Source organism: Archocentrus centrarchus, chromosome 14, assembly GCF_007364275.1.
Source record: "Archocentrus centrarchus isolate MPI-CPG fArcCen1 chromosome 14, fArcCen1, whole genome shotgun sequence".
NCBI classification, from domain to species: domain Eukaryota; kingdom Metazoa; phylum Chordata; class Actinopteri; order Cichliformes; family Cichlidae; genus Archocentrus; species Archocentrus centrarchus.
This window is the reverse complement of record NC_044359.1, coordinates 26565095-26636436: the sequence shown is the minus strand read 5'-3', so window position 1 is coordinate 26636436 and position 71342 is coordinate 26565095. Positions and strand designations below refer to the sequence as shown.

General features: G+C 41.8%; 3 protein-coding genes across 5 annotated transcripts; 1 reads left to right on the top strand and 2 right to left on the bottom strand.

Annotated features, from left to right (window-relative positions):
- Window positions 1-19379: 19379 nt before the first annotated feature.
- zzef1 (zinc finger, ZZ-type with EF hand domain 1) lies at window positions 19380-48726 on the bottom strand. Of its 2 annotated transcripts, none has more exons than XM_030747277.1 (54): window positions 48156-48726; window positions 46174-46318; window positions 45859-46053; window positions 45510-45693; window positions 45199-45398; window positions 44392-44602; window positions 44166-44282; window positions 43034-43212; window positions 42686-42784; window positions 42505-42596; window positions 42258-42403; window positions 41452-41557; window positions 41049-41267; window positions 39336-39427; window positions 38963-39180; window positions 38685-38818; window positions 38533-38603; window positions 38325-38439; window positions 38038-38203; window positions 37700-37821; window positions 37483-37605; window positions 36807-36976; window positions 36632-36713; window positions 36335-36536; window positions 35967-36100; window positions 35594-35834; window positions 35403-35482; window positions 35218-35308; window positions 34649-35135; window positions 34380-34544; window positions 33884-34003; window positions 33624-33785; window positions 33302-33434; window positions 32873-33011; window positions 32606-32771; window positions 32236-32498; window positions 31936-32108; window positions 31593-31785; window positions 31316-31473; window positions 30716-30996; window positions 30276-30450; window positions 30039-30171; window positions 29728-29954; window positions 29213-29521; window positions 29023-29123; window positions 28768-28903; window positions 28288-28647; window positions 28042-28185; window positions 27665-27833; window positions 27449-27547; window positions 27169-27334; window positions 26206-26356; window positions 23837-23908; window positions 19380-22239 (listed from the first exon to the last, which is right to left on the bottom strand). In XM_030747277.1, the coding sequence occupies exons 1-54, from the start codon at window positions 48570-48572 to the stop codon at window positions 22159-22161; spliced, it is 9114 nt and encodes a 3037-aa protein (XP_030603137.1). In that variant the 5' UTR covers window positions 48573-48726; the 3' UTR covers window positions 19380-22158. The 2 variants fall into 2 exon arrangements, with proteins under 2 accessions (XP_030603137.1, XP_030603139.1); XM_030747279.1 differs by having other exon boundaries at window positions 29213-29518; window positions 48156-48572.
- cyb5d2 (cytochrome b5 domain containing 2) lies at window positions 48636-50710 on the top strand. Its single transcript, XM_030747282.1, has 4 exons — window positions 48636-49123; window positions 49259-49399; window positions 50055-50241; window positions 50397-50710. Exons 1-4 carry the CDS (start codon window positions 48868-48870, stop codon window positions 50605-50607), a joined length of 795 nt encoding a protein of 264 aa, XP_030603142.1. The 5' UTR covers window positions 48636-48867; the 3' UTR covers window positions 50608-50710.
- A 22-nt stretch (window positions 50711-50732) lies between these two features.
- On the bottom strand, window positions 50733-63367 carry ankfy1 (ankyrin repeat and FYVE domain containing 1). 2 transcript variants are annotated; one of them, XM_030747281.1, is made up of 25 exons: window positions 63301-63367; window positions 61468-61675; window positions 61015-61133; window positions 60556-60691; window positions 60271-60394; window positions 58877-59026; window positions 58596-58761; window positions 58264-58468; window positions 58090-58158; window positions 57231-57433; window positions 57032-57129; window positions 56370-56571; window positions 56136-56234; window positions 55852-56005; window positions 55590-55758; window positions 55103-55221; window positions 54629-54785; window positions 54301-54501; window positions 54024-54200; window positions 53764-53911; window positions 53205-53295; window positions 52923-53047; window positions 52678-52824; window positions 52475-52565; window positions 50733-52353 (listed from the first exon to the last, which is right to left on the bottom strand). In XM_030747281.1, the coding sequence occupies exons 1-25, from the start codon at window positions 63308-63310 to the stop codon at window positions 52221-52223; spliced, it is 3501 nt and encodes a 1166-aa protein (XP_030603141.1). In that variant the 5' UTR covers window positions 63311-63367; the 3' UTR covers window positions 50733-52220. The 2 variants fall into 2 exon arrangements, with proteins under 2 accessions (XP_030603141.1, XP_030603140.1); XM_030747280.1 differs by lacking the exon at window positions 63301-63367 and adding an exon at window positions 62161-62215.
- Window positions 63368-71342: the final 7975 nt, after the last annotated feature.

The window sequence follows — 71342 nt, the reverse complement described above, 5'->3', positions numbered from 1 at the left end:
AGAAACTGTCATTCACAATACTGTCTTTCAGATGGGGAACAGCTGCAGTTAATGGTTGTGTGGGGTGCAGAGACAGGCAGGCAAAAAACCCCAAAAAACAACAACAAAAAACCCAAAGGAACAAAAGCAGGAGGTAATACCAAAACAAGACAGAAGAGGAAACTAGCCTTCAGAGCTACAGCTGATACCGATAGATGCTCATTTTGTTGTCAGTGACTGTGTTACCATCAGAAGACGTCCCCACTCACTGTCTTTTGTGGTGCTGGATAACAAGTCCCCCCAGACATTTGATCTGGAGAAGCAATTTCCTGCACACACCTCTTAGTTCTGTGTTTAATTAAAAAATAAATAAAAAATATCATTGGCATTCTAGCCACTGGAAACTTCCTCAAGACATATCAATCACAGAGTGATACTGTGTCTTCCTTTGCTGCCTGCTCCATTTCTCTCTTCTCTGTGTGGGGATGTGTGTTTATTAGTGGGCGTGATTTGTTTATTCCAGGTCAAGGGTGTGTCTCCAGGTCTCCCCACCTTCCTGCCATAACCTCACCTGTGGTTAGTCAGCTGATCTACTCACCTGTTGCTCATGTGCATGCATCAAAGGGCAACTATTAAAGGCTGGAGAAATCCCTCAGTCGCTGCCAGATTGTTGCGTCAGCTCCAGGTGTGCGCTCCAGCTCCAGCTCATTTCATCTGATGGTTTGTTTTTCTAGGTTTAACACTTTTTTTTTCTGTGCAGCCCCTGCCCTCCCAGAGCTCATTCTGTGAACAGAACAGAACTGTGTGTGTGTGTGTGCGCGCACCCATGGTCGAAACCTGAAGCCTGGTTAATGAAGCTCATTAACGTCTCTGATTGTGTTTTCTCTCTTGACTCTTGCAATAAACCAGTGCAGACTTTTTCCCGGTATTCTGCGTGTGAGTCCTCTTTCCACTGTGGTTTATAACACACAGTGCTTAAATATACCAGCCCTAACTGCGTTACAGTCCACAGCTATGTTGTTTGGGGGTGGGGCATAATCACAAACTGAAATTTATTCATTTAAGCTTTCCAAAACCTTTATGCGCGCAATATTCAATATACATCAACAGCCACAAACATATTAGCGAGTCATGTTGTTTTACAAACATACATACACAGTAGAGTGCCCTGTGGTGGCAGGTACATCTCTCTACTCCTTATTGCAGCAAAGTAAGTACATCATCTAAATAATATGGTGTAACTTTGTGTTTGCACCATAGGTAAAGTCAGCAAAACTACACTCTAAAGAAAATCTGATTTCACTCCTGAGTATGTGTGCAGATTTTATGTCCGGACTTGAACTGGAAGTATGTAAAGATTTGAGATTGGAGCTTCAAAAATAACTGCAGAAACAGTTGCACAGAGCTGCTGTAAAGATGGCTGCCCAATGCTTTGCTTCTAGATGGATTTTGGCAGATCTCTCATCCTTTTAATCTTAAAGGAAAACATTTTCTTTAGGTTAGCTGTTTTACATAAATGTATAGTCTTTAAGGAAGTCCACACAGGGCAGCATTTGAATAAATGCTGCAAAATTACAATTAGGCTATAGGTGCTTTTTTTAAAGACGCAGATAAAGTCTATTGGCCTATACAAGATGCAAATTACACACTTGCTCCTGTAAGATCTGCAGTCTCCAGACACATATCCTCACATGCACTGTTTAATCTTCCTAACAAGGATTCAGCTCTGATCAGTCTTTGTGCTCTCGTGGCAGACAGCGAGTGATCCCTGATCCAGTTTCCCAAAGGAGATTTTTCTTTCTCGACGTGTGTGTGTGGCTGTACTGTATTTATGTCTGAAGTAGCACTGCTGTGTCCATCGGTGGCCTGGCTGTCCCGTAATTCTGCAGGTTTTTAATGAGGGACAGATGGCTACTCTCTGTTCATTATCTCTTCATCAGTCTGGAGAGTAACAAAGAAAAGCAGAGCAATGGCAGCTTAATAACAGAAGCTCTGCCAGCAAAGTCCACAGCCCTTCATAAAGGAACTTCCCTCCCTGCTTGCAGTACAGAGGTGTTGTTTAGTTTTTGCTCAAAGATGACTCAGGCTTTTGGGACTAACATGACAAACACTGTCAGATCGAACAGATGGGTGAGGATAGTAGTTCTTCAGTTTGAATATCAACACTTCCTCTTTTGGAATAAATGTGTGACCTTATTCAAACGAACTGAGAGAGGTACGCGCTTCCTCTCTCTGAGTCCGGACTGCCTGTCAACAGAGTGGGGCTGAGAGAGCAGCGCCGCTGTGGGAAAGGTTTCTTTCCGGCCAGAAAAGATTTCATGACTGAGCTCTCCTGAGTCTGATTACATTCTGTGCAGTGCTGTAAGAAGAGTTTCCCCTGTCGGTTTAACCCGCTGACCAGCTGAAAACATAAGAGACTGTGCACTCTGAGAGGCGGGGGCATTTAATTAGTTCCTGGAAACCTCAAAAAGTTTGACAGCTCGTTTGTTTAAATTGTCTGAAAGAAGTTATTCACAATATAAAAAGTTTAAAGACAGTTTAAAAACAGTGTAATTGCATTAATAACATTTTTCATACCTAAAGGTAAAAAAAAAAGTCACTGTGTAACTCTTATTTCTCCACATTAGCTTCTCTTCATTGGCTCCTTTTATCCATGTGCATACAAATCCCTGAATGAGTCCTAACTCAAAGATTTCATAGGGCCATAGTATCCCAGTAGACCACCCAGTAGAACGGGAGGCAGACCTTCAGCTGAAGCACAATCTGACTCTAAGAAGCAGACTAAAAAAAAGCTGATTTAATTATCATAAAAGATTATATTTCCTTTCATTCATTAATATCATTTGTATTTTTCGTGCATGGATCTAATATGAATAAATGGCTTGCCCCTGCAGATGTTTCTCTTTCTTATTAAGCTGCTTCTTTCATAATTTTCTCTTTGAAACTGCACTTCAATTCATCTACAACTTCACTTGTACTTCTGTGGAAAGAAGCTTTTTATCACTTTGTGTTACTGCTCAATAGCACCCAGTACGCTCTGAAGTCACTCCATTCAAAATGACAAGAACAGTAACTTTATAAACACTTTGCCAGAATATTTTAGGTCTAAATCAAAGAGTCATTATGGTTTTGGTGTTGGTATTCCAAATGAGAAAATATCACAGTTTCAAGTGCTTTTACAGCCAGCTTTTTCATTGTGTTTTCTTTTTTTTTTTTTTCTGATGGGCCTTCTCAGTAGCAGAAAAACCTTCCTCCTCTTCCTTGTTTTTGGCTACTGAGACACTGGTGCATGCTCAGTCATGAGCACAAGTTTGTACCGGCTTCGCTTCTTGACCTTGCCTGTCTGATCATGCTCATCTCATCGTCTCAAGGATGTTTCCCTCCCATCAGAGGCCCTGCAACACCCAGCTGAAAAACACCAGCGACGGAGAAAGGAGAGGGGAGATTATGCAGCCTTGTAATGCCTTAATGAGCTGTCACACCGTCAGACTCAGAGGGATAATTAACCTTGATTATTTGTCATGTCACAATATCATTGGAAGGTTTGTCGATGCACCTCACTGTGGACTCCAGCTGCCATCCGAGTGAGGAGATGAAGGGAAAGGGAAAGACAGGGAGTGATAGTGATGGAGGTCAGAGATTAGGCAGACGGATGTTGATACCTCAGGGAGTGCTGGTACTCTGGCAAGTTTCATTCTTTTTATAGCCTCAGTGGTGAGGCGATCCCATACAGTCCGCCGACACCTCATTTCATTTCTCTCTCTATCCATCATTCTCCCCTCTATTGGAAAACCAGCATAATGCTAATGTTTGTATTTAAAGTGCTGAGCACTTCCCATGGCTTTTCCTTCTACAGGAAGACTGTTTAAATAAACAGCACACATGCACTACATGACTCTCTCACTCACTGCTGCACTCCCTGAAGGAGTTAGTCTGGGAGAGTTACTGTTTATTTTACTGTTATCAGACATAAATAGCATTCATGACGCAACACTCCACATTCAAGGATACTTCATAGAAAAATCTGGAAGAGGAAGAATATGCAGCCATTGGTTATGTAAAGAAACTCACAAATGGAATGTGAGAAAAGGAACAAGGCATGCCCAGAAGCACCCGGGCGAGTGGTGTGAATGTACTCACATTACACGCACGCATGCACGCACGCACGCACACACACACACACGGACAAAGCACTGCAAGAGCTACAAGAACAGTGAGAGGCTGCATCTTGTCTGTGGGTGGGACAAGATGAGCAGACAGTCCAGCTTAACAAGCTGTGAGCTGAGCTGGAGCTTCCTAAGTTCCAGTCGGACTCTGATGGGGTGGGGGTGGGGGGTGTCACAGTTTTACAGCTCATCTCCTGTTTCTCTGTCTATCTCATTCTGCCACACACACCAACACATCTGTAAACTCAGTGGGTTTACATTAAATCCAGTGACACCCTCCCCCTATTATTCCCAACATTTTGGTGACTGCATTCTCCAAATCAGGAGTCACAAGTTTTACTGCTTGAGGAGCAAAGACGTACAGTACTGTAAAAACGGACAACTTGTTGTCCGTCTTGTTTGTGCTTTTGTGTCTCGCTTTATAAACTTGATAACGTTCCTCCAGTGTCAGCGGTGGTAACTAAGTACATTTACTGATGCACTCAACCCTGATTAAAGGTGCCCTCCTCTTAACCTCACACTGCTGACCCACAACATTTGCGCTTTTTCCTCTTCTTTATTTATTGCAAGCTAGTTTACATTTTAAGGTTTTACACCCAAAACACGAGGTTAGTTAGTTAATGCCATCAAAGATATACAATGATGTAAGAATAAGTAGCATATAAACATATCAACATGATATTAAAGCTAGATTTAAAGATGGGGCTCATCTTCAACAGGAGCTTAGGATTTATAGCTGCTGTTATTTTAGTTTATATTTGGAGGTTATATTTGGCAGAACAAATGTGCGATTTATCAAATAATTCCATCGAGCTGACTTGGAGCCATAGACTGCATAAAAAAGATGAGCATATTAGAAACTCTGACCTGAGGATTCTGACTGCTAACATCTTAGCATTTTGAAAATTGAAGGCCCATGCACAGAGCAGATTACAGCATAGGTTTACCCTAAAGCATGCCCTGCTTTATCATTATTTTTGATACTAAACTTCTAAATGATGAGATATTTGCAGTCCTGTAGCTTGAAACAGGTCTAAATACATTGTGCACTTAAAGACTGCTTTAAGAACAAGAACGGGAGGTTTAAAGTCTCACATCACACTTGTTTAAGTTAAACTCTGGACCGCAGCTCTCTGTCAAACTGGTTATGGTGTTATAATTCATGCCTGTGAGAGCATGTGTTAAATGTGTAAGCACAGAGGAGCGTACCGCCTTTGGGAGTGACAGAAGCCTGCTAGTGTCAGTCTGTGCACATCTGGGCAGCACAGCGCAGCTCAGCCAGTCAAGAATGGTAACACTGAGAGTATTTCCTGCTGTCTTTGCTGAAGTAACTGAAGTTTTTGAGGATATGATACTGAAAAAAGGCAGCTTCACAGTTGGTGCACACAGACAAATGTATGTAGTTAGAGAAAAGCCCTGCACTTTTATTGATCCTCTCTAAAATAATGAATGGACATGCCGAATAGAACTGGATTTCTTGTGGTGATTTTGGTGATTTACCCAGGCGACCAGGAGCTCTGCATTAGACTCTGCATGTCACTTGAGGTGTGTGTGTGTGTGTGTGTGTGTGTGTGTGTGTGTGTGTGTGTGTGTGTGTGTGTGTGTGTGTGTGTGTGTGTGTGTGTGTGTGTGTGTGTGTAAAACAGAGGAGCCAAGTGGAAGGTTTTAGGTAATCTATTTTCTTTGGTGTGCAGATAAAGTACTGAACTAAACCCTTTTAAAATAATCAGAGGAGCTTTTTACACCAAATGCCACAAAACAAAAGTATCGCTGCACAGACTCTTCAGCGACTGCGGTCATGTTTATTGTTTAGGATTCTGATCTTAGTCATCATCAGCATGATGACGCTCCCCAGACTTCAAACAGAATGTTACAAATCAAATCACAGAAAAATCATTTTCCGATTGCCGAGAGGATGAGATATGTTGAACACGATTCTTCAGCTATATGGTACAAAATCCTCTCGAAACATTCAGCAGCACCAGGTCTGCATCACTGATGGCACAGTTAACAAGCAGACCACCAGCAGGGTTATTCCTCCTGATGGGAAATAACTCCAGGAAGCTGTAATGCATCTGATTAGAGGAGAAATTACTCCTCAGTGAACCTGAAGTCCGGCACTTATATTACAATTGTTAAAAAGAAAAAAAAAAGTATGAATACTTTTACATCCCACCTCACATTTTTCTTTCTTTCATGTCAAGTACTATTAAGTCAAACTTCCTCTGTGCTTGTGCATATACTTTTATTGACAGCTTATGTAACATCATAACAAGAAGACTGCAAACTTGTAAGGAAAATGTTGTGTAATCAGGTTTAAAAAAAAAAAAAAAAGCTCTTTCAAGATCAGTCCTATAAGCACTTTTGGAAATCTAACTTCTTTTTTTCTCACATATTATAGTTTCAAAACCTCTCACATTTTCCACACTCCTACAATCTGCCCTCTGTGGACGCATGACACTGCAAACTAGAAGCTCTGCAAAGTCTTTGCAAACACTTTTACAAATAGGGCACACAGGCCAAGGAGTCATATGTGGACTTAAAGTGTCTTTACTGGGACACTTTAAAGACCTTGGAATATTATTTTCTGTATGTTTTCCATCTAAAAATCATCCATCCATCCATCCATCCATCCATCCATCCATCCATCCATCTTCTTCCGCTCATCCTGGGTGTGGTTGCGGGGGCAGCAGCCTAAGCAGAGAAATCCAGACCCCTCTCTCTCTCTCCATCCACCTCCTCCTGCTCATCTAAAAACATATTAGATATTTCACATGACTGATTTGTTCACTGCTTTTTGTGAAGCTCCTTTGGAGGGAAAAAAACAAAACAAAAACATGTTTATATCATTTATATTTGACTTTTGAACCCAGCATTAAAATGATTGCAGTTGGTTTTTATAGCAATCTGCTGAAAGGGTCACAGTCACTCCCAGAAAAATGCTCACACATTATTAAAACATGTGACAAATGGACTATTATGCAAACTGATGCCTGGCCTACCCTCATCGTTTGCTTAATTGATCCCTTTCTCTTGCCAGTCTCCATCCCATCACTTCAAAGTAACCATGAAGCACTCTGAAAGGTTGTCCATCTCCAGACTGCGCCAGATTCAAAGTTGGGGTAGAAAAGGGCTGAGGTGTTAGAAGTTAGTAGGAGGTCTGATCACCTCTATGAGAGCTGTGCTATGAAGCATCAAAACCCCTGAGAATTGCCGCTGCCCACGTTACAGCCTTTAAATAAAACACTGCCCTGATTATACAGCTCTCTTCCCAGCACAGAACTCAGCTTCAGACACATGCAGCATAAGGCAACTTGTCTACATGGCCTAGATGCAAAGCCCTGCTCAGTACAGTAAAGTGCAGTACAACACGACACAGGATGGGATGACAAGTGCACCAGATCTCACAGAAAGAACGAGAGCAGTCAGATCATTGTACTGCCAAAGGCATCGCAACACCTTTTCCCCCTGGAAGGCAAAAGAAAGGAGTTCTTGATTTGTTTTAGGGAAAGCAGCAAGCAAAGCTGAATGGAATTAAGCAAAACTATTCACTGGAAGTTTTCTCTGTCTTCATGTCGGGGAAACAAAGCTTCTAAAGGGATGTTAGACTGATAATACACACGATGAGGTCATTCATCTTGAGAAATGCTGTTTAGCCTGTTTAGTGTCCTCTGTGGTTCTGCTTTGCAAATGCTGAGAAAATTATTTTATGTACAGATTTTTACAACATTGCAGTACTACTGTACATTTAGTGCTTCCTCCCATCTTCTGGTGCTTCCGTCCCCAAGATTACAAACTTTACAAAGTATACTGGGAAAAAAATCTGATAAAAAGAAAGTTAAGTTCCAACAAAAACTAACAATCTGGAGTTTGTGGAGCTTGGCCATGGTAGGTTATAGTCTCTTATAGTCAACATGTCTCTTACAAGAACCCTTTTTTGGGGGATGCTACCCCTTTAAGACGCATTATGATGTGGAGCTCATTTTTTAAATGAGGACAAAAATACCTTTTTATGACCTCATTGGAAAAAAAGGATATAGCTATTTACAGCTGTGGCCCCTGTCACAGACTGCAGTCTGTAGGACATTAGGTAAAGGCTGGTCAACCTGAAGCATGCACCGAATTTGCCTAACAAATGCTGGCAAGCAGGGACGGACACTGCATGCAAACCAGCCTGAGATAGTAAACTGGGGCTGGTTTCTGTGCTGGACACACACTGTAACTGTGTGCATTATGGCTGTTACCTAAGATGGTAAAATAAAAAAAGAAGTGCAGTACTTTAGCATGAAGTATTCATTCTCTATTTGGGAGACATCAGTGACAGCTGTGGGCAACATTTTTTTTGGATTTGGCCTTTAAACAAAACTGATAGACTTCCAGAAATGTGTGCTCTTTATTCTTATTAGGCACACACATAAAACCCCATCTCTGTTGTTTTGTTATACTCCTGTATTTCTCTTCCACTGGTGGGTTGAAGATTAGATAAGGAGGGTCTTATACAGAAAAGTACAGCACCATTTCACACTCTAATTTAGATGGAAATGAGCAAGTGCAGTGGCTTCATTATACGATTAGCCCTCAGATGAGGCAAAGCTATTGATGTGAAGTTGCCTTAGAAGCACAAAGCCACCTTTGCAATCAGGAATAAATTCCTCATATTAGTGCTCACTAAAAACAGGAGGACACCTGTTCGATGCTGTGGTGATTGTGTATGCCTCACAAGAATAGTTCACTCGGATGATGTGTTAAAAGCAAGTTCATTTTAAAGATGCGCTGAAACGAGGTTCCCCATCTGCACTAATTCCTGGAATTCATCACAGATTGTGCAATAGATTTTTTTTTTTTTAGTTTATGTGTGAGCCCTCATTCAGGTGGCTGAGACACCAGAAGCTGAAATGCAGCAACAAAGCAGCTGCACCTGACACACTGCCAGAAAGCCTGTTTTCTACAGTATGAGTACATGTACACCATCACTTCCTTCCTCTCTAGTCCTCACACACACACACACACACACACACACACACACACACACACACACACACACAAGCAAAAGTGTCAATTAGGAAAAGGGAAATCCCAAAGAAGCAACAGTCCACTGTTATTTTCCCTTTAGTTTTTCAATGATTTGTTTTCCAGTCATTCCTGCTGACAGTGAAATTTCCAGTAATTTTCAGCTATGACAACATCAATAATTTCCTTTGTCCATCTCTAAATAAAATGAGTTTGTCTTTCCAACAAGAACTAATTCATGTATTTATAAGAATGCACATGCAGACCCTGGCAGCACACAGGCTCTGCTGCTCCAACTTCAAGTAATAATAGAAATGGCCATTAACTATTAACCAGCTCCCTGCTCGTTTATGCTGAGGCTTCATTGTCTGTCAAGGTCATTTGCTGAGAAATGATACCAGGCCAGGAGGGCTCAATAAAAATGAGGGAATTAAAATATCATCTTTCATGGCTATGACTCCACTGGACCATCCACACTGAACCTGAATGAGTTCTAGTACAGTGCACCCTTAAGAACATCACATTGTGCCGCAAGTTAATGATGGAGTTACAAGTAGACCACTGCAGCACATTGCTGTGCATCAAAGTGTGACCTGAATCTGGGGCAAGTGGATGTGGAATAAGTGAGGCACAAGTTGCAGCTTGCCATTACATTTAGTAAAGCTCTAAATTCCAGATTGAAGTGAAAATCGGAAATATGTGCAAACTGGATATTTAGAAATTTATGTGCAGGTGCATGCACCTGCACACATGTCTGACCTTTAGATTTAAATTAAGGGCTCCAGAGCTAAAATAATTCAATGCAAGCAGTAGGGGAGACACACTTCTCATTCTGGCCTGGGCACTTCATATGTGGTGTATTTTTTCTATAAAATAACACTCTTAAGAGACTGAGGCAAGGTCCCTGAAGAAAATTAGCCTAATTGGATCAGTGGTTTGCAGCATGTAATTCCACCATAATGAAACAAAGGCCTTGCTGGCCATGGGCCATAAAGCTGACTTCTGCTTTCATCGCCAATGTGACAGGCATCTAAGATAGTCCATTCATCCATCCATCCATCTTTTTCCACTTATCCAAGCTGCTGGGCTGGAGCTCATCCCAGCTATCATGGCAAGAGTTTGGGTACACCCTGAGGAGGTCACCAGTGTATTACAGGCATCCTCCCCACTAATAAATAAATAAAAATAAAATAAGAAATCAGGCATTAGAGCAGGTTGGGATTTTGGCATACTTTGCAATATATGTGAATTTGGGGGGGGTTGTAAATCTCAAATGTTTCAGTGATGTAGCAGCCAGAGATTAGAAGCTGGGATTCTGCTTTTTTTTTTTTCTTTTTGTTTTTACCCACCATCCCTTCCTCTCCTCATCTCTCTGTCATATCTGTAACTTTAATAAACCCCAGTGTGTGGGTTTGTTGGCGTATGCTGCCAATCCCCTGGGCCTAGGTGAACAAGCTTTGCCTCTGCAGGAGGCAGACCTCTAACAGAATATTTACCCGAAAGCATCTGTTTTGGATTTATCAAAGTCTACATACAGAGTGCGTTTGTGCAGCTTCTGTGTGAATACATAGTAAGAGTTGTGATGTACAGCATGCACTGGAAGAGGTTTTGGTGAGTATTCCCATACCTAGCTTCTAACATCAGTATCTTCATTATTAATAAAAATACTAATTAGTGTAACTGAAGTTAGGTTGCTAATTTGTCCATTTCAAGCTCTTTACTTTGGACACTTTCTGATCTTTTTACATAGAGGACCTGATGATATATGAATGAATGAATGAATGAATGAAAGTTTATTGCCTTGTGGGTGAACAAGTTCACACATTGGAAATTGCAGTTACAGAACAACATCCAAGAATACACAAAACACAACACACATGGGGGGATATGTGTCCTGGGGTCATGCAGCCGACTTGCAGCGCTACCTTTGGCAGGAGGAGAAAACAACACATCATATATATATATATAAACTGTCTCAGCAGCATAGCAGTATTATACCAAGTCTCTAATTGTCTCTGGATGTCTCTTACAGCAAGTCACCAGTTACCCTGGATCTGGCCTCTCTGGTGTGCCAGTAGCTCCTCCTGAGGACATGATCCCATAACCTGGACAGGTGTGCCTCGTTGGCTTAATTGGGAAAATGTAGGCAGAAACTTAAATGCAGCCGAACAACAATTTCAAAATAAAAGCATGCAAATAAAAATCAAAACATGTAAGTATAAAACAAAGCCTACTAATAAAAATCACACCGTAGAATAAATAAATGTGGTATAAAATAATAACTTCTACCTTGTGACAACTACAGTAAGTATGATCACATATCATATTTCCAGGACATGTGAAAAAGAAAGGACTCTGTGCAGTTAACACAGTAAGTAGCAGCCAGGTGCTGCTAATCAAATGCACTTGATCTAAGTGATCATCAGTAAGTGTGAGCACCGCTATAAAAGTAGAGGTTTTGGCTATTTGCTGGTCTGGAGCATTCAGGTGTGCGCTAATACAATGCCACAATCTTTCCAGGATTGGGCATCCTAGCAAATTCATTCCAACATTATCAGCAAGTGTCTAAATCTGGACAAATGTGTATTGTCATAGTTGTATATTCCTCCACACTGATGTGAGAGACCGATAAAGTCACACAGAAAATGATTTGCATGCAGGACTGCACGGAGTCCTGTGAGAGCTTTCTTTTTACACATGATTGTATGTGTGATATGATATACAGTATCTCCCTTTCCATTCACATAAACTTATTTTTCCAGTAAAGTATTTAACTTAATAAGATCCTTTGGTCTGTGAATAACCAGGGGCACATGTGGAAGCAGCAGTGAAGCGCTCTTGTTCCAACAACAAAGCTATATGAGGATCAGAAAGATGAAAATTTTCCCGTGACTTACTCGTGTTAGTAGCCAAACTTGAAAGAGAAGAGGATGAAAGGATGAAAATAGAACAGAATATAGATATAAAGAAAGGACATTCAGGCCTGGGAAATAAAAAAGTAGCAGAGAAGAGAGGAGGAAGAGCCACTGCTCTCCTCCAGGCCTACTGTCAGGTTAGTAGATTCACCTGGCGTGGGCAGCCAGCTCTGCAGCATGGAGACATATAGTGGGAGCAAATGCAGGCCTTTATGGTTCTCTGCAGGCTCTCAGCCATCTCTTAGTACCTGAAGAGCCTCCTGCAAGAAATGGCACGACAACAAGCGGCATCTTGTGTCACAGATGAGCAGTGGCGGTCCTAGCCTGTTTGGCGCCCTGGGCGAGCATTCCCGCCGGCGCCCCCCCCCCCCCCCCCCCCCCCCCCCCCCCCCCACACACACAATAGCGATCGCCGCACTACTACACTTGGGGGGGTAATGAGCGACTGCTGTGTGGTGTATGTAGCTTTCTGCCATGGTCTGACAGACAGGCTTTAACAGAAGGTCCCCCCACCATCACAGGCACACTCAGAATTTCTTTTAAATTTTTATTTGAAAAAACATGGAAGAAACTGAAATATTACACAGCTTCTGCTTACCTTTATCTTTGCTTGTTTCTCCTCTTCTTCTTTTCTCTTTTTCCTAAACTGTGCACCTGATGGCTTTGACCTTTTCCCTTCCATCTGCCACAATTCGCCACCACCACCGCCCATCCCCAGGGTTGTCAGATCTGACTGACAGTTGCCAGCCCAACACAACAAAACCTCCACTGAAACTCATGTTAATAGCACCAGGTGTGATATATATTTAAATATACAAGCTTTGGGTAACTTGTTAAAATTTTGGCTGCTTTTCACCATATTTGGTAGGTTTTTAGGAAGTTTTTATTGTAAAATTATATATCTATATAATTTTATAATTATATAGAAATATCTATATAATATTCCACCCCAATGTGTTCACAAGCTGCCCAATCTGGCAACACTGCGCCATCCACCAACATTTGTCCAAACTGTCTAGATTCGTATTTGTGTTATTTTTTTTATCAGGATTCGGGTTCACACAAATACTGTGATTTAATGACCATATTTACAGTATTATAAATGAAATTGGCTTTGTGTTCTATCAGTTGTGTGCATCTAATTTTATTAGACGCACAAATTCATTCTGTGGAACATGGGAGGAAAAAAAAAAAAAAGAGTCAGTTTTGCATATCTCGCAAAAGTTTTGCGAGATCCTGAGTTACTTTTGCGAGATCTCGCAAAACTTTTCAATATTAGGACATACACTTCGCGTTAATCTTGATATGGCAGTGTCCGTGAGGATGAAAGGTTTGGCAAGAGACTGCCAGCAAAAGTCGCCTTTATTTATAATTCAGCGGTTACTGTTGGCTGTAACCAGGCCCAAACTGTACAGGCATGAATGAATGAACCCGGCTGACAGTCTCACTCTCACGCCATCACTGCTTCACTCGACTCGCACCCCAGGCTGAGAGGAGAAGGGGGCGGGGCAGCGCTGTGTGTGTGACGATCGAGTGAAGCAGTGACAGCGAGACAGAGAGAGAATCCCCCGCCTGCCCTTTTTCTTCTGTTACAACCTGTCTGACCATGGCAGAAAGCTACATGCAATACACAGCAAATAGAGGGCGCCCATTATCCCACAAGTGGAGCAGTGCGGTAGGCGCTGCTGCGGCGATCGCAATGCGTTGGGGGGAGGGGGGCGGTCATGCCGCCCTAGATGAAATGCCGCCCTGGGCGGCTGCCCATGTCGCCCATATCAGAAACCGCCACTGCAGATGAGCAGTGAAGAACGACCGCACAGCTGATGGCACTGTATCCCCACATCTCTCGCTTGATCTTTGCAGCACCTGTTACAAGCCTAGAAATGTTTCCCACCAGAAAAGACAAAGAGCAATACACAAACATAAATCTTACTGGCATTTGTTTGGAAAACAAAGAGAAAAGCCGGTGATGGCCCACTTGAGCTTTAAGAGTCACCCGTTTCTCCTGAAAGTGTGTTTATGCTTGTAGCTGCAGAAAGAATCAACACACTAAAGGAGTTTAAAGCTGACCAACTAACATTTGGCTTGGCTGTGAAGGTATGAATTATAAAGGTACGGTCTGATATCTCATAAGCCTAAGTTTGACATTTTGGGAAATATACTTGTAAGCTGTGTTGCCATGACTTAGCATACATGAAAGGACTGATGCCACTTTTATCTCAGTGCAGTAAAGTAGCTCAGTATCAGAACTGCAGACAGGAGGAGACAGCTTGAAAGAAGCCAAGGTTTGAGTTTAGTGATACAGCCATGTGCCAGGCGCAGTACAACTTGAACTCTCTTCTGGTTTCCCAGACAAGACACTGGGTCACTGCCTCTGGCTAAAAATATGTTTCCCAATAGTTTTTATGCTTCTGTTTTTGCAAAGAATAAAAAAAAAAAAAACACTATAACTGTTAATCAGTAAGTTAAGAAGTGGTCGGTATATACTATACTACAAGAAAACTGAATACATGTACCTTCCAGACGAGCCTGAAGCCTCTCGTTTGTGCAATTTATGTTGTGGGATTTTGAGTCCAAATTATATTTTCTTTGCTTTTTATGAGGCGGGATGAATAAGCACATAAAATGTTTTTTTAGTGGGGGGAAAAAAAGCACACATTTGAAACAATGAAATTGCCACATGCATGTATATTATTTACACAGTCAAATTGTGGGTTATAGCATATTTAGAAAACTTGATTTTAGATTTAGGCCGTGGTTACGCAAAGGTTTTAGCAAGACTAGTGGTTATGTTTATGGTTGTGGTTAGGGTGAATCTCTGTGAAATGAATGTAAGTGAAAGTAACGTTCTCTGATGTGACCTTTATACTGAGTACTTTGCAGAAGCCATGAGAATCCTGCTTCAGGGACAAAACACCTGGAGGATTCAAGGACACTGTTAAGGTGTTCGGTACAAGTGAATCTTCATAATAAACTGATATTATTCTAACAGACATTTAGCTCCACATTCTCTGGTTTAAAGCTTTCTAACAGGCTGTGAATGAATTGGCTCATTCAATGTAAAATCCATCAAATCTGAGAATACTATCTGCCGACTTTATATTCACACAGAAGGAATCACATTCAGAGGATGAGCTTGGTATTAAAACACAGGTAAAAAGGAGAGATTTGACAAGCTATCATTAGTTTTGACTAGATGCCAGTTTTTCAGTTTCTCTCCTGTTTAATTATTAAAAAAAAAAAAAAAAAAGCTTAAGAATGATTAAATATGAAGGGATTTGTTTCTCAGCCATCATACCCTGCCCTAACCCCGAATAGCGGGTCAAGACTTCATCTGATGTAGCCAAGCTAATTTGGCTGTTAGTGACCAGTTTCTCATCCTGGTCAAGGAATAAATATCTGCCCTTTTATCTGCCACGGGCCCGGGGCACGACAGGGCAGTCGATCTCCTCTCGTCTCCATCACATTAGAGCCATTAACTCCTTTTAGTCATACACAGCCCTCATCCTAATGATCCAGATTAGGGAGCGCGCTCGGCACCACGGCTGTCATATCGGAAGCCCCAGCTATCCATTATACTCCACCTTCCCCTTGTACCACAGGTGGCTGTTCCAATAACAGCCTGCCTCTAACCCAGATAGGAGAGAAGCGAGAAATGAGATCAAAAACAGCAAGCTTCTCTCTCCCAGTGCAATCACACAATCGCATGTGCCTGGCTGCTAAATCTGGGTGGAGGCCTTGAGAGCGTCCTATTCTCTCTGGGTTCTTCAAACTACCCAATTATCCCTGATCCCCCTCGAGAGGTGACCCATCATGTCCCAGGTGGGTGAGTGGAAGTAGGTCTCATTACGATAAGGTGAAAGTAGAGTTTCCCGCATCGTGGGAGCAGTTTCATCTGCAGGCTTGTGGATTTGGACGGGCTAAGAAATGGGAAGAAAAGCGAGGAGGCTACATGACCAGTGACCGGCGCAGAGGACGCAACAGAGCTAAGGCTTATGAATCCGTCTGATTATGAATCAGACTGATCAAGAAAAAAAAAACTTGAAATACTGCAAAATACTTAATAAATGCAACAAAGTATGAAAGAAAACCAGACACAAAAGAGCGATGACACACATGAACAATGAGGAGTCAATGTCACATCACGTGTGTGGAGCAATCAGGAAACTGTATCCTTTAAAATAACGCAGACAATATGCCATATTTCCACGATGTTTTATGCCATCTTATCTATTTTGTGGCACCATTTATTTATAAGGACAAGCCAGCTCCAACTATTTGTGTAACATGTGGACAGAAATGGGCTTTAATTTGAAAATCTTTTGCTAACTTTCTCAGAAGTTGTGCTAAAGAAGAAAGGTCGGTTACATCTCTGCAAATCCACCTCACTGTGTACTCCGGGGTGTGCAAGTACACCATGACATCACTGCTGGATGCGGTTACAGGTGCAGCAGAGGCCTGACTCTGACCACACCGCCTCCACGCTCTGAGCCTCGCACCGGTGGTATCATCTCGATGGGCACGACTGGCAATCAAAGCGCGTGATCACGTAACGAGGAGGCATTTGATCGTGGGCATGTGAAAATGACGCAAATGACGCACTTAGCATATGTCTGGTGACAGCAAAGATCCCTCAAGGGGAGAAGGAGCCACAGCAGGAGAGAGAAAACAAGCAGATGATTCAAATGGGCAGCTTGTCCCTCAGCTGACCTTCATTACCGGAGACACAGTGCAGCTGCTCAATTTATCTGAATGATCTAAAAAGGAAAATGTTGCGAGACAAATGGGGGCAATATTTAAATTCAGGGATGCCAGTAGAACGGTGCAGGGCTGCTGCTGAAAGCAACATTTTGGAAAACATTATCAGTCTGATTCATTTGATGCTTCACGGTGGTTTGTGATTCATAAAGTGTAAACAGCTGAAGGAGGTCTGAGGCATTACGCTGCTGTCGCGCTAAGTGCATGAAACGGGCTCTGTGTATTCAGTCTTCGTTTTCTTCCCTCGCTTTTAGTCATGAAGATTGTGTTAACATAGCTCTCTCTGGCTGTCTATACTTTGGCTCCATTTGTGCCAGTTTCTCGCAGTTCCTCCCCCAGTGTTCCAAATATTTGTCCTTTGTATGTACTGAACCCGGGAACGCTTTCATTCTCTTTCCATTTTTCATTCCATTCTGATTTTCACATGACCACATTTTGTGGGTCATGTTTAATTAGAAGTCTCTACATTCCTTCCAACACTCAGAAGATGGAGATGAGTCATATCTGACATATTTGTGGGGTTATAAAATATTACAGCTCTGTTCTCGAAGCATATTCTCTGCACATAAATGAAGCTGCGGAATCCCAGTGCAGGTTGTTTTTATTTTTATTATCCAGAAATTTCTATTATTATTTGGATTATAGAAATGATAACTGTGACACGTTGTTTAAAATGAATCAGCAAAACTGTTTTTCTAAAGCCAAACATGTATTTGATGGGTGCTAATGTTGGTGTTTTCTTTGCAGACTTTAATGAGGCAGAGTCCACCACCAAGTTATCATTAGTGCAGTGGATACCCATCCGCCTACAGATCAGATGATTTAACTCCAGGCTGGTTTGATCCCTTTATCAGTTCTGAGCTCCTCCTCCTTTGTGATGGACAGGCTGGCAGATGATATTCACAGACAATATTGTGATCAATAGGGAACTGATGGAAGAGAACCTGGAGAAGTGGAGGTATGTGCTGGGAAAAAAAAGAGGAATTAAAGTCAGTAGAAGCAAGGAAGAATGTAACAGTAGATGGGGTCAACCATCCAAAGCAACAGACAGCGAAGAAGAGGGTGGAGACGAGTGTTGTGGGTGAACGGTGAGAGGACGACAGCAGCAAGAGTGAAAGGGAATATTTAAAAGATGGTCGTGACACCAGCTCTGACGTATAGTTTGGAAATGGTGATGCTAAAAAAAAAAAGAGAGAAAAAGAAAAGAAATGAGGTGGCAGAGATTTTCAGTGGGTGTGAGCAGGATGGACCGGGTTAGAAATGAGTACATCAGAGGGACGGCTCAGGTTGGAGACAAAGTTAGAGAGATGAGGCTGAGATGGTTTGGATATGTGCAGAGGAGGGATGTGGATATGTTGTTAAAGATGGAGGCAGGAGGAAAAGAGGAAGACCAGAGAGAAGATTCGTGGACGTAGTGGAGGAGGACATGCAGATGGTTGGTGTAACAGAAGAGGATGGTGGTGAGATGCAGGCAGATGATCTATTGTGGCGACCCCTAAAAAAAAAAGTCATTTCATTTACAGATTTTAACCCTAGTTATTCATATGACTATTTGATTTGATTTTAATTATGCATCAACTTAATATTGAACACTTGGAGCTCCATAGATTTTCGGCACAGTCTGAAAACAGTTTCACACAGAAGCATTCATTCAATCAGCCATTTTTCTTTCTGCTAGAAGATGACGTGACTGTAGCCAGAATCACCTATTCTTTTTCTTTTTATACAAACTGCATTTGAAGGTCTCCCCACAGATCACGGTCAGTGCAAGCATCTACTTTTCTCTGCCTCTACTGCTGCTTCTTTTCACCTTGGGTGAACGAGAGCAGTGGGAACCTGCACGAACAATCAGAAGGAAGCAGGACGCGGAGTGGAGGGGAGAGGCGCAGGAGGAGGGGAGGCAGAAGAGCTGACTCACTCCTGTGTGGGGGCTTTCGTGGCGCAGTGGGCCACTGAATCATCTGGAGCCTTATTGAATATTTCCTCCATTTGATGTCATTACCGCCCCAGTGATCATCACTCCCATCATCAGCGCTGTCCCCGAGACTCCACATTACAGGCAGGGGAGAGATGGGAGGAGACAGGCGGGCTGACCAGGGGCTCAGTGGGTATTTGAGGTGAAAGCAAGATAAAACAGAATAAATGTCATACCACTGGCCTGCTCAAAGAGAAAAAGTTTTTTGGCTGAAAGTGTAAGCAATTTTGCATTATAGTGCATAAGGTGTATTTGTTTTTTAGAAGTCAAAGAGCTGCAAGCAGTGTGAAAGAAAACTATTGATGGTGTTGGATCACTGAGCAGGCTGTTTCCACGATTGCTCTGGGTACAGTATCTGCTGGGAGCGAGTGTGTGGGTTCTAATCAATGCTGAATGAGCTATAAAACCTTTATTTACTGCAGCACAGAAAGTCACTGTTGAGCCTAAAAAAATGATGACAGCAGAAGCTTTATTTAAGTCATTTCTATTTTTATTAGAAATGGATCACATTTCAACCCAAGCAGTACTTTTGTTTTACTTTCGGTGTGCCATGCATACAAAACCAGAATCAGTGTCAACGTTAGTGCCCGGTAAAGATTGATTTGTAAGGGGTTGATATCAAAGTCTTTTTTTTTTTTTTTTTTTCCTTTTTTCTGTGCAATATTCACAGATATGTACATTCAAATTAGTCAGCCTCAAATATCAAGCATCCTCGCAAAAAGAAAAGCAACATTAAAAGTAAAAAGTTACAAAAACCCCCTCAAATTAAACAATATATTTCTCTTTTAAAATATAATTAATAAGAACTCCAGTAACATGAGTTAAATTATGATTGCTTCATTTTTAACCATAGGCACATTGTAGATAGGTGAGGCGTTGTAGAAGCCCGATGGAGGCCGTGCACGTCTTCCCCTTTCCTCGCTGCAGCTGATGTTTGTGTAAACAAAAGCACCAAGCTATCCTGCAGTCCACGTGGGGGCCACTTCAAACATAAAAGATAAAAAAAAAAGAAAATACACAAAAAGAAAAAACAATGTCTAAAGGTTTCCTCTGCTCCAGCTCCTCACAGGGTGGCTGTCGGATATGTGAAAAACAGAATGAACTCTACCAGGAGCTCTCTCACAGATGTTCCATGGCTCACTATGATTGAGTTTCTTTGGTATAAAACTACCATGCCTTCCTACAACTCAAAGCATCACCTCTTTCTGAAATGTACTTAAATAATGATTGGAAATCAATCAATGTTTAGTCACCGTCCTTAAAAATCGCCGTTTAGATTCATCAGCATGCAAGACTCAGTGCCTTCTCTGAAGTGAAAGTCTGACGTGGCTACAGGCGCGTATGATGAGTCGGCGGGGTTAGTGTGATCGAAAGTCAGGTTACACATTTAGGAAGCATCACACTGAATAAACGTGGAATTACAAAAGATGAGGTAATTCTGTATGAAAGAATTCGACTCTCGTAGCTTCCCGATGCGTTTCCGTTGAGTAAGTGGGATAACATGTCTATTTTACACTTTTATCAAATTCACTTCAGAGCACTGTGTTCCAGGGAATCCGCTATAAAACTCGAGGCCTTTAAGGGACTGGGCGCATTTCATTCAAATTTTGTGTTATTCATTTCCAAGAATATCGTCTGACATCGTCATAGTCTTCCAGAAAATAGTAATAGAATGAAAATATTTAAACATCTTGATAGAATGACAGAGGAATGCACTGAAATAGCATATTGTCACAGTTTTCCCTCAGCTGTAATTTTCATTCCCATCCTATGCAAACACTATGGCTATTGTGAGTTTGTCCTGCAAACTGACACCCAGTTCTGCAGTGTGCCTTAGTTCCCTTTATACATAGATCAGATATATGTGCAGGATATTTTATGGTGACATGCTGATTTTACATTTCAATGACAGCCCAATAAAACACCATCATCGACTGATATTGTCTGAAAAGGTAAAGTGTAAACAGGGAGGGGAAATGAGAGAAGGTGAGTGAGAAGAAAAGCAGGCACAGGAGAAAAAGGAAAGGAGGAGGCAAGGAAGGATGGAGTAGGATTAGCTAGTAGGTCATTACTTTCTCTCTGTGGTGACTAATGAGACTCAAATGTCCTGGACAGTATTTTTAGGATGCTCCACATGTCCACCGAGACATGCAAGTTGCCAAGGTGACCTGTTTTCTCCACGACCAACTGAAGCCCCTCTCAGACATGAACTCCTTTCCGGTCATCTGACCACACCTGAACAGCATGCCTTCATGTCTGAATGTACAGCCTGGCCACTTTTCCATGAAAGTCGCGAATCAGACACTGTAATATGCACGTATCAATTCGCAGCTCCAGTCCAAATGTGTGCCGTCACATTAGAGGGCGTGCCTGCACAAGATTAGGACTGCACGTGTCCTTCATGCATCTCTGTGAGTTAATCACGTCACTGAAGAATGCCCTTAGCAGTAATAACGTGTACATAATGACATTTTATCTTACTACCTCTTCTTTCTTATTAGCAAATGGAGTAAATCATTCCTGTATGATGTATTTTTTAAATATTTTTAAACCAGAAGAGAGAGACCTCTCACTGCTTCTGTGTGGGGGTGGGGTTTAACTCTCTCAGTCACACCCTGCAGTACTCAAACACTGACAGAGAGAAAGCGGCATCCTGCTTAGTGACACTGCCAGAGAACTAAACATTCACAAGTGTGGTTACTTTTCCCTAGATGCCATACTAATAATACATACTGCCACAAGTCTTTTGCACATGTGGAAATATTGTGCATGTATGAATGGTCTCTCTGTCATTAACATTAACGCAGAAGTGACCTATTAGAATTTAAGAGATCGATGAAGCCAGCAATGTTAGGTATCCCATGTCTGAAAGGTGCTTACGCAACTGACGGGGGGGGGGGGGGGGATTAGGAGTAATACTTCCCCTTGAAGGTTGCAGATTTGGCACACTTCATGTCATTTAGCACAGACTCTTCAAGTAAAAAAAAAAAATAAAATAAAATAAATACACCCTAGAATTGTTCCTGCTGCAGTGAATGCACATGCTGATATAATGGATTCCCCTAAGGCAAAAAGGATTGTGAATAAGTGTGGAAAGTGCTTTTTGAGTCCCCCCTTCCCCCCCCCCTCCCCAGCTCATGTCCACAGTGCTGCACTGTGAGCTACCATCTAAGAGAGAGGGGGCGTGTGTTTGTGTGTGTGTGTGTGTGTGTGTGGCGGGGGGGTCCTGTTAGAAGAAAAGCATTAGATGGTAGGCGAGGTTTTTCTCCAAATCTCTGTTCCTTGTTCAGTGAACAAGCAGAGTCAGGATGCGTCCCCTTCAAGTTATTCTCCTCCTCCTTCCCTCAGGTCCTCTTCAAGGGGACACGTTGAGTAGCTTAGTAGATTTATTGGGGTAATTGATAGCCAGGCTGATGGCAGCGATATTCTTCAGAGCCTAAACAATTAAGAAGAAAAAGTACATCATAAAAGGAGCAGGTAGAGAGACATACAGAGCATGGAGAACTGATTGAACTTGATTTTTCCCTATAGTGTGGATATTAAATAATGATAAAAAAAAATGCGGGTGACTTTCTAAACTAATGGACTTCTGTGCTGTTTTAGTGTTTAACAGATAGTGCTACCTTTATATACTTTATAAATACTGCTGTTGGCTGTAGGTGTTTTTCTTTTCCTTCCTTTTAAGTTGTATTTTGCACATTTAAATGATCTAAAACCAACTCGTTTGTGAAGTTAACAGCTCCACACAAGCCAGGTGGATTAAGTGGAGCTGGTCTGCTGCAAACAACTTCCTGCTGTGTTAGCAGGCAGCTGCTAGTGAGCAGTCAAAAACAGTGAGCTGAGCGATGCATTAATAGAGCTGAGGGGAGCTGTTGAATGGGGAGAGAATTCCTGGGGGTTTCATGCCTTCAATCCCACTTTTTCACATTATACCTAGTCGTTTCATTAAGTGTTAATATAAACCACTGATTGATGCAGCCTTAATTTAATCAAACGCGTCCCTCTTTTATCTCCTCACAGAGGACACCAGACATATTTACTGGAGGGTTAATGATGAAACTCCATTCTGTGCTTTCCATCTCGCAGCTGTGCAGTAATTTTTTAACGTTTCGAATCATTTAATAACATCCTTCTCCCATCAATTTCCTCTCAGCCAAGAACTCCAATTCAGCTCTGGGGAATGCTTGGTCTCATAGTAGCACAACATGCTCAGATGGCTCTGGCGGGCAATTCCAATTCCACCAGAATTGCCCACCAATTGTTTACACTAAGTGATCATTAGAATAAATAAAAAACAGTGAACACAATCTTCTGGATGCTGCAACCCCCTGTCTTTAAGCTTTGAACAAGAGCTTGAAGAAAAGACAGCGAGTGAAACTGTTCTGGATGGCTTCAGAGCATTTTTGAGCATCAGCTGATTTGCCCTTCGACCCTTCATCACTGCTATCATAATGGTTAGGCCTATTGTGCCAAGTCACCTATGCTTTTGTTTTCAGCCTGATGGGTATTAGGTAACCGCTCAACAGAACCACCCACAATGTTTTTTCATCACTCTGCATCCTCTGCTCCTCCTAACCGCCTTTAGGCTCCTATGCTGTATTGCGTGGTCCTGAGTACATAGGACACTGTGGCTCGCTCTGCCACACATGCTAATGGACTGTAATTACCAAATACATTAGTCCTGTGCACAGCCCACACACATTCAAAACAAGGGGGGGTGGGGGGGTGCCGAGGGATCTGCTAGGTGTCAACAGCTCTGTGATTCACTAGCAAAAGAGACTCCAGGCGCGAGCTGACTCACAGCAACTCAAGAGCATTCAATCAGTGGCACTGCGTGGTTAAGAAAGAGTTGCATAACACTTTAAGGTGCACGAACAATTTCTTTGCGTTACTATCATCCACTCCAGGACCGATTTACAACTGAAAACATCAAAGACGACCTGAGAGAGTCCTGCTGAATGCAATACTTTAAATTTAGGTGGATATCAATAGTTACTATGCAAAGACAAAAAAAATAACAGTAGAAGACTTACCACTGCAGTGTGATTGAGGAGCTGCTCATCAGTGGTCATGGCTAACAAGTACTCCTGGAGGGTGCCCTGTGCCTGGAACACACATCAAAAGGTTGGGAAAATTGATAATGCGTCTTCTGCACCATTTCAACATTTAGCTTGCAAAAAAAAAAAAAAAAAAAAAGAGCACAGAAAATGTGAAAAAAATCCCAGATAACTGTCATGAAGAGAAGGAAATTCCTCAGACACACTTGCCTAAGAGGTTACATAAGAGGCGCACTCAGTTATAAATGAGGCCTAGTTTCCTGACCTCTCTTCACCTCCATCTCAGCATCAAATTGAACTGCGGAACGTTGGAAAAGTCATTCAAAATTATAAACAAACTCAAAGAGTGCTTCCACTTAGTCCTATGAGTGAGAGATCCACCTTGGTGTTACATAAGCACGGGGATTTGGAAAACACAGATAAGACTACACAGAGGCTAAATGGGCTGAGACTGGCCAAATTGAGCTTTTACGGCACTGAAAACACAGTCCAGAGCTCGGGTTTACCATTCATCTTGTAGCACCCAAAATGTTTATGTTGTAAGAACATCCGAGGACAATTTGTACAGTCAGTAGTGCGTGACATACAGTTTGGATTTCTAAATAGAACTTTCCCTTCTTAGGTAGTGAGTTAACTGAATCTCAGTGGAGCTGACGATGAATTTCGTGTGCTTTTAAAGAATGAGAGCCTAATGCCCAAATGCGAACAGCTATGGCCCCTAAAACCTTTCTAATAAGCTGGTTAGATGCTCAAACCCAATACAGCCACAGAGGACTCCGTGATGCATCTAGCTGCTCATTAGCTTCATACGATTTAAAAATAGTGTCAGCATAGAGCTGGTGAATATGGCTGTATATCACCAGTACAGTCAAACCTGACACCACCTTTAGTCTACATTCATCCACATCTTTCTGGAGGATGATGACCAATAGTACAACTTCAGGATGGGAAGCATTTCCCCCGTGTTAGCTATAGAACAATGCAGACTCACTGGAAAAATCCTGGAACAGCGGACAGCAGCTTATCTAGTTTTAGCTGGATCTAATCGGAATGGTTTGCAGGAGATCTGTCACCTGTTTAACCCACAGGCATCATTTAGCCAAAAGCAAATCTGAAAATTTTCTTAATAGCTGGAACCACATCCCAGACCAAGCACAACACCAGCCCAGCCTTACTTCCCTTACTTTGACAGCTGCGACTAGACGTGTGAATGTGTGGTGTTCTGTTAAAACTCAAGACAATTCACACCTATCTGGAAAATACAACCAAAATAATTTAAAAAAGGAGACATTAATGAGTGAACTTATCCCTATTTAAACAACAACCTCCTTAAAGAAAAATTCCCCATTCACACAGCTTTTATTTACCCGTGCTAAGAACTTCCTTTCAGAGCTGAAGGTGCTGGAAAAAATGTGTCATATACATTTGTATAACCGGCAGATATCTGCAACGCTGTTTTATTGGATAGAGGACACAGAACGTGTTGCACACCATCATCCTGACATCATGCTAACACAAGACTGCAGTATTCATGAGGGGCATCCCAGGCAAATTTGCTGAGCACTGCTACCGCCCCCTGGTGCCTATTCACAAGTGCTGCAGAACCTCAGTTTCTCATTCTCCCTCTTGCATGCAACAACATCTAGCGGGTGCAGATGGGAGCAGAGAATCCTTCCTGTAAGATGATTCAAGTGATGTAATTTTATTGTCATATCAATAGCCTCAGGCCTCACTGGGCAGACCCAAAGGGCGCAGAGAAGAACTACTTTTCTGGGACTGTCTGCTTCCATTGCATCCACAGATGGGAAACTCCTGGCTGATGGCATGCTCATAATCTTGAGACTTCTCTTAATTAATAATTCAAGACAACTGAGAGAGACAGGGAGAGGGAGCATCCATACAGCGGACAGCGTCGCTTCCTCTCCCAGCAAGTCTGCAGGGAGCCTGCGTGGCACTGTGCTGTCTAACAGATGGCACGGCCTGGCTTTGGCCACGAGCCCAGCAAAGAACAGGTGCGTGGAGGGATAAACATGCTCATCTTACAGATAGACAGATATAAACAGAGAGAGAAAAGAGGCAAAGAATAAAATGCTGAGTAAATTCTCTCTTCAAATTAAACTGACATTTGCCTTGCTGGAATATTTTTATTTCAAACTAACAAAAACATGAAAAGTTGCCTTCAAGGATAAAAGGTGCATACATAATCACCTTTGTTTATTCTATCAGTCAGTATCAACCAACACAGCTAAAGAGCTAAAATGGTATTTCTATTACAATACCAGAGAAGGTCTTTGTCTCATGATGTCACCTAGCTACAGATTTTAGTGTGTTGATGCATCACTCACGATTGCACGGGCCTCTGCGATAAAGAAGAGTTCAGTGAGAGCTCTGTGTAGAGGCAGCAGCACAGTGATACTGGTGGGATCCTGGCTCAGGCTGTTTTCCATAGACATGAAGAGCTGCCACAGAGGTCGCAGCAGCATCAGCTCACAGGCTCTGGAGCACAAACAAATCCACAGTAAGATGAAAAGATGTGTGTAGGCAGGCAGAACGGGTTCGAGCCACAGTTAAAGTTTTGAGGGAAAAAAAACAAAGCTGACATGATAAATGCATATTTGCATACATTTGTAGAGGTCTGAGATGTACAAATAGAAGTATTAAAAGACTAATTACTCATAAATTACTAAGTACTTATAACATTTTTTCCACAAAACTCTAAAACTTCAAATTCTATCTAGTCATTTCTTTTTGAAATCACATCCATTTCTATATCACCCTTCAAAACTCAGTGATACTTTAGTGAGCAGCCTACAAAGACTATTCTGTCAGAAGGTTTGGCTTTTATATTCCCATCTGATTCTTAAATAAACTACAGGATGTGGCCATACAGAAAAACTTTCCACTGAAGAGAACTTGAAGTTATTTCTGAGGAAGCTAATTGGCTGGATTTCACTATCAAACGTGCATTTGCTGTCTGTGCACGCACAAACTTCTAAGACTTCTCTCCTCGTGACCTGATGGTGGCCGGGTCAGTCTGCACCTATGCAAATCTCTGAACACATACTTTACCTAATTTCCATGGTGATTAGGAGAACATGTATGAAGGCCTCTATGCAAACCCTGTGTGGAGGTGCAATCCTACACCACTATGCAGGCCATACTCTTGAGGTAAAGAAATGTGAACTGAGTACTCTTGTGCTTGTACTTTTGCAGCCAGGTGGGAACGTTTGTGTGCACTACTTTGACATCTCATGCTCAAAAGATTTCACAGGAAAGGATAAAAAGTTACAAAGCAAGGCTGGACATACGTCTGGGACTGACACTGCAGCAGACGGAGCAACAGGTGAACGGCTCTGAGTCGCTGGTTCCCAGTCTGCCGACAGGCCACACCCACTTGCCACTCCCAAATGTCAGCTAGTGGCAGTTGGCTGAGGACTTGGTCATCAGCTAACATTTGCTTCAATATCTCAAACCCTGATTAGAGAGGAGAGAGCAAAGGGGATGACAACCAGAGGAGTCAATGTTAATGTGCAATTGTATAAGTAGGCTACAAAGCAAGTTACACCCAAAATAAAAGGAGTAACGCACCTGTCTGAAAACGTCCCCTATGTCCACCGGTTACAGTAAACTTGTAGCCCCACTCTGTGTTGCTCATGTCTGACATGAATCTGTAGTACAGGGTATCGCCTGAGAGAAACCCAGAAGATGCAAATATGAAGTGAAAGTCAAATTATCTCACTCACACACACACACACACACACACACACACACACACATGAGAAAAGGGTTTTAAACTGTCCTTACCGGGGATTTCAAAATCAGACCATTTCTGTGGAGATCCACTAAAGTTGTGGACATCCTGGACAAAATCACTACTGCTAGACATGATGAGCTCATCACAGCCTTCCTCTGTGTAGCAGCGGGAATCAAATTTTATGGACAGGTAAATGGCACCGGGGATGTGCACCTTGTCCTGAAGACAGAAAAACAATAGACATGACAAAGTTGTCCTGTTGAAAAATACAAACAAAACAACAGCACAGGTCCTTATGAAGTTCAACATCAAGGCCTTGTGTACTACTAGCAGGATGTTAAGCAAAAAAAAAAAAATGTTTTCAACTACACTATATACAAACAAATATAATATCATCTGCCATGAAAACATTTAAAAATGTACTCACCTCAAAGCTGGTGTTGTTATCATATGGATGTTTGGACTCTCTGACCTGCACCGCCATACCAGGCTCCTCCATGAACTGACAAGCTGTGAGAGAAAGACTGCAAAGCATACTCTGGCTGCAACCCTTCAGCACCCTCTGAAGAATCTGGTTATCACAAGAATCCAAAAAAAAAAAAAATCCCATTCAGCACATCATGTATTCATGCAAGACTTTTCTACACTTTGTACAATTCGTCTCCCTTCTCACCTTCTCCCATAACGGCCTCTCCTCCAGCTGCATCAGCATGTCCAGGATGTAAGCCATGTGCGAGGCCCCGTTCAGTTCCAGGGCCTCCTCATTCAGAGGTGCATCCGTGGGCCAGTCAGCCAGCAGTGATGCCAGCACATGGCGAGCGTACAGTGTAGCGATGGCCTGGTTCACCTTCACCAAGTATTGGCGAACTGCTCGATTGCTGCGCACATCCAGTTCTTTGTGCAACAGAGCCGAGCTTTTGGTGCGTCTCTGTTTGGCATAGCTGAGCTGCAGGTCACTCTCTGAATTGGTGATGAGCTTCTGGGCCACTACGTTGATTTCCTCTGTGGCCTTTTCACAGTGACTGGGTTTAGACTGTGGGAGAAAAGCAATGATGGAAATACAAAAGAAAACTGATGTTATAAAACAACATTTGTGTAATATTGTTGGTTAAAATGAATTGACTATTTTAGGGCACGTTTTTAAACAACCAACCATGCAAGACACCACAATCATATCAGTGTCCACAGCCTTGGTGTTCCTCTCCTCAGACCGTGGTCGCCTGCTAGATTGCCACTTCTGGGCCAGCGTACGGATTGTCTCATCTGTTTTTATTTCTTCTCCATCAAATCTGAAAAATGCACAAAGTCACACCAAATAAGAGAATTTACTTCAGCTTTTAATATGATTTTTTTTTTTTTTTTTTTACCATAGTCAACCACATAGAGAAAGCAAAGAGTTCATGCTTACCTTTTCTGGACCTCCAGGAAGAATGAGTCGGTCCTTTTCATCTGCAGCTCATACATAGCTCGCAGGATGGGCAAAGGGGCGTTTAAGGCATCATGGGTGATCTGTATTGGGGGAAAAGAAAAAAAAATAAAAGACTTTAGATTTTTCTTTCACTCTATATTTTGCTGCATGTTTTTGTGGCAGTACTCACCTGGAAGCAAATCTTTGTCTCCTCATCGAGACCCTCCAAGGGGTCAGGCTTGCTGACCTCGGTGTCATCAGCACAGCAGCTGGAGTGGTCCGAGTCATGCTCCTTGTCCTGCTCTCTTTGGTCTCGCTCCGGGTCTTGTGCCATGGAATGGATCTCCCTCTTTGAGGAGTAGAGCATGATGGAGAGAATCTCCAGATCACGCAGCAACCACAGCTTGCTGAAGCCGGTCCCCTTACTGCACTTCCTCACAAGCAGCTGAGTCAGACCTGACTGCTGGATAGCTTCGTGTGCGTGCTCCACCCCGTGCTTCTAAACAAGAAGACAACATGAAATACAAAAAAAAAAAAGAAAAAAAGCCTTGCACTTGACAGAAAAACACAAAGATGCAAAGTTTATGAGATCAGAAGTGGAATACTGGTCATGTTGAAACAGAGCAGAGACGGGTTGTTGATAAAAACTGTCTAATGCAGCAAGGCAGGATAAGGTGTGAGTAGCTGCTTGGTTAGAGCAGATACCTTGAGTGTGTTGTAGAGGCCTTTAAGGGCCAAAGACAGGACCCAGGAAGCCTCCACAGCATCAGAAGAGCCATTGTCCTGGTTTGTCTGCAGTAGGTGGCTGATAATGGCGGTGAAATTGCCCAGGTAGCGACTGAGCAGGGTCTTTGGGCAGCCTTGGCCCTCTGGCTGCCCTGGTAGGCCGGCTGTGCAAGAATCCTGAGACTGAATGAGTTGGTAGTCCTTCACTAAGAAAGAAAGAACACACAGAGGGTTAATCCAATGAATATTTATCACTCCATGCAATGCTTCCCAGGAGCTACTGTACTAACCCGTTTTCCTCTTGCGTGTTTTAACATCCACCACTGCGGCGTGGTTCTTTTCTGTGAAGTGTTTGAGCAAGATCATGTTGTGCTTTTCATTGGCGTTGTCGATAAACACCGTCTGGGTGCCCACGCACAGCACCTGGCAGACACACAAAGGAGTCACAACTGGCTTTACAGAGTCAGGAAGAAAACCCAGCAGTGGAAGGTTCTGGAGTCCACAAGCCTCAACTATATTCTACCTACCTCAGGGAACCCCACCAGCACCAGCAGCGTGAACAGGTTGGTGCGTTTCAGAGTTTGTGGCAGCTGCTGAATGCAGTGGTCAGTGAAAGCAGCGATGATTGTGCACCACTCAGGGCAAGCATTCAGACTGTGCAAAATGTCTGCCACCGTGCACGCCCAATCCAGACCAATGCGACTGCAAAAACCAACAAAAAGAACATTCAAGCAGCTGTGTAAATAAAAAAAAAAAATCTATTTTGTAGTTTTGCCTCTGTACAGCACCACAGTGGATTTTAAATAAATCAACCACTATGTGACTGAATTGCACACTTTTAGCTTTAATCCAGGGGTTTTGCAAAAACTTTGCAATAACTGGTTAAGAATTACAAACATTTTTATACATAGTCCCCCCCCCCCAATTTTTCGAACATTTGGTTTACATCTAATTTTTTTTTTTTTACCTGTCTAAACAGACAGCCCCAAGGCTGAAAAGCAGCTGTATGATCTTCCAGCCCTGGATGTCTGAACAGGATGTCTCTCCTTGTATCAGCAACTCATACTTGTCAGCCAGAGCCTCTGTGACAGCAGTGTCAGCCTCCGCTGGAGGGATCCGGAGCAGCAGCTGACCCAGGAGGCCTAAGGTGAGGTGGTAGGTCTCATTGAGAGAGCCGGCATTGGAAATGACTGCCCTGAAAAGCTGGGGCAGGATGGAGTTCAGACTGGGCAGAGACAGGGAGCAGCCCTGAAGGCACAAGAAAGAAAGACAAAAGGAAAATATGTCAGTGCAGATGCAATAATATGACTAATGAACATTTTAGAAACATGTACAAATCATTTGCAAAACACTGAGGAGTCCATCCAAACTAGCCATTTCTCTATTGCCAGGCTTTATGCTAAGCCAGTCTAAGCTAAGCCAAGCTAATCAGCTGCTAGCTGCAGCTCCATATTTAACCCTAGATTTAACCCTAAGGCACAGACATGAGGGTGGTATCAGTCTTCTAACTAAATCAAAATATATCTTAATGTTTTAACCCCCCAAAATGATTTTTGCTTTTGTTTACTGGTTTGGCTGGAGGAAGCATGGCTGCAAGTAGTCCCAGGATCCTCTCTCTTGAGCACTCTGAGAACACATGCTCCTGAAGGGGAACCGGGGGCAGCCTATCATCTGTTTCCTTGACAACATCAGATGTTGGGGAGTTGACTGCTCCTGGTTCAGAATCTGAAGCAAAGAATAGTTAAAAAAAAAAAAAATGTTGACTCAGACCACTATGTGGCAGGTATAAATATTAACTAAATCTGTGCTGTAATCAGCTTGGTGAACATAATCTCAACACTTACATCGGACCACAGGAGAGAGGGGGTCTTCGCTGGACACAGAAGGAGTCTGGCTGAGTCTGGCTGAGTCTACGGTGTCTTGAGTGACCAGCTTCTTTTTGTCCCCTGGTCCACTGCTTGGAAGTAGTGACAACTCTGGATGAGCAGGAGGAGAGCTCACCTCCTCTGCCTTTTTCTCCTCATCTGATGGTTTACCCTGGTTGTGAGAGGATAGCTGTTAAAATGCTGACTTACATTATATACTTTTATAATATATTTGTGCATCTCTTTCTGTACACCTGCTAGACCATAATACGACAATCTCATACTTCATATTATCTTATGACATGATTCTCATGATCCCCACCTTGTCCTTGGGAGATGAAGGAGAGCAGACTGCTGCTGTGCTTCCAGGGAGGGAGGAGGTGTCGGTGGCTGTACTGAGCTCTTGAGAGGACTCGGGAGAGACTGGACATAGCTCACTATCAGAGGCAGAATCATTAGCAGACAGCAGAGCCAGCAAAGCAGAGGAACGGAGACCTATGTAGAGGATAGAATAAAAAGGTTAGGACAAAAATCAAATAAAAGTTATGAGAGTTTCAGATATAGTATTACACATACAAAATTATGGAAATACTGCATTGTGATGATTCTAATTTGAGCTTACCTTTGCCAGTCTGCCCTTTGAGCAAGCAGTCAGTGATGAGCTGGGAACAGTGTGTCTGCAGGGCTTTGGCAATGTTCAAAGTGTCACTGTCCAAAGTCTCTCCATCCGTTTGCTTCTCACTGCTCAGCTCTGATGTGTACAAGGCCAAAGCAGCAAACAGCAGCCAGGAGTAGTTGTGAATGTAGGGCTGGATCAGACGGTGGCGATCACTGATTCGTATGGTCACCATTGGGTACACTGTGATCCGATGGGTGGGCAGGTGGCTAGTGATGGAAATGATAACAATTAAATGAATGAGAAACTAGAGAGGCAAACCACTGGGGAGGGGGTGTAATTTTAACAGGATTTAATGTAACTTGGAATGTGTCACCTGTCAGGATACTTCTTTGCATTGTAACAACCAAAGCACAGGTCGAAGTCTTCACACACATTGCAGTTTATCCTGCTGCCTACAACGAGCCCCTGGCAATGATCACAGGCATACTCCATGTTTACCATCTCATGATCATCCTCGTGGCCTTCAGGCTTGGCACCACCTGGTTCCAATACACACATGCAAAGTGAGTATAACTATGACTAAATTAATTAAGTAGTTTCTCCAAACTCAGCAACTAAAGAGTGTTGTGCATGTGCTCACTGAGGAAGCAGGTCTTGCAGAGGTCCATGTCCATGCACTGCAGACATCGGTAGCGGTGCCAAGGTGCCATCCTCTCACAGCCATCACAGGAGATCACAACATTGAGCAGGTCACAGTAACGTGCAATGAACATGTGCATCTACAGGAACACGTACAGTATTATAATTATCTGACTCTTATGCTCCGCAAATCAGATCAAAATAATCACGTCAAACTGCTCTGTAACACACTGCAAATAAATAAATGAAATGAAATAAATAAAACAGCATAAAACGCATTTTTAATTAATGACAGAGCACATTGTGTGCAGTGAGCTGCAAAAGGAAGAATATGGAGACCAGAAAAGGGGCCAGCTTTGGGGCTATTCTGGTTTAACTGAGTGACATTTGTTGACAGTTTGCTAATGAAACTTTTATGACTGTAGTGTACCTTTCTCCTGTCCTCCATGGATTCCTCCTCATCAATTTTGTCATACCACTTTTCAAACATCCCATCCATGCACTCATCCATCCACTCCTGGTTCTTCTTGTAGTCTGCGATCTCATCCTCCTCTGTCCACTTACTGAAGATTAATTTAAACCACAGAAATCGATCAAGTCATTTCAGAGCTTGTAAATCTAAAAATGTAGTTGTAAAGCAAAAAAGCAGCTTGGTTCTCTTATTTGTGGAAACTGACGTGTCTTTTGCTTGCCTTAGTAACTTTTCATTTCAACTGTGCATTGATGTTTATGGAGAGGGGCACCGATATTACCTGATGGCAGTGTCATGAACACTGATGTTCTCCTGAGACATGCTGAGGAGGAGGTCAGGAAGCTTGATGCTCAGGAAGAAAGGAAGATCGTGTGCCTCCCAGTTCATGTCTAGGAGGTGCAGCAAGCAGGTCTGCACACATGACAGGGCCGGCAGAAAAGCTCTGAGGAGCAGTGATCAGGGTCAGGTTACTGTGCACATACAATAACACCTCCTGCACTTGTTTTAAGAAAACATGGTAGGTTAGAGGAAGGGGCTTACTTCTCATTGAGGCTGCTGAAGCCCTGCACTGCCTCGACCAGCATGAGCACCAACTGATGGTAGGAACGCCTCACCTCCTCTCCCAACTTTTGACCGCTGTCTGACAACTGAGAGAAATAACTGGAAAAAGACAAAGAAAATCTTATTTTTTGTGCAGTCAGCCAGCATACAGCTTTTTTAACAGCAACAAAACTATACTTATATTCAATGACAAACTTTGGGACACTAGTGTTCAAAACTCAGCAGCATGAGGTTTTCAGGGTGTCTGGAGAGACTTTGTTAGGTTTTACATTTAGATGGAAAAATACAAATTACTGCATTGCAATCTGGAGATGTGCAGTTTAAAATGACTGTATATTAATTCAATTTAATTGCATTGTGGAAATGTCAGACCCACTGTCCTAAGACCAGCATGTGTGCAGCATCACATTCTGTGTGTCTTTTTCTATTATGAGCACCTCAGAACTGAACCGAAAAACTCTTCCTAAAGAATTACCAAGTGAAGTCTTTCTGGCATGCCAGCAGCTCCTGTAGGAACAGGATACACGGGGCTTGGAAGAGGTGTGGCTGTCCCATGGAACATAAACACTGCTGAACCATCTCCAGCACCTTGCACACGCTCAGAGCCTGTGCTTTGTTCAGGGACAGCGTCTGCAGAATGCTGTAAGAAGAAGAATCAGATGACTTAACCCTGTATGCTATGAATTACACAAACATCAACTGTCTCATTATGTATTATCAAACAGAAGACTAGCAGTCAGTCACCTTGCTGTTGTGAGAGCCTGGTCCTTTATGAAGTTTACGATGTGTTTGAGTATTGGGTAGCGATCCTTGACTGTGGGGGTCATCCGGGGCTCTTCTATAGAGCGACAGGACAGGAGACGCAGGCGTGCCCGACTGAATGGAGCTTTACGGGGGAAGGCGGAGGGTGAGGCTGGCTCCCCAGGCTGAGGTGAGAGACTCTCTGTTGAGCCTCGATGGCCTCGCCTGCTGTGCCCACATGAAGTTAAGTTTGGAATTTGAGTGCTGGATGACTGATTCTGTCCAGACTTGGACTCACAGGTTTCCTCGGACCCTGCGGTCTGAGGTCCCAGAGATGGGCTGGCTTGGAAATCCCCTTCTGAGATGGAACTTGATCGGAGAAGTGGAGCACTACTGCTCTCTGCAGCTTTGGAAGAGTCACTAACCTGGCACGGAACTCCACAAGGACCAAATCGGAACAGCAAGAGGCTTTTCTCAATGCACATCTCAGCTGGAGAACGAGAAGAAAATGGCAGGAAGAAAGCAAAATAATATTAAGACATGTCGGTCACTGAAAAGAAAGAAGAACTTACCAAGCATCTCCATGGTAACTTCATCAGGACCACCTTCTTTCTCATCAGGAATATTCATTTTGCCAACGAGGTATCTCTGTTTCATCTCCAGCTAACAGGAAATAAGGATCCCACCAGAGTAACAGTTTAGCAAAATGAAGAGAATCACAAAGTGAACATATAGAAATCCTGTCTGTTACACTCACCATCCAAGTTCTGATGCTTTCTGCCAGTGAATACACCTGCACAAACTCTTCAGCCAGACAGGATTTGCAGTCCTGATTAACTACTCATACAAAGAACACAGAAGGGAGAAAATCATCCAGACAGAAATAGACTGATTAAAAATAAAGAAATACAACAAGTCTAGTGACCACGGATCAGAATCAAGCATTACCAAAGCTATGTAGTGCAAGGCTGAGGACTGGTGTGTGGTACACCATGGCTGCCCAAATGGCATTCACAGCTTGGTCTATCTTTGATCCGGCAGTAATCTCATTCCTCATTGTCTGTTTCCTGCAAGACTGCATGAGCGTCCTCATCAGCTCTGTTCTACTGTCTGCTTGTTCCTGTGAAGGGTTCCAACGGGCAAAGTCCTCCAGGAAGACCATTAACTCATCAAGAGTCCATGTGTTTGTCTACCACACACACAGACACACACACACACACACACACACAGACACACACAAAAACACACTTTATTAGAGCAACTTCTACCAGCTGAAGTCATCGCTCGTGCATAGCGCGAGTTAAGCAAACTTGTTTTTTACCTGGTCTGTGACCCTTTTAGTCCGATTTGCCTCCCTGGTTTCACACAGCCCATGTCTCAGGATGGGTTTCCATAATGGTGAAGACTGAACATGGGACATTTTCCCAGGTGGAAGTTCCTTCACACTGCGAACCTCTGGAGACAGTAACCCACAAACATGAACAATTCAAACTACATTCAAGGGCCTGAATAAAGCTAAAGTAAAATACAAGTGGCCCAAACTGAACTTTTTTCCCCCTTAAACTAAACCCAACTCTGCAGGGTCTACCCATGAACATCATTTTGAAAAATGCTGACTGTGGCTACGCCTTAGAAACACTTGAAATCAAAAGCCTGTTTTTGTGGACAAGGTTATGAAAACAGTCTCACCATGAGGGGATTTCAATGCCAGGGTTCTGGACGCAAGGCGACCCATCAGACGAGCCACCAGCAGCTGCAGGTCCGACATCCAAGAAATGGTGATGTCAGGTAAACCCAGGGCTGTCACAGTGAACTTATAACCCCACTCATTATTGCTACTATCAGAGTGGAAGAGGAACTGCAGCTGAGGGCCAGTGTCAAATGTCACTTTCTAAAAGAGCAAAGACACAAACAGACATTTGTAAATATCTTTAAAAAAAAAAACAAAAACATATTTAGAGACTACTCTGATTTTCCTTCACCTACCTTTGGCCACTTCTCAGTTCCAACCTTCATGTCATAGCGGACCTTCCCGCCTCTAGAATCTGTTAATTCTAAGTAGTCATATCTGGAAATATCATAAGCATAGGGAATGGGTAAATAAAATAAAATCACCACAAAAAAAAAAAAAAAAGGCATTTCAGTATTCTACGTTGGTCACCTCTTCTCTGTTTCACAACGTTCATCAAACTCCACCTCAAATGAGGTCGCACCAGGGCAGGCGAAGATGCTCGTCTCGTGGCGGCTGTTCTCGTAGTTGTGAGGAGACTCCATGTTCCAGGTCCTCAGCACTACTGGCTGCTGAGGTTGGTGCCAGCTCTCTTGATCCACCTTATAGTGACATACAGTTAAATCCAGATGTTTTTGGACAATTTAATTTGTAATTTGGCCTCCATGGATCAAATCAAGTATGCCAGTGAAATGCAGACTTTCAGCTTTAATTCAAGGGGTTACACAGAAGTATTGTGTTACAGGAACTACACCCCCCCCCCCCTTGCATATGATCAAAAGTAACAGGACAATTGACTGATAAGCAATTGAAGTATCTGTACAGTTATTGCTTGTCAAATACTATACCCTATACTAATGCACACCATTTCAGAAAGGAATATTGCTTTTTTAAAACAAAAAAATTGCAGTTATTTGAAAGCTGCATCTAATTGGCTTCTCTTATTTATAGTATTAAATACTTCTTCCACCACTAATTACATCAGTACTGCTGCAATTTAGAACCCCCTTCTCCCCTTAACAAATACTGGTGTGCACAATATCTTCCTCATTAACACTCCTACAAGGGGAGGGAGGCTGTAAAATGGTAGTGATCAAAGTGTACTGACCTTAGAAAAGATGTCTCCAGTGTCACTTGACAGGCGTTTGAGCAGTTCAACCAGAGAGGAGAAGCTTTTCAGCAGCATGCTGTGGGGGATGTCCAAAGGGCACAGCTCCAAGAGGAAGATCATCTGCCAGGACCCAAACAAACACGCTTATTCAAAACACTCAATTCTATATTTGTTTATGAAGCCAATTGAAATTCATAACTTAGGAGTGCATTACCAGTTGTCTGAAGACTGTGGCTAGGATGGAGCTGCCCAATTTGTCAGAAATTTCAGCTCCAGTGTACCTCTCCACCAGTGACCCAAGAGTCGCTTTGACACTTCCCAAGAACTGATCCACATCTATTAAAACAAATCATTTAGTCACTCTGAAAGCACATGGAAGATCAATTATACTGTCGCTGTTTGCTCTAAATCCATACATTATTTGAGCTCTATTACAATAGCATTTGACAAATTAACACAAATCTGCATGCTCCCATAAACACATAACCCAACCGTGAAAATGAGAAGCTGAGTGTGAAAATTGTGTGTGTCGTCATGGGTAATGCATCTCACATTTTAGCAGGATATCTCTGGCTAGCTCCATTGCGATGGCTGTGGACGCTCCTCCTTTGAGCTGCAAGTAGCACCAGGAGAGCAGACTGCCCTGCAGAGCCCAGAACAACGACAGCAGGACTGATCTGCTGGCTCCACCGCTCTCATCCACCATTATGACTTCACACTGACAGACGGAAGACATATGAGGAGAAAGGAACATCAGAAAGTGGAAAGAAACGTGCAACTCCATGTCCAACCATGAGAAAGATAAAAAGGCAGATATCATAATGCAACAGTTGGCTCACCTCCCTTGTTGCAACTAGTAGCAGCGTCTCCATGACTGAGAGTATTGGGCTGATGTCAAAGTCTGAGGGAGCTCCTTTAGGAGGGAGCAGGAGAAGGCCACTTGGATCCTGATCACTGTGGTGGAAACATAGATGTTACTGATTCCTTGTGATGTCTGAGTGTATGTGAGAATATGATGACTTGTTTGTATGTCTACAGTAAGCTTACCTGAAGTAATTACAAAGCGACTCAAATGTCACCTTCACCGACTCTGGCTGATCCTCTTCTGTAATATTTTTCTACAAAACAAAAACACACATTATTATGATTATTATGCTTAGAATTATGATGCTGTTGCCTAATATATTTTACAAACTCACCATCATGTAAAAGAGTTTGTCTCGCCTGACATGTTTATCAGGGAAGAAAACAGCTGCTCCGTTAAGAACAGCCTTGACTGCTTCCTTGTGCAACGCTTTTTCCACTGACGTCTCACCTTCTGGACTGTCCACAACTGAAATGCAAAAACCACAAATAGTATTGCTACACTGGATTTCTCTAATACTTACAACTCTGTTATAACAAGCCCCTGCTGTCTATGGAATATCTCCATCGAAATGCAGGTGTTTGAGCTCTATGAAAGCTGTCAGTTCCTTACTGTGACAGAGGTGAGTGTAGAGCTCCCACACAGCCCTCATAGAGCCATTAAGATCCTCTCCACTGGTGGGTGTGGATAGACAAGTTGCTGCGGCACCTTCATCTGACACTCTTCTCTCCTCTTTGCCCTGAGGCTCCAGTGGGTTGGGCAGCATGGGGAAGCAGTTCTGCATCAACTGGAGCAGAAGAACTCTGCTCTTCAGCACCTCCTCTCCCTCACTGAAACAAAGAAACACGCTAACTTACAGGTGATAAAGATGGATTCCTCCTGACCGACTACAAGGTCTCATCATGCTAAACGGTCATTATTGCTGTAGAAATTCTAATAGCAAGTCTGTGATGCATAGAACAGGAGTGAGAAAACTGTTACTCACATCTCCCTGAGTTTACTGTAGAAGTTCCAGAAGAGGTTCAGGCTGAGACCACTGAACTCCAAAAGATACTTCTGCTTGCAGTGAGAGCCATCCTGTACAAATAAACACATACCTCCACATCAGTCCTCAATAATAAAATGTAATTTCTCAAAGTCATTAAATATTCATTCATTCATTCATTCATTCATTCATTCAGTAAAATGTGTTGCAGTTTCCCTGAATGGCCATATGAGGGCAGACTGACTCATGCTGAAAGTGAACAAAAGAGCTAATTTATAGAACTATATATGGTACTTTGGAACAACTTACACACAGCCTGAGGCTGGTGGCATATTAAATATTTATCACTTTTTTTTTTGCAGTCACCAAAGGAAAAAAAACGTTTCTAGCTTTTCTTCATCTTAAATGCAGGTGTTGTTGGACAGAAGATAATTTTAAATAGCAATGAAGAAAAAAAAAAAAGCTGGGAAAATATTTCAGCCCTCCAGCATTTTGGAATATAACAGCATTTCCCAATATTTCCAGCTTAATCATGGCATTTATTAAATTACCATTAAATGGTATTCACACTACTAATATTATTGATATTGTAATGTGGCACAAAGACTAGTACTCTGACAGTTCTTCTTTTCCTGGCACCATGCTGAGTGGCAGCCTGTTGCAGCAGTTTTTCTTGAATTATTTTATCACCCGATAAAGTTGATTTCTCTTGCCTATTATGATTTATGCAAAGGTGGCCGCTTTGCTATGCAAGTCAAGTCTACCTGTGTGCTTTTTTTTTTTTTTTTTCCTTCTTTACAAGACACTCTTAAAAAATGGTGACTCTTCACCAGCTGATCGCATTAAAACTTTTACTGCCCAGAGGAAGGCCTGTAATCCCAGAGGACCTATGCAGGACATGACAGGGTCTCAGTGCAGGAGCAGTTCCACAGATCCTCATGGGGAATGCAGCTGTTTGGACAACACAACAGTCGAGGTCAGTGAGCTTATTAAGACCAGAGGGAGCACCATGAGTGGAGTTTGATGTGTTTCGTGGACTGTTGCAGCGAGACGTTGCTACACTCACACTTTCCGCAGCACAGTATGACCGTGCCTGACTTCAGGACATTTCAGGTGGACAGAGACATTAACCTGAGCAGTAAGAAGAGATGAGAGGGGAATGCACTAGTCTCGACAGAAAAGCAGGATAATCTCAGACATGCTTCTGTGAACGAGCATTCACGTGGCCTGACTATTAAACTGATAGCTGTTGGAATGTGTCCTATTACTTGCTGAGATAATTCATCACTGCTGGTTGAAACCAGTTTGAACCAACACACTTTTTTGGATTGGTCCATCAGCTAACACAGAGGTCATAACTGTGGTTGTGGTGGATGGATGTGGATAATAAATGGATCCTGGCCACCCTTTGTACCATTTACTGGGCATGAAGCATCAGATACAAAGAAATCTTTACCACCTCATATCTGAATACCAGCATTTATTTTAGATTTAAGCTCCTTAATATTAGATTCTGATTCACTGAAGTCTCCATTTTTTAATTTTTGTTTTTGTTAATGAACTTTATTAACCTTCCTGAGTTGTTTTTTTGTTTTGTTTTGGTTTTTTTGTGATGTTGCATTTTTACAAAGTTATTTTTCATGTTTTGGCTGCTGCAACACAGAAATTCCCCAACATTCCTAACAAAGTATTTCTTATCTTATAAGTAGATACCATGTCTCGTGTAAGCTGCTGTATGAAGAAGAGCGTCTTGTTTAGCAGGCAAAGGCCAGTAATAGCATCATGGTCAAAGCTCTCTGCTTTTGGACTAAGGTCATCCAGGTCTGCTAGCCTCTCTGTCCCAGGGCACAAGTAGCCACTGAAGCTGAGGGACTGCACACCAAGACGCTCAGCATTGTCCTGCCTGGTGCACAGGAACTTCACCATCAGAAACTGGAAAGACCAGAAAACAGAAGAATGAGAGGTGGGATGACTTGATAATGGCAGCACAGAGAAAAGAGTGAAAAACAGCACAATGTTAAAGACTAACTGGTTGAGGGGTGAGATCCACTACTCATAAGTTAAATAACGAGGTCCAAATGATGTAATCATAAAGTTACAGAGTGACTGGATGTACCTTTGCAACACGACACTGCTGCAGCTTGATCTCCACATCGTTCCAGTCATCCTCCAGCTCAAACCAGCCAATCGGCTCGTCTTCACTCTGCGTTGGAATCCTCGCACTGCAGGTCAGGTGACAGACTGGGGTGTTAGTAGGGATGGGATTCCCAGTAATTCAATTCCTTGGAATCGTTAGTCTGCTTGCCTAACGATTCCACTGATGTGAGGACACATTTACGTGATTAAATTACACATGCGCCTTAATTGGTTTGGAATATATCCAATAGCGTGAAGACAGAAGCGTCAAGATAAAAAGCATTACAAAATTATGTTGGCAGTGTTTACGTGCAGTCTGTGCAGCAAGCGCACGAAGGCGGAGCTGTTACTGAGACGGTGAGCTCGGATGGAGCGAAAGGAATTCATATTTCTTTATACCAGTTTTAATTTTTTTCTACTTTACATTAAAAAGAGTTAATGCAAACCAACCCATTTGTGGTACATTTTATTCACTAACCCAATAAGAATCGATAAGCAATCGAATCAATAAGTGATATCGATAATGGAATCAGAACCACTGAGGCAGGCCCCACCCCCCCCACACACCCACCCACACCGCTAACAATACCTTCTCAGTGTATTGTTTGTTTATACTACTTTTTGGACTGGATCACTTTAGTGATAGAATGCTGCGATCAGCCGGATGCAATCCCAGTACTTCTTTTTGTAAATCACAACTATCTTTTCTTATTCTCACAAAAGCATTTCAAACTAAAATGTTAGGACAAACAATCCATTAAAAAATAGCTCTAAATGAATCCTTACCTGTTTTGTACAAACTCTTTGAAGTCCTTGTAGTCCCAGCAGTGAAATTGTTTGAACCTTTTGAAATGTTTCTCTGCATCAAAAGGGTCCTCCTCCTTATATGCAAACACCAGGCCACATTTTGCTCCAATGGTTCCTTTTCGCACCTTGTTGCACAAACAAAGTGTAAGCCTTACAGTGCAGTAATCCTCTCTCACTCTCTGGGTTATCAAATTTTGCATTATGGTAAAATTATGGACAGTCTCACTTTGATCTTTATCTGAGTGACCTGGAAGTTGCTCTGGTCCTCTGTAGAGAGGATTACGCTCGCTTTCAACCGGCCGGCTTCCGTGAGAAAACCTGGGAAGGACAAAGCATTGAGCAATACGTCACATCAAATTCACACTGTACTTAATCTTAAGAATAATTATTACTGCTCTCAGTTGTACCGTCTCCAGTGGAAGACTCTGTTAGCATATTCTCTGGTCCTGACTTCTCATCTTTGCTCTTTACATCACAGGCCTGTAAGTGCAGCTGGAGGGGCTTCCCTGTAATGAGCCAGAGTGTTCAATGACAACACAATTAATCATTTTCCATTATGGCTGCAACTTCATTCCTGTACTTGGGGGGGGGGGGTTATTGCCACACTGAAGTGCAGCTTTGTAAAAGAAGAAGAAGCAATTTTCCACAGAATAGTCCACTAATGCATCTCCTCCTTAGAAATAATCACTTTCTCTTATAGGTATCTGGTTTGAATGCCCTCATGTGAATGACAGGAAGAGAGTTGTTTACTTTACCATTGCGATACAGCAGTCTTAGTCGAACTGAGGCCATAGAGACAATGAGGGAAGAGGCCCTGTATTTAGTCTCTAAATGATCACTGATGCAGGACAGGGCCTGGATTACTTTTGCCACACTCCCTCGGGCCAGGGCAAAGGCCAGAAGGGTCAATTCTGCATCAGGACTCACACAACAACTGCACAGAGAGGAAGAGAAGAAAAAAAAACAGGTAAGCTTCGGGGTACTTTTGGTGAGATTCCACAAACATTTATATCAGGATTCTTGCAGCAAAGTATACTTTCACATATGGCAATAAATGCACACTTGCTTCTTCGACAAAGATTTGCATTTTTTTTTTTCTTTCATATAAGCTTTAATACAATGTGGGCCTGAGAGAACGGTTTCTTGTAGTTTATTCATATACCCCAGGCTAATGAAGGCTTCTACTGGCCTGGCAGTTGAACTTAAGAACAAAGTATTTTTAATGAACTTAAGAAGAAAGCATTTTTTTTTTTTAAAACAGAAAAGAACTGTGGGTTTTTCCCCTATAATTCCAGTAACAATGTCTTGTTCAGCTAAAACACTATACACTATCAATATTAGTATATTTCTAAAGGGGACATTTTATGCAATTTTTTAATGCCATGTTTTAATTCCTAGACTCTACTCATTCAAAATAATTTATACTACTCTTTGAGGCCTTTCTACCTGAAACAAGCTGTTTTAGCCCCTCCCCCTTGCTTAAAGCAAACGTTCTTCTCACTGACTGAGCAAAATGATCATATTAGTGATATCTTAGTGATATCATACATGGCTGAGTGTTAAAAAAATAAAAAGATTGAAACAGAGCATTTAGAGCAGTCTGAAGCCTCCTTCTTCACTTGCACGTATGGTGACATAATTATTTGACCACGCGCATACATGAATAAACCATTTGGATTCATTTTGATAATTGTTTGATGATTATTTCCAATATTTTTCTGCTTTTGTTGGTGGAATTATTTAAAGCGCACCAAATAGAACAGAAATAGTGTGTCTTCACCCCACTGAACCACTACACTTTAATGTCAGCCTGTTTTTATTAAGATGACATCAGCATCATGAGCTCAGGGAGGCAGGGAAAGGTGGGCGTGCTGATGTGATCCTTACTCTGCTATCCTGAGGAGAAATCCATCCACCTCCTCCAAGATGTTCACAGAAAAGAACTTGGGGAACTCTGTGGATGACGGTGTAAGGGACAACGGTGGCATATGACGTAAGGCTTTTCTAGAAGCGAATCAAGACAAAGAAGCCACTGGTAAGATAAGAATTGAAAAATCATAATGCTCACGAATATTACACTTTTTAATATAAAATCATGAGCACTGCAACTTACTGTGTGCTCTGAAGGACAGTCTGAGCAAGTGCAGGGTTGGTCTCCATAGATGCAGTGACCAGTGAGGTGAGGAGAGACAGGTACCAGATGGCTGAAGCATCCGAAACGGACACCTCTTTACTCTTGGTAATCTGATAACCCAGCGTCTTCAACCCATGAATCCGCGTGTCACATCCGTCACTCAGGCACCGCTTAATGTTGATTTGGACGTCTGGGATTTTGCGAAGAGATTACGTGGTTAGTCGACTGATCGAATACGCCAAGCAATAAAATACAACCAGTTACGTCAACCTCAAAAAATGGAACACACTGTAAAATACTGATTAGGGAGACACACGTAAAACAAATTATTTAACTATGCTCAGTGTATGCAAAATAGAGCTACAGGGCACATTATGATTTTGCAGGGATATGACTGATTCAGCCGCTGGTCACTTTCAAAACTTATCTAACTTGTTATCCACATTTGGAGTGCTAATGTTTGATCACAGCAAGCTGGTTTAGCAGGTTCTCAGTTAATGCTACTTCCAATCATACATGTATAAGTTTTGCCTAAAAATTGCAAACTTATTGTAAGCTGTGTGGACAGACCATTATTAAAAAGGAGAACATGTGGATTACACATAGCCCTGTAAGGTGAAAAAACAGACTAGTCCTTGGATTAGATCCCTTCAGTCCTGAGCTTGTGGAAGCTTAACCACACAACTATATGACCTAGCAATGCTCATATGGAGACGAGGACAGCGTTGTCTATAAGCGTCAGTGCAAGATGTAAGCACTCAGCTAAGCAGACAGATTGTGACTCACATGGGTGTGTGATGTTGGCATTCTCCAAGAGAGCTACATAGCCTGTGACATTGCTAGGGATGCGGATGTCTCTGATCTCCTGCAAAGACCTCCGGTTTTTCCCCACAGCGACAGAGACCAGCTGAGGCATGTAGCTGTGGTCGTTAGAGGCCACGGCAATGGCCAAACGTCTCAACACAACGTCAGGTTTCATTTTCAGTCTGGGAACAGAAGAGAGCGGAGTTTCCACTTTAGAACTGTTAATATACTTGCACTCAGAAGTCCATAATTTTAGGTTCAAGAAACATGAGAAAAATCAGCTGCATTTTTACCGTATCCAGTGTGAGCGAGCGCTGCCGTCCGACTGCCAGAAAGACGCCGTTTCCCCATTTGTCATCTTGTAAATGTCACTAACATTGGATGAAGCCTCTATTGTGCTGTAGCACTGTGTCACAACCTTGACCTTGTCTACATCCGGATCACGGTCCAGCTCTGCTCTGTACTGAATATCTAAATCTGAAAGAAAAATTCATATGAGGACAGCTGTCCCAACGCTACGTGGCAGTGGCAAACAGCTGTGGTGCTAAATGTGCATTTAGCCTTAAATTGCTCAAGAAAACATTACTTTGTTAGTTTGCAGTCAAAATCCTTTCTTTAGCACTCGCCAGCTCTTGTGCTCACCTTTCTCCTTCTGCAAGAGGAATTCTAAGAAGTCCTGGACCACACTAGACCTCATGGTGCAGATACTGTTGTAGCCCTCTAAAATAGGGAAAGGGATGGCACTGCTGGGAATACGATTCCTGTGTAAGAATTTAAGAATCTTAGAGGCATGTGCTCCTAATCGGTCTTTGGTCTTGGAGAATATGTCCACAAAACCTGTGGAAAAAAAAAAACAAAAAAAAACAAACAAGGGTTAACTTCTTAGCCACATGCTGACATCACTGATTCAAATAAGCTTGACCTTGTTTATCCAGGTAAACAAATCACATATCATACCTGGGGTAAGAGAGCAAGCCTGAAGCTGTCTTATTACATTACTCAGCTCTCCCTGTAGATTAGCTCCATTGGAGTTCTTCAGAGCAATCAGCATGCTCTCTATGTCCACCACTCCATCCCCCTCTGCATCAAACTGACCAAAGGCCTGAGACAGTGAAGAAAGAGAAAGACAGCACACATGGTGACCCTTTATATGACAAAAATCAGTCCCTTACCTTCAAAAAATAAAAAAAAAAAAAAAAAAAGCTATAAGAATATTGGTCTTAAAATACAAATGGGCTAACAACTGGTGTTAACTTAAAGACCGCAGCTGGTACGGGTGGGAAATTGATACAGTACAGTATCGCAATATTTTGCGAGGCAATATTGGATCGATACAGGGACACCAAAGAATTTTTTTTTTTTTAAACTCTGGGTATACTATGAAGAAAGAGGGCTCATCTCATGTGCCACCACCTTGAGATAATGTTAGCCTAGCACACATCCTAGCACACATGCATTGGTTCAGCCAAAAAACCATCAAAACACTGGACACACTTAGCGTGACAAAACTACCTCCTACTTCAGAGTAAAGCTAATGGCTGTTGTACACTCATGACCACTTTTGATCACAAGGTGACTGCACAGGTCTCCTGATGGGAGGCAACCGTTCTGCAGACACTTGCAGTCTGACTTGGACTGAGTGTAGGCACTCTCAAATTGTCGAGATTGTCGAAGGTTTGCAAATAATTATCTATTTTATAAATGCAGACACATTGCCATCATGTTGCCATCAGTCTGAATGAGTCAATGAGCACAACTCGAAGGTACTCGACTGGCTGCCAGCTGGTTGTATTCAGGTTACATTTCTTTAGAACAGGAAGGTTGCTGAGTGCAAATGTAATAGTTAAATGTGAATTTCTGTATGTAGACAGCAACATGTATGTGATTTTCAGCCATTTATCACAGTCAATTGCTGTATTATCAGAATCAGATTACATATAATTACCAGCCTGACCCGATTCAGTTAGACTGACATCAGGCTGACTCTGTCTTATGGCAACATTTATGACATTTAGGTTTTAGTGACAGTGTTGGTATGTTTGACAAGCTCATTACACCTTATGGTATGAAAGATGTTAAATGGCTAGTAGTTTTGGCTGCTAATCTGCAGCTGGATTTTTGCAGGAAACAATGTCAAAGCACAGCGCTGATAGTAACTACTCAGACAATGAGCACAGACTAAAGTGCACATTCATTAGTTAAACCATTCATGCGCAACCTTTGGTTAACAAAAACAAATGCCAGTCAACAGACAACAAAGCAATGTGTTCCGCTCCAAGAGGCCCAAACTGAACACCTAGTGACAAACTCCACAAGAACAGGTGACATTATGACACCTCGTTTATCTGATTCATTGCAGATGCACAAAAACCAGCAAACAAAAAACCTGCAAGAACTTCAAAACAGATAACACTCCAGCCCTTTCTGTTCTAAGTTCCACTAGACGGCAAAATGTTCCACAGTCTAAAAATGAATCATTGCTGAGCTGTGGCTTGACAGCTTTGGAACCCGATTTTCCAGGTGAGACTCTTTAATCTATTGTGCCTATAATCTTGCGAGATCTTGGCTCTTTCTTCGACTTTGGTCTGGTCTGAACACAGCTGTGATTGGCCAAAGTCACCCGTCACGGGTGAAGCCTGAATAGAGCCCAGAGGAGGTCCTAGTCCCGTCTCAGAGCACTTCATTTACAGTATGCTACAAGGTTATTAAGAATTTTTGCCCATATTGCGAAAATCATGCGACTTAATTTCTGCCCCTCTCAAGGACTCCCTTACGTATATACGTATTGATTACAAATGTTAAATGGGCGTGGCGACAAGCACTACTCTCGAACCTGGGCCAAAACGAGAAGACATGACTGCTCGGATCATAACATTTTACGTTACTAGCGTACCACACACACACACACACACACACACACACACACACAAAGTTTATACCTCTTCACACTCGTCCCTCGGGGCATCTCTGCTTTCCAACATCTCACAAAACTGTTCTACATTGACGGACTCTTCTCCTCGGTTTAACCGGTCCTCCAGCCACCGTATCAGGACACCCTCATTCCCGGCCAGGACAGACTCGTGAATGGCGACTCCCGAGTCGCTAATACGAGCCGCCGCTTCTCTCAGTTTCACTTGCTCCAAGAGGACCCCGGGACTGGGTGGTCCAGCGGTGGGCACGAGTTGGTTATTCGATCCCCTTCCGCTCCTGCCACAACCCGAGCCTCCACTGCCTCCGACACCGCCGCCGCCAGCGGCCGCAGAGGCCGGACCGTCTTCCGCGAAGCCGGGGCTCTCAGTTTCTATGTCTTCCTCGTCGCCGCTGCCTCCGCCGCAGCCGCTCTCTGCGTTCCCCATGTTTGTTTCGCCGACCTAAGACTCCCCTGAAAACCTCTGCGGCCCACTGGGCGTCAGTTTCGAAACGGTTGTACCGGTCTGTACACAGACCCCCTCCTACGTTAACCTACAGCGAGAGTTCTACTCCTCACTACTACCGCATTGACGCACTGTACGGCTGCAACGTCCTTTGCGTTCGTAGTTTGCGCAGGCGCTGTAGTGCGCCTGTTCACGGAAGCACCTGTGTTATGACAGAGTATCGTGTGACGTGATGTAAATTGTCAAATATATTTTAAAAGACCTTTAATAAAACAGCATGCTCAGCTATGTGTTGGTCGCGCTTTTATCTGTGACACTGGCGGTGCTGTTCATCCCTCGTGAGTGGTCCGTTACATTTGGGAGTGAATCATCAAAAGGGTCGCAGGTTCGACTCCTGAGTAGGAATGAATTATCGCAGTACGATGGGGAGGAAGACAGCAAAGGAATATATCTTGCCATACTGGGGCAAGTTTTTGATGTACATAAGGGGCAAAAGCACTATGGACCCGGTGGCGCTTATCACTTTATGGCAGGTGATCTCTAGCTTTCTTAAAGTATGCGTGACACTGGATTCCTAAATTCCAGGATGCTAATATTTGGTGCACCAAACAGCTACTAGTACTCATGAGGTAAGCTGTATTACTCTAAATGTGTGTTGGTACTTTCAGGCAAAGATGCTTCCCTGGCCTTCATCACTGGAGACTTCACAGAGAGTGGCCTGACAGATGATGTGTCCGGTCTGTCCCCCCTGGAGGTGGTCGCCCTGTACGACTGGCTGGCCTTTTATCAGAGGAGCTACCAAAATGTAGGTATGTGATTATTGGCCTCTGATTCTGCATTTTGTAGTGGAACAGATCTTCTCAACAGTTACCTTTCAGACACCTTGCAAGATCAGATAAGTTCACCATAAATGGGTATCATACGCTATTACATTTTTGCTGGGTGGGGCCCTGAATATCCCAGTTTAATTTAACAGCTTATTTTCTCACCGATGCGTCACCATTTCCCAAATCTATTAGAATTGTATGTAAACATTTTTGAGGTAACCAAAAGAATTGAATTAAAACAGGTCTGAAGTGCAACATCTGTACTGAAAATAACATGATCTAATCTATCTGACTACATAGTTGTGGAGGAAATGTTTCTTTTAAAATCAAATTTTGGGAAACAAATGTATAATTCTTGTTCATATTGTGCAAATCATATTGTGAGAGGAGCCATCATAGTGTGCAAATGACAGGTTTTAGACACTTTTGAAAACACTGCAGTTGCCTTGTTAAATGACCTTGCTTAATTTACCTGCTCACTCTGACTTGAATGTTAATATCATTGTCATGGAACAAATTGTGAGTAGAACATACACTGAATTAGTGAATACAAAATTTTCCCTTCACAGCTACCAGAAAATGGAAACATCCCTCATAGCTTCTATTTAATTATTTGATATCCAACACTGAATTTCAGGTGTGGTAGTAGGTCGGTTCTATAGCAAGACTGGACAGCCCACAGAGGCCCTGGTACAAGTAGAAGCAACACTAGCAGAGGGCCAGCAAATCAAGGCTCAGTCTGAGGCTGAGAGGGTTCGCTTCCCAGCTTGCAATTCGGAGTGGAATTCTGCCAATGGAGGAAGAGTTTGGTGCTCCACCAAGAGGTATGGAAATAGTTCGTGCCTAATCAAATATTAAGGCGCCACCAGTGATTGCAATGTTGTAATATACTGCTCACGTGTAATACAGCATTTCATACACTAGTAGGCAAGATGAGCATGATTTACAGGATTGATTTGATTTCTTTATTTCCGTGCAGCGGTGGTGTGGTAAGACATTGGACAGGTGTGCCACGGAAGCTCTTCTCTCCCAGCTCCAGTGGTGCTCGCTGTGTCTGCCTCGAAGACCCAACAGCAGCTGAGAAAGACCCCAGCCTGCAGAAATATGATGGCTGCCCTGCGCATGCCGAATCATGCTCTGTGGGAGTGCACCAGTCTCTCGGTCAGCCTGGAAAATTGACCCATTCATAGCTGCTTCTCAGCAGCACAGAACTCAGGAAAACACACACTTTGATTGCTGTGATTTAGTAGCCAATGGGTTTTTTTTTTTTGTTTTTTTGTGGGTCACAATAAAGAGAGGGAACAAAGAAATCTCAAAAGCAGTTATTTTTTTGATGACCTTTATGTAAAGTTGTCCTCCCTTTCCCTAAAAGAATACACCAGGAAGAGACAGGCTAGATATCTGAGCATACAGATACAATACAATGTGCATAAAAAATTAAACAATGTGCATAAAAGATTAACAGAGGCAAGATTTAGGTTTGTCACAATGACAAGCACAAACTGCATTTAAGTACAAAACAGTTGTAGTGGTCAAAAATATCACACATTTATCTGTACAATTTAACAATACTTAAAGAGGCCCGACTACTTGGCCGTCCTTCGTACTCCACATTCTCCCCAATGATCAGAAATGTCACGTGAACTTGATAAAGTGCACCTGTTAGGCTTAGAAATGAAGAAGCGTTAAATGTGACGGGTCCAGACAGCAACTTGACATGAGGCAACATTGTGGGATTAAGATGAGAACTACTGTCGAGGACCTCGCTGTAGGTCAGAAATGGAATGTAATCATTTGGTGGCAGATTTAAAAATATGATTTATGATTATAACCATGACTTATAAAGGCTACAACTTAAATGACATGCATAGGCATACTAGGCATTTCTGTAACTGAGGAGGAGGATACTTGATGTTTTGGAGCTGTATATTCCTCTTCATGATAAATGGGTGTTCTCTCTGGTCACATTTCTTGCCACGTTAAAAACTGAGCATTTCCATTCAACTTGGCCCAGGCGTCCTCATAAAGCATTATTTAACAATTGGGGACAAAACCCCACCTTATTTGTCCAGTTGTGCCATTACTTCTGCGGTAAAGTAATGTAAAATGTGAATTTAACAGAAAAGCTTTGATCCAATTTGGGGGAAAAAGAAAAAAAGAAAAAAGGTTGAGGTTTTTTCCCCTCAAATCCTCCTCGTCTGTCCCACTTCATCCAGTTAACACAAAATAGTGAATAAGTGATTACAGAGAAAACGGGGAAAATCAGTTCTTGTGGATCGTCAGATCAAGGGGCAGTCTCCAGTTTTTCTCTGCTCTTGGTTGACAGCAGCCTTAACTCTTATTACAAATGTAGAAATTCATTTTATAGAGCTGAATTTTTGTATTTTGGGCAGGTCAACATGAATTCTGCTGATCGCGAAATATCCCAAGAGATTAAGGGGAAAACCGCCTTCTAAAGGTGATCACTGAAATGCCTGTGTACAACAGCTACCTGCTTGTGATATTAAGAGCTAATCAGTCCAACCATCACTGAACTCAAGAGCCACTTATATTCACTTCAAGGTACTTTGATTGAAACAGAAACAAAAATACGTTTCACTTTCTATTTGCAACTTCCCTCTAAAAGATTAATAGTTTTCCATAAACTTGAATAATATAAAGATGATGGTCCACAGCTGTCTGGGATTCTCTTGTTAGTATGTCCTGCTACTGATGTCCCTTCTCTCGGTGTGCCTGAATAATTGTGCCAAGCTGGACCCGGCGTGGTTAGAGCCAGAGGTTGAAAGATATCCAGGCCACGGCATTACGACACACCGCCCAGAGTTAGTACATCAAAGCAGATGTCACACACTCTCACCGGCTTGTTCAAATCAAACTTGATGATGGGTATCTCCTTTATAGAGCACTTGTGGCACAGCAGACGCCCGCAGTGGCGGCTAGAGTCGACAAATTGAGGAGGACAGATGAGAATATTCACAGTTAGACACAAAATGAAAACGCAAGTGCGTAACATACTGTACATGCTGTATGGTTATACAGAAAAGCCGCACTACTAACCAGTGATGTTTCCGTGTTGTAACACCAAACTTGGCAGCACATTCATAGCAGTTGGAGCCATCACACCATGGGGGCTCTTTGGAAAGCATATCTAAACAAATAGGGGGGGGGGCCACATCACCACAGAATACAATTTCATCTGCGGCTGTCATTTTATCAGATGAAAGCCTGATGGGTAATTAGGAATGAAAAAAAAAAACTACCTAGAAGGCGGAAGAGCAACTGCTTGGTTGCAACTTGGTAGTTGAAAATGTTGATGCCCTGATTATTAGTGACTCCCAGGCGAGCCCCAGCCCTCACAATGGCACGGCACAGGTTTGCATTGCCTTTCATATAGGCCAGGAGGAGAACTGCAATAAAATACACGTCGCTGTCTTACTATTAGAAAAGTATAAATGATACCAACATTGCATTTGTGTACCTTCAGCAACCAAAATAACCAAAGTACCTGTGTTCCCTTCGTTGTCAGGCTTGTCCAGAGGATATTCAGGCATACACTCCAGGAACAGCTCAAAAATGGCAGCGGCATTTTCTTTGCCGTAATGGCCCAGTACATGCATTGGTGACTGACCCCTAAACAGACAATGAAATGAGAAGTCAGAAATTATTTCCTATATTGTTTTATTGTTGCATTCTTAATTTAACATTTTTAAACATTCTCAATTTTTTTATACACTATGTTTATGCGTATTTGAATAACACATCTGACTGTGAAAGAAACTAAGTGTACCTGAGATTGAAGGCCTCAGCATCAATGTTGGACTCTGTGAGAAGGACTCTGACATTGTTAAGGCGACCCTGCATCACAGCCAGATGCAGAGCTATGGAGACAACAAAAGATGCAGTTTTATTCACAAAAGTTGCAGTGGTGGAATAATGAAAGAGAAAAGATCCCAACCAAAGTTACTTCTTCTTTTTTAAAGCTAAACAAAACAATTAATACACATAAAGGCCAATAAATTCCAGTTGGCAGCTCTCTATTGTAATCCGTACTTTCATTTTATCTAAGAAAGCTGTGAACTGGGTCAAAGACAATCGAACACTTCATGAACAGGGCTTTCTAAAAATAAAGATGCAATAAAATGCCAATACAATTATTTTATTGGTGAAGTACAGATATATATCTACCAGGCTTTTACAAACTGCCGTGTACTGACATTAAGTAAATGACAATTCTGCTGAACTGATGTCAACCGTTATTCAACTTGAGTCATGTGATAATTCTTCAGACCGGGAATCTGTCAGTCTGAGAAAATAACATTAGCATCGTAATAAATGTAGTCATGTACCATTATTGCCATTCTCATCCTCAGCAGCGAAATCTACTCCATTCTCCAGCAGCACAGAACAAATAGTGGCCAGGTCCTGCTGAGCAGCCAGATGTAGTGCTGTCTGTCTGTGTTTGGTCAGCTCATTTACTTTAGCTCCAGCAAGCAGCTAAAAGGAGAAAAACCCAAAAATAAGAACAGCACCAACAACACTATTTTTTCACTAAAACTCAAATTGGCACGAGATAATACTGATGCAGAAGAAAATCGTGGGTTTCTACCAGGTTGCGGACAATGATCTCAGATCCAGCCTGGACAGCCAGGTGGAGCGGGGTCAGTTTGGCTGCATCCTGAACTCTCGAGTTGACGTTAGCTTGCACACTGATAAGAAACAGGACACTTTCAATGTCTGAATTTTGCACAGCCACGTGGAGGAAGTTGCGCCCTTTATTGTCAACCTGGATACAAACAGAAGTTTGAGGTCAAGCGAGATTATATAACACTATATACTTTTATTAATGCTACAGCAACAAACTAGTAGATTCACGACAGTCCTACCTGCTCAGCAGCACCTGGCTCCCTCTTGAGGATAGCCTCTGCTGCTTTATTGTTTTTGTGCATCATGGCGCAGGCAAAGGGGGTCATTCCCTGACGGTCACGAATGTTGAGACGAATGTCTGGATGGGAAATGAGGAGCTGTATAATGACATTGTGCTGGTTGCTAATAGCAGCGTGGATGGGAGTTCTGCCCTCTGCATCCTGACAGAAAGACACATACAGTGTTAACAAACAGTATATGCTTATAATCACACACACTAAGGCTTCTTTCTTTCCAGGGTAAAGAGGTCAAGGATCATACACATGCAGGTCCATTGATGGGACCAACCTGTGCATTAACATTCGCTCCAAACTCCAGAAGGCACTGCACCACATCCTCCAATCCCCAGTTGCTTGCCAGGTGGAGGGGTGTTTGTCCATCTCGGGCTTCTTCATCTCCTTCCCCATTAGGGCCCGGCCGCCTGGGGCTGTTCACGTCACACCCACTATACACACACAAGGCAACAGTAATTAAAGGCAGCCAACTATCATCCAGCACATGAAGCTTAAAGACAGATGGCTTGTTTTTACTTTCTGAAACACCTCAATAACAGCTCTGTGAATATCACTGCTCATGTGTCTGCAATCTATCTTCTTTGAATCTAAGCCATCAGATAATGTATCATTGGCATACAGAAACTTGCTGTATTCTATCTTAACTAAATATAGTTGTTTTTTTAAACCAACAAAATGGTTATGCTTGTATGCAAATTATTTACAGTTTAGGCAACATGCACAACCACATTAAAGAGAATTAGCAAACCTGCGGATAAGGAAGCAGGCAGAGATCTCATTATTCTCATCAACAGCTCTGTGCAGGAGGGTCTGCTGGCAGCCAGAGGGCCCTGTGCTCCAACAAGTCGCATCACAGCCATGGCGGACCTAGGCAGAGCAAACAGGACTCTAGTAGTCAAAATACAAGAACGCCTTATTGTTATCCCAAACAGAAACAAATTCTGATTATAAATGGTTTACAGCAACTTTGTTTTCACCCTTTTTCTAAATAATACTCCAATTCATTATCAAATTGTTATATGGACAATTTCGGATAATGAATTCCTATTGGTGAAAACTGCAAATGCACTAAAGTACTTGGTCATCGTGCTGTAAATACTGAGAAAAACAGATTATTCCTGCCATATCCAAACCAAAAACCCTCCCTGACAACAGTGGAGTTATAAACTCTCAATAGTGTACAGTATATCACTGAGGAACTAATAAGAGTAGCAGCATCTTTAAGCAAATCTTACCAGTGTAGATGCAATATCTTCAAGACCATTCCCAAGAGCCAGCCACAGAGGAGGGTCACCTTTGTCATCCACCACAGACATATCAGCTCCTCTTGTGCAAATGGCATCCACCACCAGCGGCAGCTGGTTACTGATGGCCAGCTGTAGTGCAGTTTGTCCCTCCTGGGTCCTGGTAGTTGAGGGGAAACAATAATTCTAGTAAGAATAAACTAAAACTCTCTCCTGAAATCCATTAAAATTACAAGTGTAAGTGTAGCATTACCTAACATTGATGTCTGCCTGATGTTCAAGAAGGAAGAGGGCGCTCTTGCTGTCCTGTCTTTGGATGGCCATGTGAAGCAGAGTTTGTCCACTGGACATAGTGTCATTGATAGAGGCCCCTGAGCCCAGCAACTGAGCTGCTATGGTGTGCATGCCTGACACAAACAGATTGATATGTGTGCTTTTTGACAAACACAAATCACTATTATTGATTTCAAAGATCAATTTGATAATGCAGAAGTGTCTTTTGTTACATTTTTCCCTATTAAGCATATTTATGTGTACCTGTCCACAGGGCCAAGCCCAGGACTGTCTGGTCCATGGAGTCTTTGAGGCTGAAGTCTGGAATGATCTGGAAGTTGTTGGTGGCATGTAGTGCATTAGCTGCATCAAGAAAGAAATAAGCAAATAATATCATAATGTTCAGGGATCACACACAAGGTGAAGCAAAAATCCTTTAACACGTCTGGCCTTTTTTGTAGTTTAATTCCAGACATATAGTTACAAAGTTACACTGACCTTTTTGCTCCAGGATGACAGAGACCACATCTGGGTGGTTGTGAGCAATGGCCATGTGGAGGGGGGTCTGCATAGCCACACCAAGAGGGTCATCAGGTAGAGCTTTCTGGGTTTGTAGGTTGGGGTTGCCACCTTGCTGGAGAAGCTCAGCTGTCAGGTTTGACAGGCCGCAGCGACATGCTGTATGAAGTGGGCTTTCACCCTAAGAGACAGGAAAGGGATTGAGAATAGATTTATCAGTGAACAATTTTAATCTACTTTATATGACTTAAGCATGTGTCAGTTTCATTGTGTTAATGTCTACAAATATAGACATTCAAACGGGCACAATTTGTGATTTATGTTGTCATCCACTGCACGTTACAATGCACTGGTGATGCATCATTAGTCATTTTGCTACATCTATTTTTTTTAATCTTTTGCCCAGTTTTACTTTTCTCCAACCATTACTAAAATAAGCCTGCAATGACATCTTTGTCACCTGCAGTCCAGTTTTGATAAAACTCATAAGTTGAAGCAACTGGTCTCATGTTTTCATATCTGAAACACTGACTGGGCTTGAAAAAAAAAGAAAAAAAAAAAAAAAAGCAAGAGAGAGACGCTATCTGTACACCACATATCTTAAACTAACTGCTTGTTTACGACCAAATGTTCATACGCACCCATTTGTTAACGTGGTTGACCTTTGCCCCATGAGTAGCAAGGAAAAGAGCAGCTGCCTCATTGCCTGCAAGAGCTGCTCTCTGCATGAGGCAGTTTTCTGTGAAGAATAAATGGGGGAGACAGAAATGAAAATATGTTTGCAGCACAGGCAGCATTCCATTTATACAGTAATGTGTAGAGGAGTTATTAAAGCAGCACCTGCAGTAGTATCAGGTGCATCAGGGTTGCTTCCCCTCTGGATGAGCTGGGCTGCAAAGCTATTCTCGTCAAACGAGGTGCCGTTCACTACTGGTGCATTATCTTCAAATGGGTTGACAGAGGGGTCTGAGGACATGGTGATATACTGCAGAGCCAGCCACAGAGCTGTGCTGCCCTCGTGGTCTTTGAGCTCCAAGTCAAGTCTAACAAAATAAGCAGATCAGACCAGGTTACACACAGCATTATCTTCAGGGTTACATAAGCTTTGCAGTGCAGTGTGTTCAAAGAGAAATGAAAAGGGAGGTGGGTTAGATTTATTCTACATCTTTTGCATTTGGCAGCATGGGATAGAACAAAAAAAGAAATAAAGGAACTGTACATTGTCACTTTGGTCAATAAGCAAGTTATTGTACAGGGACCTCATGAGTTTAAGTGACTGAACATCAAGCACTACGCGCAGTGATTCCCACAAAGACTTTACTTGGGTAAAGATCTGCCCAAGTACAAGTGCTGTGAGCTTGAGTGTAACTAACCAGAACCTGCAGCAGGTGTAGAACTGATTAATGTGCTGCTATGCCAAGACCAGCAAGGCTGCAGGGCAGAGCAAGCTGCAGCGTAAGACAGCAGAGTTGGAGTTTGCCCAGTAGATGAGAAACTAAATAAGAAGGCAGATGATTTTTGCTACTTTATTTACCATCACAAAAATATGCAAAAAAAAATTATTTATTAATTTCTTCAACATACATGGCCCAGCTACCACTACGAATACACTCTTATTCTGTGGGAATCACTGCTGTGTGTGACTTTCCATGTCATAAACAAGCTTAATAATTCCATTTAAATGCAGAATATGACTCACTGTTTGCACTGCAGTAGCTGGTTGAACACTGGCTCGTTCCCTGATGCCACTGCTTCATGCAAAGGGGTTCTAAAAACAATAAAAGATTAAAATGAAGCATAATTATACTTCACACCACGGTTAACCACCTTTGCAGTCCCACAGAGGTCATAAACCAAGAGTCACGTGACCTACCTTCCCTTACTGTTCTGCATGTTGGGGTTGGCTCCGGCCTTGAGAAGAGCCTCAGTTATTCGTGCCATGCCGCTCATCACCTCTGCAGAGTGCTTCTTGGGGCTGAAAGAACAGACCAGGTGAAGTGGGGTTTCCACAGCCCCCACTGTGGCTGCATTAACCTGAGCTGAGTGCCGAATCAGGAAGATGGAGGCAAATTCGTCACCTAGAGAAGGAGGAAGAATTTTCAGGTTTAGAAAGTTCAAAATGTATTAATATTAATATACTTAATAAATATTAATTATTATTAACAGATGGGTGACACAATGTAAAGTAACAAGGACCCTCCTCACCTCTTTGGATGGCCTTATGTAGGAGACTCCAGCCACTTTGGTCCACCATGTCCACATCAGCTTTGTTGTTCACCAGAGTGGTTGCGATACTTTCCAATTTCCGGGAAAGGGCTAGATCTAATGCCAGGTCACCGTTGTTGTCAAGTTCATTTAGCTTGGCAGGTAACTGAAAAGTAATTCAATCAGAAACAAAAACAAGGCATAAAGCATAACAGGATCCATTTATTACACAATTGTTACACTAAAAAGCATTTCATGGGTAGCGTGTGTGGAGAACTGACCTGCGCATCCATCTCAATGAGATACAAAAACACCACGTCTTCTCGCTCAACTTTGATGGCTTTATGGAGAGGATATTCTGTTTTAGATTTGATCATCTTATACAGAAGTTGGGCACTCATGGTGCTGAAATCTTCTTTCCTCAGATCATCCTAATAAAAGGCAGTCAATAAAACAAACATAAAAACAAAGGATCAGTATTACACATAAGACCCAGTCCATGATGTCTGATGAGTCTAACGATGGACCTCAAAAATCACAGATGAAGAAAGGCTGGCTTTTGTGAAAGACTGAAATCAAAGCTTGAGCCAATACAACAGGAAAAAAAAAATAGGGTGGCAGAAGCTGGTGACAATCAACAGCCTTAATTCAAAAAAAATTCATGGGGAATACCCTGCAAGCTGGTTGAAATGTTAATCTGGAATTTACCGTATTTTCTGGACTATAAGTCGCACTTTTTTTTCATAGTTTGGCCGGGGGTGCGACCTATACTCCGGAGCGTCTTATATGTGAAATTATTAACACATTAACCAAAATACTCCAGCCACTTGACATCTCCGTGAACGGGAGCTTTAAGGCAGTCTTGCGTAACCTGTGGGAGCAGTGGATGATGGACGGAGAGCACAGCTTCACGGAAACTGGGAGAATACGCCACCCAACTTTCCTGGAAGTCATTGGATGGATCAAAAGCATGGGCTTCAGTGACAACCGAAACCATCCTGTCGGGATTCAGAAAGGCCGGAGTAATTGGAACTGTAACTGACGACAAGTCTGACGAAAGCGACACAGAAGAGGAAGCGGCGCTTCGTCTACGTATGGAGTGTGCGGAGTTGTTTAGAAGTGACACCGAGGATGAAGCATGTTCTTTACACTATGGTTATCTGAATAACTGTTAATGTTACATTAACATACCAGACACGTACTCAGTTCGTTGTGCGTCATGTAGCTGAATGTGTTACATTAGCATAATGTAGGCGTAACCGTGTTCGCCCTGTTCTTTAATCCATTATTATTTTAAATTGCCTTTCAAGATGGAATGTCTGCTCTGGGTCTCGGATTCTATCAAATGAATCCCCCATGCGACTTATAGTCCAGTGCGACTTATATATGTTTTTTTTCTTCTTTATTATGTATATTTTGGCTGGTGCGACTTATACTCCGGAGCGACTTATAGTCCGAAAAATACGGTACTGTATTTTCAATGAGATGTGAATTGTTGAATAAAATTATACATGTGCCAATAAAAATTAAAAAATAAGGAAACTTAGCCCACAGGAAATGGACTGTTTAAAGTGGTTAGAAGGTTCCCATTTCGATTTCTCAGAACTCACGCACAATCCAGACACACACACTCCTCCCAAACCTCCTAGTTGGACATGCAAGTTAAGTTACTCACCCAGTGACTGGCTATGATCTCCCCACAGTAGTTCATTAAGGTGGTGGCATTTAGCTCCTCAGCTGTTTGGTAGAAGCGAATGCAGTTCCTGACATTCACTGAGGACATCACACCTTTTTCACACCTGCCCCAGTGAAGAAGCAGATGTATTTTTGTGTCATTAAGGCACATTTTATAATGCACAAGTGAAGCCAGACATTATGCATGCGTGATGCCACAACTATCAATGATAAAGTTAAACAGTAGGCTACACAGCAAAACTTGACATGCATTACTTATACTTACCTCTCTCTGAGCAGCTGAAGCTGGAATCGGTTTGCCAGTTTCATCAAATCAATAAGAAAAGCATCATCCTCACTGAGTTCCAACTCATCTGTATATGCCCACCGTAGCATTGCCATGGCAACCTCAGGTTTGCAATCTGAGAACCAAGAAAGTTTTAAAGTCAGCCTAAGACAAAGAAGAAAACTTAACTTGAAAAACTTTATATTGCCTCCTCCTCCTTTTTTTTTAAAAAAAAAAAAAAAAAAAAAAAAAGCTTGTTTAGATGTGCTTTTATTCCTCGTGAAGCCACAAACACAAAATGGAGACGACCGCGAACCCCCACCACCAGACTGGACTTTGATAGTGTCCACTCCAAAATAAACATTCATTGACCTACTGTGTAAACTGAGGGGTGAGAGGGAAATAATGTGGCTTTTATTATGATTTAAGCTGCTCCTTTAACACATCGAGTCTGCTCACCAGATAAGTCCAGTTCATTGGTGGAAGCCAGGTTGGCCAGACTCCACACATCACTGCGAGCAGCCAGCACAAACTTATGGGCATTAAGCTGCTCCCCCGCAACTTTCACTTTCAGATCACTGCAAAACCAACACATTCATCACTGAGAAACAAGTCCATACTAAATATAAATACTTTAATAAGACTACAATAAGACCTATATTTACTATAATTATAAACACAGTATATAATAAGACTTTAATACAAGGCACAAACTAACTAGGACCCACCTAAAACTGATCAATGTTTAACTACAAGTATGGAAATAGCCTGGCATATTTATATAGCACTTTTGTAGTCTTACAAAGCACTTTAGACTAAAAGCCATATTTAACCACACAGCACTTAAAAGATGACCCACAGCCTCCTCAAACAAGTGCTACAAAACAACCCATCCCTGCCATTGACCCTCACCTGTACTGTTCCTGCCGATAGAGGTCAGCCACAATGTCCAGCAGACGGCTAATGAAAGTCTCTGCAGCTGCAGGGGTGGAGGAGCCCTGGCTAGAGGACTGAGCGGCAAGCATGGCACAGCGCCTCTCTGTGTCAGCCAGCTTCTGCTGCATCTTCACATACTCCTGCCTGAGCAGGGCCAGGTGCTTCTGCAGCTTGGCCACCTCCTCTGCCGCACATGAAGGAAAAGGAGGCAGAAGACAAAACAAGAGGCAGGGATAGAGATGAGTTAGAAAAACATAATTGTAAACACAGGATACAACTGCCTTTCTTGAAGAAAGCAACTTTCACCTAGAGCCAAACAGGGTGGTCCAAAGTACACACACAAAACAGCTATTATTTGGGATTAAAGTTATAACCTTTGTTTGCATTTTGCAGAAAACATCACTACTGTTTAAAGATAATAATTGTGTTGACAAAGAGTGCTGGATTTTCACATAGCATTAAAGGTCTCAGAAACATTACTTAAGCCTTCCCTGCTTTCATAACACTGACTTTTTATTTTTTTTATTATTAAGTTAAGAAACAAACCAAGTAGGACATAATTTGCAGATTTTTGGAAATCCCTTCACAAGACAAACAGACACCATATTGCCAAATCTGATAAATCAACTGTAGGAAAATCTAATGAGGGTAAATTTTGTTTGGCCAAACCTCTAGACTGTTCTTCCAAGTGAAATGCACTTTCTGACATTCATGTTACAACAGGCAAGAGTCAGACTTTCACAGAGGCCCATTTCCTTCCTTTAAGTCAGTAAAATTTTAGTGAACAAAAAATGCTGAGGCAGCTCGTTACTTTGTCCTCCCTTGTAAACCGTTACAGAAAAGGCTAGTGGTCATGAGGAACGGAAAGGGGGCGTTACTGAAAGCCACATGACCAGTTCTGCACAGCAAGGGTGGTACGTTGGAGCTCCTGCTTAGGACCTACTGAGAAGCCACTGATGAAATTCACCAGGTATCAGTAATGCCTCTGTAAAGTATTCGTCTCCGGCTTCAGAGTTTCCAGCCAAATCTTTCCAAAAAAGATTTGTGAACATAATCCACTGCAGAACTTGTATGGCAATGAGTCATGATATAATATAATAAAGTCTCATCGATCAGAGTAATTTTAAATAATCACGTTAAACAAAATTCTCTCTGCCCAGCAGCTCCACATACAGCCCTGACCACATACTGGGGTGGGTACACACACACAGCAAATATTCTTATGTCCAGGCCAAATAAAAGGCGGTGCACTTGGCCATGGCATGTCTGCCAGGTGCTGCAAATAATACCTGACAGGCCACGTTAAATGTCGTTCCCTGTCAGGTCTCCTGTTCTGCATTTATTCTACATTTACTAGGACTGATAGAAAGAAAAAAAAAACCTTTACCTGAACAGTTAAAGAAACGTTCACTGTTTATCATCTATGGCCAGATAATGTGACGTTGGACAGTCTGATTAGACGCATGACGTTGGGCATTTATTTAATAATCCATACTATCAATATCTGTACATTATTTAAGATGGTATAAACATTTTAGGACCTAATAAACCATAACTCTCCTTGAAAAATAAATTTCTTGCCTGATTCGGCTAACTCATAGCTATACAATTCAGCTAGCAACATCAGCGAAGGCTAACGACAGAGCCTCTCACTAACAAGAAGTGTCGCGATGCTTCACATTTTCAACCACAGACCGTGCACGGTATACTTAACCGCGAAGACATTAGCTGATTCGGTGCAACAGTTAAATGACCGCGCTCGGATAAAAGGGAGTGTGTCAAGCAGTCCAAAAATAATCAGTCACATACCTTCCGCCATGTTGCTCAACAGTAGCGCCCTGGCCTGGCGGTGTCTATCGCGATATGATGAAGCAGCTCATAGTAGGCGGTGGTGCTGCGTTCAAATGATTCACAAAAAACCCCCCACATGACCATTACCATCCCTCCTGCAGGGTAGTATCCATTTAAATGGGTGCTAAATGTGAAAGGGTTTTTTTTACTCACAATCGGTTGCCAGTAAATATACAGAAAAACACGGTTAGTGACGTAAGAACCTAAATAAATGTGTGTAAACATAACCAATCTAGATGTTTTCACACTGGTGCGAGGTATGGTACAATTAATCCTTTAATTACATTCGGACCAATTCCCAGGCGCATTGAAGCGGTTCTAGTGGCACGTGGTGGTCTAACGCTTTTATGCTTTTGGATCAGGAGATGCGCAGGTCTGTATGCTGAGTTTTGTATTATGTTGCAGACGTTAAAGATAAACCTAATGGAACAATTCAAAGCTGTGTTAATTTTTTTGTATATTTATGAAAGCTATGTCATTTTTCTGATTAAAAGTGTTTCAAAATACTGGACTTTTTTTCTCCATCATCACTCAAAATATAGCATTCAATTAGGTATTACACTGTACTTAGGGGAAAAAAAGCAAATTACTTTTTAATTAAATTTGGATTAAATCAACCATAAGTATCAGTGCTTTAGACAGACAATCAGTGATTTATGCACAAATATTAAATTAAATTCTATTTTATTTATATAGTGTCAAATCACGATCTCAGTGTACATTTGATTCAGCCACCAGTTGTTTGGCTTTGTGAGGGAATAAACCGCACAGGCTTTATTGTTCTAACTGACCTCTGCTTCAGTTCTTGTGTGGACACAACTGTGAACAACATAGCAGGTCGGGTTCTTACTATAACGACCATCTTTATCTCTGTTTTTGTGTCTTATCTACTGACGTATTCTTCCTGTCTGCAGGAAGCTGAATTCAGAGGATCACAGGAGAGTTTTTCAGAAAATTTACAAATTATGCAAAATGTTTTATTTTCTGCAGAATTGAAAAAACACAAAGTATCAGCCATAAGACCACATGAAATGCATATTTATATTGAATATGCTTTGGCTGATTTTCAGCTCATCAACTTGAAATATATGGTATTTCCTTAACTGGATTTGTGATTTAGTAAGAAATGGTGTGTGTATGAGCTCTTTGGTCTGTAATAAAGTCCCACATGTCACAAATTGTGCTGTATGCATGAGAATAACTGCAGCATTTCCTAAAAATAGTTTATATCATCCCCATTTTACACTTTATTCTCATAAAATCAGCGGTCAAATTTGATCTGTAATGCCGTACTTCAGGAACATATTATTACTAACAATTAAAAAGAGGAATTTGCTTTCATACATTTGGCTCACCTGACAGTACAGTCACAATAAATGTTGTATTTTGGTGGACAAAATAAAATCTTCTGGACTGCAAACTCCAGTACAGTACCAGTGTGTTCAGACTTTTGACTGGTACTGTATGGTAGCTTAGCCTTTATAACTTTTGATCAATTTTGGAATTACAAATTCACTAGAATATGAAAATAAATGTAGACAGCATAAAGAGGGGACATATAGAATGATCTTTCATCTATCACCAATAACAGCAGAAAATACCTTTCATACAGTCATTGGTGTGAGCATGCCCTGTAACCCACCACAAATCCTTCCCTGCATCAGATTAGCATCTGCGTGTCATACTGAATAAAGAGCTTCAAGATGCTTGGATTTTGACCACTTTTGGAGGACTGTTTTCATCTTTCTAAGAGCAACTGAAAGTAGAACATCATCAGATTTGAACCTTCTCTTCTGTTGTGCTGAAGTTGATGCAGTGAATGCAGTTTGGTTCTCCAGGTGTTTTTGGCCTAAACTAAACTGTCCAAGGCAGAAGGTCTTCAATAGCATTCCTCTCTTGATCGTGATTTATTTCAGTACACGATTCAGCTGCAAACGTCTCCGCCACGAGAAACAGAGAGAGAGAGAGACCAGCTGCACACCAACTTGACTGAAATGACCAAAGAGCTGGAAAGGCTTCAGATTGTGTCTAAACAGAGTAAGTCACAGTATGTGCTGTTTTATTTATGTGTCTTTGTAAAAGGTTTTACTCAGACCTGAAGTGATAAATTTCCCTGGAATTGTGAACAGATCCTTGTTTTTTTATACCTAAATTATAAATAAGTTAAATTAATGATAAAAGGTATGCGTTTATGATTATGAATCACGAGCTGTCAGAGTTGCTGTGTCTTTGCTTGCCACTACAAAACTGCATGCAGTACTACATCGTACACTCTTCACAAATTCAGTTTGACTGCATAAATGCTAATTATCTTTTCTGCTCTTACTTGGTTACATATTGCGACCATTCAGGGTTATATTATGCCTGTTAGTTGCAACGCCTTAAAAAAAATTGTTTCCACAACAAGTAATTCTCCTCAGTTCTGATTTAAACCCTGAATGAGTAAAAGCAGCAAAGAATCATTCTATATAAAAATGGTTGAATGTGGGTCAAAGTATTTGAAGTATTTATGTGGCTCTAATTCAACACCAAAATATTTTCTGCTGTTTGTATTAAGGAAAGATAGGCATATTTTATATATATTTATATATTTTTTATCCATTCTCTTCTGCTTATCCTGTTCAGGGTCACGGGGTGGCTGGAGCCGACCCCCGGTTGTCACAGGGCGAGAGGCAGGGTAGACCCTGTACAGGTTGCCAGCTTGAACTTACCAATCATTCATAACTACATTACGTTTTGACGAGTCAAAATTGAAGATATCTTGAATGACGTCACCGGATTCGTCATTTGACGGCTCACACACCCGTAATTACAATTTAAGATATCTGAAACGTAATTATGACTAGTCAAAATTACGTTTCAGATATCTGAATTAAGCGATTGCGCGTAAGCCCCCTTGTGCTGTACTGAGCTGTCCAAACAATTGCCTGTGTAAAATTTCAAGTGACTGCAATGGCGCTGGCCGTTGTGGACAAAATTGTAATAAAATGCAACATTATAGGAAGAGCTCCTCAGTATGGGATATTCGGAGAGCGCGAAAATCGTGCACTTAAAGACTGCTTAAGAAATCTGCACAGAATCTCTGATTTTATGTCAGGCCGTTTTAACAAACTGCCTTATAATCATTCCGCCAAAATGCTCCGTTATTCAAAATAACTCAAACGTCATTCTGACTAGTCAGAATGCTAATTTAAGATATCTTAAATAGAAAAGCCGTCTAATTCAAGATATCTGTAATTCATTTTGAGATATCTTAAAAGGCATTTTGACTAGTCAAAATTACAGTTCTAGATATCTCTAATTTAGTTTTGCCTAGTCATTATTTGCTTTCAAGATATCTAGAATTTAATTTGCACTAGTCAAAACTATTTATCGCCTATCTAAAAATACATTTAAAATATCTTGAATTATAGGGTCATTTAAGATATCTTTAATTAGAATTATGACTAGTCAGAATGACAAACGAGATATCTCAAATTAACTTTCTGACTAGTCATAATTCAGTAGATATCTGAAATAGGTGTTTCAGATAGTCAGTATTTCACTGAAGATATCTTGAATTGAAGCCTCCATTCAACTTAATGGTAAATCTGACGTCATTTCGACTAGTCAGAATGTAATTAGAGATATCTCAAATAGATATTTTGTCTAGTCAGAATATAACTAGAGATATCTTAATTTACTAATACGTCTAGTCATAAATCAGTTTCAGATATCTGGAATGTAAGTGTGGTGAATCGGATTTTATGTTAAAACGGCCTGCCATAGCCTGCCATAGGTAGGACGAGCATGGAAAAAGAAAAATGATGATTCTTAAACCACATTAATAGCCCAAAAAAATATGAGGTTACAGCCAATTAATCTCTCCGATCTCTCAGTCGCCAGGCAAAGGAATCCGGCTCTGACGTCGGAGCATTCTGGGTATTAATAAACTACTTTATCATCAACAAAACACGATGACACAAAGTCAGATTTAATTTAAAACATAAAATTATATGGCAGGCCGTTTTAAGATATCTTCAATGAATTACTGACCGTCTGAAACTCACATTTCAGATATCTACAATTAAATTATGACTAGTCATAAAGTTAATTCAAGATATCTTGTTTTTTATTCTGACTAGTCATAATTCTAATTAAAGATATCTTAAATGACACCATATTTCTAGATATCTTAAATGTATTTTTAGATAGGCGATAAATAGTTTTGACTAGTGCAAATTAAATTCTAGATATCTTGAAAGCAAATAATGACTAGGCAAAACTAAATTAGAGATATCTAGAACTGTAATTTTGACTAGTCAAAATGCCTTTTAAGATATCTCAAAATGAATTACAGATATCTTGAATTAGAAGGCTTTTCTATTTAAGATATCTTAAATTAGCATTCTGACTAGTCAGAATGACGTTTGAGATATCTTGAATTACGGAGCATTTTGGTGGATTGTTTATTATGCAGTTTGTTAAAACGGCCTGACATAAAATCAGAGATTCTGTGCAGATTTCTGAAGCAGTCTTTAAGTGCACGATTCTCGCACTCTCCGCATATCCCATACTGAGGAGCTCTTTCTATATTGTTGCATTTTATTACAATTTTGTCCATAACGGCCAGCGTCCTTGCAGTCACCTGAAATTCTACACAGGCAATTGTTTGGACAGCTCAGTACAGCTCACGCAATCGTTAAATTCAGATATCTAAAAGGTAATTTTGACTAGTCATAATTACGTTTTAGATATCTTAAATTGTAATTACGGATGTGTGACCCGTCAAATGACGAATCCGGTGATGTAATTTGAGATATCTTGAAAGGAATTTTGACTCGTCAAAATGTAATTGAAGATATCTTGAATTATTTTTCTTACTAGTCAGAATGTAATTGCGGATATCTTAAATTACCATTCTGGATAGTCAAAATGCAGTTTTAGATATCTGAAATGTAATTACGGATAGTCAGACAAACGGATTTTATGTTAAAACGGCCTGCCATACAGTGATCACAACACACCTATTCAGTGGTTATTCAAATATAATACACATAGCGCCATATCATTCGAGAGCTGTCTTTCTTTCTCCCTTTCTTACTTCCTGGTGACACCACCTTCTTCTGTTCCATGTGAAAGGATATTCTCAAAGGCTGGGGAAGGTGTCCCTAAAAAGGGAAACCATTGAAGCCCATCTACTGTGGAAAAAATATTACCGAATAATAATAATACACACACATTTTCTGCACACCAAGCACAATAACAAAGGAAATAACTGTACACCAAAAAAAATAAAAGAGAGAGGGGAAACGGATCAATCCCACCTACTGCCTTCTTATTGAACATCTTCTCTGTCCAGTATGTAATTTACAATCAATGACAAACCAAACCATTTTCCAAATGTATTTATTTTTTATCATTTCATAGATGGATTTACTCAGGCAGATATTTTTTTAAATATGGGATACAAAGAACAAATACATGAAACACAGTTGGATTGCAGGTCATTTGACGAATTGTCCCAACACAATTAAGAAGTGTTATTATACACATGAAAGGTGCGTCACATCTGCAGGGCTTCAGTTGGCTTTGCAACAACCATTGTGGCCAGCAGATGTCACCCAAGAGTACTGAATGAACCTTCGAGTAGCGAACCAATTTTTGACACAATGGTTCAAAAAGGTTCAGAGCTTCAGAAAGCCTCGCTTTGCCATCACTAATTAATACTGTTACAAGTGGCAGGTTTAAAACTTTCAGCCCTCGAACAAAGGAAACAATTGGAAAAGCAGCTAAAGACTTGGTTCTACCACACAATGTAGTTTTATGGTATAATAATAATTGCAAATGAAAATTATTGCCTAAAGGCTAAGGTGCTGCTAATTTAAAGTTCTGTTTAATAGATGTGTAAAAGTGTACTCCAACATCAATATAAATATACTCTGCCACACAGTGAGTCAAATGAGTTTGACTGTACTGTCCTCACTCATTTAATCAGCCATCAGATAAAGTCTGCTGATTTACAGAGATGATGATTTGGGGCCAAACCGCTCATTTTATGAGAATAAAGTGTAAAAAGTGATGATTTAAACTATATTTTAAGAAATGCTGCAGTTATTGCCATGCATACAGCCAAATTTGTGACATGTGGGACTTTATCACAGACTAAAGAGATCAAATATACACCATTTCTTACTAAATCACAAATCCAGCTAAAAATCTAAGGAAATACCATATATTTCAAGTTGATGAGCTGAAACTCAGCCAAAGCATATTCAATATAAATACGCATTTCATGTGATCTTATTGTTGATACTGTGTGTGTGTGTGTGTGTGTGTGTGTGTGTGTGTGTGTGTGTGTGTGTGTGTGTGTGTGTGTGTGTGTGTGTGTGTGTGTGTGTGTGTGTGTGTGTGGATCATGCTGAGCTCTGCACCTCCTTTTGGAGGCACAGCAGCAGGAGCAGGGAGGAGCTCAAACTGCAGCTGGAGGATCTACATGACAGAGGTGGTGGGTCTACAAAACTTCTTTTTCACCAAGAAAGTGTTTGAAGAGATTTTACAATAATAAAATGCTTTTTTTTTTTTCTGATAACACTGATGTTTGCATAGTGGGAGCTGCTTGGTTTGAAGATGGCATTTGCTCTGGAAATGCTTAAAGTACTAATAAAGTTTAAATGTTTTGAAACTTTGCTGATAAGGAATGCATTCTTTAGTAGTTTCTGAAAACCAGACTCTTGTGATGGAGCTTTATCTGAGTGTATTAATAATTTTCCATAAATAAATGGTGCAGTCAGTACTGACAGAGGTCACAGACTGCTGCTGTATTTACTGTGACTGGGCTTTGGACACAGAGGCATTCATACACAGTTATTCTGCGTATGCTCGTTTCATAATTCCTTCAGTTTGATAAAGCTTTGAGTACTTTGACCATTCTTACATCAGTCATATCCTAGTCTGCCTCTACTGATCAGATCCTCCACTGACTCCTACACACTCAGTTTTAGCTAACTGCTTCAGCTAGCTGACATCAGTTGGCTGGTGAACCATCAGCTGAGTAATCAGCTGTTCCAGTTACAGTCTCCATTCCAGTGGCATTTGATTTTTCACACGGCTCCAATACGAGCTGCTGATGAAGCTACTGAACAAACAGAAAGAGGTACTTACAGTTAGCATGTGGTGAATCTGGTAAAGTGTTCATCTGAGCCAGCCTTGCATCGGCACCATTAATATCTGTGCTGCAGATTTTTTTGCACATTTACAAATCTGATTGCAGACACACAGATCAAAATACAGATCGCGATGCACACACACGTGGATTCAATTACGGACACACAGAACATTTGCTACAATAGTCCCATAGTGTGCAGCAAACTTGTCAACCACACTTGCGGAGTGGCCTCGCTGGGAGGGAGTCTTTAATGACTTGTCAGCATTAAATACCATCAGTAGCTGAGCCACTTTGAATTTTGCCTTGAAATGCACTCATTAAAGGCAAAATTCAAAGTGGCTCAGCTACTTTGAGTAAAGGCAAAATTCATTGAATTTTGCCTTTACTCAAAGTAGCTGAGCCACTTTGAACTCATTCCTATGCCTTTGTGACCAAGGGCATAGGAATGAATTTACTATTGGGGGTGAGGTGGGGGAAATATTGGAAACCTGACAGATTGGTAACTACTGGAAGCAAAGCATTATTAAAAAAAAAAAAAATGCTATACTGATCACGTATCTATCACAATACATATTGTTACTGATTTATTGCCCAGCTCTTAGATGTATACATTACATCTCATATCTGTCAACTCTGTTTACAGCATCACCTAACCCTTACAAGTAAAAGTTTTCACTCATTTGTTTTAAGACCTCACCTTGAGCCCTGTACGGCCAAACCAAATAAACATTACAATATCCCCAAAAGAATTAACACTTACACAAACAGGATACACCTGACCTAAACTTCACATAAGCAGTTGCCATAACAAGTAAATTTACCTCAGGAGTGCTTTCTCCAGAAACCTCAGGTG

Bases quoted from the DNA above. Each gene is read 5' to 3' on its own strand.
- zzef1 (XM_030747277.1), bottom strand. From the start codon at position 48,572: ATGGGGAACGCAGAGAGCGGCTGCGGCGGAGGCAGCGGCGACGAGGAA. The intron at 32,109-32,235 runs GTAAGCTCAAAT...TCCTCTACATAG, and splicing joins CAAAGGGCAGACTGGCAAAG to GTCTCCGTTCCTCTGCTTTG. The intron at 28,648-28,767 runs GTTGGTTGTTTA...TTTCTCCCACAG, and splicing joins TGATTGTGGTGTCTTGCATG to TCTAAACCCAGTCACTGTGA.
- cyb5d2 (XM_030747282.1), top strand. From the start codon at position 48,868: ATGCTCAGCTATGTGTTGGTCGCGCTTTTATCTGTGACACTGGCGGTG. The intron at 49,124-49,258 runs GTGATCTCTAGC...TGGTACTTTCAG, and splicing joins CGCTTATCACTTTATGGCAG to GCAAAGATGCTTCCCTGGCC. The intron at 50,242-50,396 runs GTATGGAAATAG...ATTTCCGTGCAG, and splicing joins GTTTGGTGCTCCACCAAGAG to CGGTGGTGTGGTAAGACATT.
- ankfy1 (XM_030747280.1), bottom strand. From the start codon at position 62,200: ATGTCAGAAAGTGCATTTCACTTGGAAGAACAGTCTAGAG. The intron at 57,130-57,230 runs GTGCTGCTTTAA...TATTCTTCACAG, and splicing joins TGCACCTGATACTACTGCAG to AAAACTGCCTCATGCAGAGA. The intron at 55,222-55,589 runs GTAAGATTTGCT...TGCTCTGCCTAG, and splicing joins AAGATATTGCATCTACACTG to GTCCGCCATGGCTGTGATGC.